Genomic DNA, 72,089 nt, shown 5'->3' with positions numbered 1-72,089 from the left:
GTGTATGACCTCCATCTAGTATTGTGTATGACCTCCGTCTAGTACTGTGTATGACCTCCATCTAGTACTGTGTATGACCTCCGTCTAGTACTGTGTATGACCTCCGTCTAGTACTGTGTATGACCTCCATCTAGTACTGTGTATGACCTCCGTCTAGTACTGTGTATGACCTCCGTCTAGTATTGTGTATGACCTCCATCTAGTATTGTGTATGACCTCCATCTAGTACTGTGTATGACGTCCGTCTAGTACTGTGTATGACCTCCGTCTAGTACTGTGTATGACCTCCGTCTAGTACTGTGTATGACCTCCGTCTAGTACTGTGTATGACCTCTGTCTAGTACTGTGTATGACCTCCATCTAGTACTGTGTATGACCGCCGTCTAGTACTGTGTATGACCTCTGTCTAGTACTGTGTATGACCTCCATCTAGTACTGTGTATGACCTCCATCTAGTACTGTGTATGACCTCTGTCTAGTACTGTGTATGACCTCTGTCTAGTACTGTGTATGACCTCCATCTAGTACTGTGTATGACCTCCGTCTAATACTGTGTATGACATCCATCTAGTACTGTTTATGACCTCCGTCTAGTACTGTGTATGACCTCCGTCTAGTACTGTGTATGACCTCCGTCTACTGTGTATGACCTCCGTCTAGTACTGTGTATGACCTCCATCTAGTACTGTGTATGACCTCCATCTAGTACTGTGTACGACCTCCGTCTACTGTGTATGACCTCCGTCTAGTACTGTGTATGACCTCCGTCTAGTACTGTGTATGACCTCCATCTAGTACTGTGTATGACCTCCGTCTAGTACTGTGTATGACCTCCATCTAGTACTGTGTACGACCTCCGTCTACTGTGTATGACCTCCGTCTAGTACTGTGTATGACCTCCGTCTAGTACTGTGTATGACCTCCATCTAGGACTTTGTATGACCTCCGTCTAGTACTGTGTATGACCTCCGTCTAGTACTGTGTATGACCTCCATCTAGGACTTTGTATGACCTCCGTCTAGTACTGTGTATGACCTCCGTCTAGTACTGTGTATGACCTCCATCTAGTACTGTGTATGACCTCCATCTAGTACTGTGTATGACCTCCATCTAGTACTGTGTATGACCTCCATCTAGTACTGTGTATGACCTCCATGATGTGTAAGGACGGTGTCATCTTCTAGGCATGGGATGAACGGCGACATATTGCAACATCAATCTTTTTCCATTCTTCAGGAACGATCCCCTTTAGAGCCTGAATGGTGGATGGCGAGTGACGCTCGTCTCTTCAGAATTCCCGATAGGTTTTCCCCGATTGTGTTCAGGTCAGGAGACGCCCACTGAATTACTTTCACCCAGGTTCTTCTTCAGAAACACAACAATGGCCTTAGATGTGTGTCTTGGATCATCGCCATGTTGGAAAAGTGAACGATGACCAAGCAGTCATGGTATCACCTTCTCTTTCAATATAGAGCAGTACATCTGTGAATTCATGATACCATCAATGAAATGCAGCCCCCCCCCCCCCCGACACCAGCAGCACTCATGCAGCCCCACAGAAGGACACGGTCTAGTACTGTGTATGACCTCCGTCTAGTACTGTGTATGACCGCCGTCTAGTACTGTGTATGACCTCTGTCTAGTACTGTGTATGACCTCCGTCTAGTACTGTGTATGACCTCCATCTAGTACTGTGTATGACCTCCGTCTAGTACTGTGTATGACCTCCATCTAGTACTGTGTATGACCTCCGTCTAGTACTGTGTATGACCTCCGTCTAGTACTGTGTATGACCTCCATCTAGTACTGTGTATGACCTCCGTCTAGTACTGTGTATGACCTCCATCTAGTACTGTGTATGACCTCCGTCTAGTACTGTGTATGACCTCCGTCTAGTACTGTGTATGACCTCCATCTAGTACTGTGTATGACCTCCGTCTAGTACTGTGTATGACCTCCGTCTAGTACTGTGTATGACCTCCATCTAGTACTGTGTATGACCTCCATCTAGTACTCTGTATGACCTCCGTCTAGTACTGTGTATGACCTCCGTCTAGTACTGTGTATGACCTCCGTCTAGTACTGTGTATGACCTCCGTCTAGTACTGTGTATGACCTCCGTCTAGTACTGTGTATGACCTCCGTCTAGTATTGTGTATGACCTCCGTCTAGTATTGTGTATGACCTCCATCTAGTACTGTGTATGACGTCCGTCTAGTACTGTGTATGACCTCCGTCTAGTACTGTGTATGACCTCCGTCTAGTACTGTGTATGACCTCTGTCTAGTACTGTGTATGACCTCCATCTAGTACTGTGTATGACCGCCGTCTAGTACTGTGTATGACCTCTGTCTAGTACTGTGTATGACCTCCATCTAGTACTGTGTATGACCTCCATCTAGTACTGTGTATGACCTCAGTCTAGTACTGTGTATGACCTCTGTCTAGTACTGTGTATGACCTCCATCTAGTACTGTGTATGACCTCCGTCTAATACTGTGTATGACATCCATCTAGTACTGTGTATGACCTCCGTCTAGTACTGTGTATGACCTCCGTCTACTGTGTATGACCTCCGTCTAGTACTGTGTATGACCTCCGTCTAGTACTGTGTATGACCTCCATCTAGTACTGTGTACGACCTCCGTCTACTGTGTATGACCTCCGTCTAGTACTGTGTATGACCTCCGTCTAGTACTGTGTATGACCTCCATCTAGGACTTTGTATGACCTCCGTCTAGTACTGTGTATGACCTCCGTCTAGTACTGTGTATGACCTCCGTCTAGTACTGTGTATGACCTCCATCTAGTACTGTGTATGACCTCCGTCTAGTACTGTGTATGACCTCCGTCTAGTACTGTGTATGACCTCCATCTAGTACTGTGTACGACCTCCGTCTACTGTGTATGACCTCCGTCTAGTACTGTGTATGACCTCCGTCTAGTACTGTGTATGACCTCCATCTAGTACTGTGTACGACCTCCGTCTACTGTGTATGACCTCCGTCTAGTACTGTGTATGACCTCCGTCTAGTACTGTGTATGACCTCCATCTAGGACTTTGTATGACCTCCGTCTAGTACTGTGTATGACCTCCGTCTAGTACTGTGTATGACCTCCATCTAGTACTGTGTATGACCTCCATCTAGTACTGTGTACGACCTCCGTCTACTGTGTATGACCTCCGTCTAGTACTGTGTATGACCTCCGTCTAATACTGTGTATGACCTCCATCTAGGACTTTGTATGACCTCCATCTAGTAATGTGTATGACCTCCGTCTAGTACTGTGTATGACCTCCGTCTAGTACTGTGTATGACCTCCATCTAGTACTGTGTACGACCTCCGTCTACTGTGTATGACCTCCGTCTAGTACTGTGTATGACCTCCGTCTAGTACTGTGTATGACCTCCATCTAGTACTGTGTATGACCTCCGTCTAGTACTGTGTATGACCTCCATCTAGTACTGTGTATGACCTCCGTCTAGTACTGTGTATGACCTCCATGATGTGTAAGGACGGTGCCATCTTCTAGGCATGGGATGAACGGCGACATATTGCAACATCAATCTTTTTCCATTCTTCAGGAACGATCCCCTTTAGAGCCTGAATGGTGGATGGCGAGTGACGCTCGTCTCTTCAGAATTCCCGATAGGTTTTCCCCGATTGTGTTCAGGTCAGGAGACGCCCACTGAATTACTTTCACCCAGGTTCTTCTTCAGAAACACAACAATGGCCTTAGATGTGTGTCTTGGATCATCGCCATGTTGGAAAAGTGAACGATGACCAAGCAGTCATGGTATCACCTTCTCTTTCAATATAGAGCAGTACATCTGTGAATTCATGATACCATCAATGAAATGCAGCCCCCCCCCCCCGACACCAGCAGCACTCATGCAGCCCCACAGAAGGACATGGTCTAGTACTGTGTATGACCTCCGTCTAGTACTGTGTATGACCTCCATCTAGTACTGTGTATGACCTCCGTCTAGTACTGTGTATGACCTCCATCTAGTACTGTGTATGACCTCCGTCTAGTACTGTGTATGACCTCCGTCTAGTACTGTGTATGACCTCCATCTAGTACTGTGTATGACCTCCGTCTAGTACTGTGTATGACCTCCATCTAGGACTTTGTATGACCTCCGTCTAGTACTGTGTATGACCTCCGTCTAGTACTGTGTATGACCTCCATCTAGTACTGTGTATGACCTCCGTCTAGTACTGTGTATGACCTCCATCTAGTACTGTGTACGACCTCCGTCTACTGTGTATGACCTCCGTCTAGTACTGTGTATGACCTCCGTCTAGTACTGTGTATGACCTCCGTCTAGTACTGTGTATGACCTCCATCTAGGACTTTGTATGACCTCCGTCTAGTACTGTGTATGACCTCCGTCTAGTACTGTGTATGACCTCCATCTAGTACTGTGTATGACCTCCATCTAGTACTGTGTATGACCTCCGTCTAGTACTGTGTATGACCTCCATCTAGTACTGTGTATGACCTCCATCTAGTACTGTGTATGACCTCCATCTAGTACTGTGTATGACCTCCATCTAGTACTGTGTATGACCTCCATGATGTGTAAGGACGGTGCCATCTTCTAGGCATGGGATGAACGGCGACATATTGCAACATCAATCTTTTTCCATTCTTCAGGAACGATCCCCTTTAGAGCCTGAATGGTGGATGGCGAGTGACGCTCGTCTCTTCAGAATTCCCGATAGGTTTTCCCCGATTGTGTTCAGGTCAGGAGACGCCCACTGAATTACTTTCACCCAGGTTCTTCTTCAGAAACACAACAATGGCCTTAGATGTGTGTCTTGGATCATCGCCATGTTGGAAAAGTGAACGATGACCAAGCAGTCATGGTATCACCTTCTCTTTCAATATAGAGCAGTACATCTGTGAATTCATGATACCATCAATGAAATGCAGCCCCCCCCCCCCCCCCCGACACCAGCAGCACTCATGCAGCCCCACAGAAGGACACGGTCTAGTACTGTGTATGACCTCCGTCTAGTACTGTGTATGACCGCCGTCTAGTACTGTGTATGACCTCTGTCTAGTACTGTGTATGACCTCCATCTAGTACTGTGTATGACCGCCGTCTAGTACTGTGTATGACCTCCATCTAGTACTGTGTATGACGTCCGTCTAGTACTGTGTATGACCTCCGTCTAGTACTGTGTATGACCTCCATCTAGTACTGTGTATGACCTCTGTCTAGTACTGTGTATGACCTCCATTTAGTACTGTGTATGACCTCCATTTAGTACTGTGTATGACCGCCGTCTAGTACTGTGTATGACCTCTGTCTAGTACTGTGTATGACCTCCATCTAGTACTGTGTATGACCTCCATCTAGTACTGTGTATGACCTCAGTCTAGTACTGTGTATGACCTCTGTCTAGTACTGTGTATGACCTCCATCTAGTACTGTGTATGACCTCCGTCTAGTACTGTGTATGACCTCCGTCTAGTACTGTGTATGACCTCCGTCTACTGTGTATGACCTCCGTCTAGTACTGTGTATGACCTCCGTCTAGTACTGTGTATGACCTCCATCTAGTACTGTGTACGACCTCCGTCTACTGTGTATGACCTCCGTCTAGTACTGTGTATGACCTCCGTCTAGTACTGTGTATGACCTCCATCTAGGACTTTGTATGACCTCCGTCTAGTACTGTGTATGACCTCCGTCTAGTACTGTGTATGACCTCCATCTAGTACTGTGTATGACCTCCGTCTAGTACTGTGTATGACCTCCGTCTAGTACTGTGTATGACCTCCATCTAGTACTGTGTACGACCTCCGTCTACTGTGTATGACCTCCGTCTAGTACTGTGTATGACCTCCGTCTAGTACTGTGTATGACCTCCATCTAGTACTGTGTACGACCTCCGTCTACTGTGTATGACCTCCGTCTAGTACTGTGTATGACCTCCGTCTAGTACTGTGTATGACCTCCATCTAGGACTTTGTATGACCTCCGTCTAGTACTGTGTATGACCTCCGTCTAGTACTGTGTATGACCTCCATCTAGTACTGTGTATGACCTCCATCTAGTACTGTGTACGACCTCCGTCTACTGTGTATGACCTCCGTCTAGTACTGTGTATGACCTCCGTCTAGTACTGTGTATGACCTCCATCTAGGACTTTGTATGACCTCCATCTAGTAATGTGTATGACCTCCGTCTAGTACTGTGTATGACCTCCGTCTAGTACTGTGTATGACCTCCATCTAGTACTGTGTACGACCTCCGTCTACTGTGTATGACCTCCGTCTAGTACTGTGTATGACCTCCGTCTAGTACTGTGTATGACCTCCATCTAGTACTGTGTATGACCTCCATCTAGTACTGTGTATGACCTCCGTCTAGTACTGTGTATGACCTCCATCTAGTACTGTGTATGACCTCCGTCTAGTACTGTGTATGACCTCCATGATGTGTAAGGACGGTGCCATCTTCTAGGCACGTGATGAACGGCGACATATTGCAACATCAATCTTTTTCCATTCTTCAGGAACGATCCCCTTTAGAGCCTGAATGGTGGATGGCGAGTGACGCTCGTCTCTTCAGAATTCCCGATAGGTTTTCCCCGATTGTGTTCAGGTCAGGAGATGCCCACTGAATTACTTTCACCCAGGTTCTTCTTCAGAAACACAACAATGGCCTTAGATGTGTGTCTTGGATCATCGCCATGTTGGAAAAGTGAACGATGACCAAGCAGTCATGGTATCACCTTCTCTTTCAATATAGAGCAGTACATCTGTGAATTCATGATACCATCAATGAAATGCAGCCCCCCCCCCCCCCCCCGACACCAGCAGCACTCATGCAGCCCCACAGAAGGACATGGTCTAGTACTGTGTATGACCTCCGTCTAGTACTGTGTATGACCTCCATCTAGTACTGTGTATGACCTCCGTCTAGTACTGTGTATGACCTCCATCTAGTACTGTGTATGACCTCCGTCTAGTACTGTGTATGACCTCCGTCTAGTACTGTGTATGACCTCCATCTAGTACTGTGTATGACCTCCGTCTAGTACTGTGTATGACCTCCGTCTAGTATTGTGTATGACCTCCATCTAGTATTGTGTATGACCTCCATCTAGTACTGTGTATGACGTCCGTCTAGTACTGTGTATGACCTCCGTCTAGTACTGTGTATGACCTCCGTCTAGTACTGTGTATGACCTCCGTCTAGTACTGTGTATGACCTCCGTCTAGTACTGTGTATGACCTCCTTCTAGTACTGTGTATGACCGCCGTATAGTACTGTGTATGACCTCTGTCTAGTACTGTGTATGACCTCCATCTAGTACTGTGTATGACCTCCATCTAGTACTGTGTATGACCTCAGTCTAGTACTGTGTATGACCTCTGTCTAGTACTGTGTATGACCTCCATCTAGTACTGTGTATGACCTCCGTCTAATACTGTGTATGACATCCATCTAGTACTGTGTATGACCTCCGTCTAGTACTGTGTATGACCTCTGTCTAGTACTGTGTATGACCTCCGTCTACTGTGTATGACCTCCGTCTAGTACTGTGTATGACCTCCGTCTAGTACTGTGTATGACCTCCATCTAGTACTGTGTACGACCTCCGTCTACTGTGTATGACCTCCGTCTAGTACTGTGTATGACCTCCGTCTAGTACTGTGTATGACCTCCATCTAGGACTTTGTATGACCTCCGTCTAGTACTGTGTATGACCTCCGTCTAGTACTGTGTATGACCTCCATCTAGTACTGTGTATGACCTCCGTCTAGTACTGTGTATGACCTCCGTCTAGTACTGTGTATGACCTCCATCTAGTACTGTGTACGACCTCCGTCTACTGTGTATGACCTCCGTCTAGTACTGTGTATGACCTCCGTCTAGTACTGTGTATGACCTCCATCTAGTACTGTGTACGACCTCCGTCTACTGTGTATGACCTCCGTCTAGTACTGTGTATGACCTCCGTCTAGTACTGTGTATGACCTCCATCTAGGACTTTGTATGACCTCCGTCTAGTACTGTGTATGACCTCCGTCTAGTACTGTGTATGACCTCCATCTAGTACTGTGTATGACCTCCGTCTAGTACTGTGTATGACCTCCGTCTAGTACTGTGTATGACCTCCGTCTAGTACTGTGTATGACCTCCATCTAGTACTGTGTACGACCTCCGTCTACTGTGTATGACCTCCGTCTAGTACTGTGTATGACCTCCATCTAGGACTTTGTATGACCTCCATCTAGTAATGTGTATGACCTCCGTCTAGTACTGTGTATGACCTCCGTCTAGTACTGTGTATGACCTCCATCTAGGACTTTGTATGACCTCCGTCTAGTACTGTGTATGACCTTCATCTAGTACTGTGTATGACCTCCATCTAGTACTGTGTATGACCTCCATCTAGGACTTTGTATGACCTCCGTCTAGTACTGTGTATGACCTCCATCTAGTACTGTGTATGACCTCCATCTAGTACTGTGTATGACCTCCATCTAGTACTGTGTATGACCTCCGTCTACTGTGTATGACCTCCATGATGTGTAAGGACGGTGCCATCTTCTAGGCACGGGATGAACGGCGACATATTGCAACATCAATCTTTTTACATTCTTCGGGAACGATCCCTTTTAGAGCCTGAATGGTGGATGGCGAGTGACGCTCGTCTCTTCAGAATTCCCGATAGGTTTTCCCCGATTGTGTTCAGGTCAGGAGACGCCCACTGAATTACTTTCACCCAGGTTCTTCTTCAGAAACACAAAATGGCCTTAGATGTGTGTCTTGGATCATTGCCATGTTGGAAAAGTGAACGATGACCAAGCAGTCATGGTATCACCTTCTCTTTCAATATAGAGCAGTACATCTGTGAATTCATGATACCATCAATGAAATGCAGCCCCCCCCCCGACACCAGCAGCACTCATGCAGCCCCACAGAAGGACACAGCTACCACCATGTTTCACAGTAGGCACCATGCATTTTTCTTTGTACCCCTCACCTTTGCCGCGCCATACGGTTTTGAAGCCATCAATTCCAAAAACATTTATCTTGGTCTCATCAATCCAGAGTACAGAGTCCGAGTAGTCTTCTTCTTTTTCAGCATGGGCCCTGGCAAATTCTAGGCGGGCTTTTTTTGTACATGGGCTTTAGGAGAGGCTTCCTTCGTGGGTGACACCCATGCATGCCATTCCTCTGCAGTGTGTGCCATATTGTGTCATGGGAAACAATCACCCCAGTTTGGCTTTCTACTTCTTAAGCTAGCTGCAGTGAACTTGCATGGCAATTTTCTCCAATCTGTCTCATCAGAAGACGCTCCTATTGAGGTGATAACACCCATGGACCTCTCTGTGAGATGGTTGCAGCTCCATCTTTGTATCACGTTTTCTCCAGTATTCTGACTGATAAGTAAAGCTTTGCTGATCTTCTTGTATCCTTCACCTTCTTGTGTAAAGAAATGATTTTCTCTCTCAGGCCTTGTGACATTTCTCTTCCATGTGGTGCCATTGCTGACATCATGAAATAGGAGGGGTTTGCTTTGTCTGCTAGACCCAGTTGTCTGCTGGACCCAACTGTCTGCTGAACCCAACTGTCTGCTGGACCCAACTGTCTGCTGAACCCAACTGTCTGCTGGACCCAACTGTCTGCTGAACCCAACTGTCTGCTGGACCCAACTGTCTGCTGAACCCAACTGTCTGCTGGACCCAACTGTCTGCTGGACACAACTGTCTGCTGGACCCAACTGTCTGCTGGACACAACTGTCTGCTGAACCCAACTGTCTGCTGGACCCAACTGTCTGCTGAACCCAACTGTCTGCTGGACCCAACTGTCTGCTGGACCCAACTGTCTGCTGGACACAACTGTCTGCTGAACCCAACTGTTTGCTGGACGCAACTGTCTGCTGGACGCAACTGTCTGCTGGACACAGCTGTCTGCTGAACCCAACTGTCTGCTGAACCCAACTGTCTGCTGGACGCAACTGTCTGCTGGACGCAACTGTCTGCTGAACCCAACTGTCTGCTGAACCCAACTGTCTGCTGGACGCAACTGTCTGCTGAACCCAACTGTCTGCTGGACCCAACTGTCTGCTGGACGCAACTGTCTGCTGGACCCAACTGTCTGCTGAACCCAACTGTCTGCTGGACCCAACTGTCTGCTGAACCCAACTGTCTGCTGAACCCAACTGTCTGCTGGACCCAACTGTCTGCTGGACGCAACTGTCTGCTGTACGCAACTGTCTGCTGGACGCAACTGTCTGCTGAACCCAACTGTCTGCTGGACCCAACTGTCTGCTTAACCCAACTGTCTGCTGAACCCAACTGTCTGCTGGACCCAACTGTCCGCTGGACGCAACTGTCTGCTGGACACCCGATTAATGAATAAATAGACTCACCTGTAGTTGAATTCTTGTCAATTAGGATTTTGTTGTATAAAATATAGCTTTTCTCATAAGACTTTTATTGGGGTGTGTTCATTTTTTTCAACATGGTCTTGGATGAATTTGTTAGGAAAAACACTTTTTTTGTTTGTTTCAAATTACCAAATCTGGGCCACATTTGTGGGAGTATTTTGTAGTATAGTGTCCCATAGAAAATGTTGATTCTGAAAGGAAAGTTAAAGGTTTTCTGACAAATCTGTTGGGGTGTCCTCATTAATGCTGAGCACTGTATGTGTTAGTTTTCTTCCTGGTAAAGTATATCTCTAGCCAGAACGGCTTATAGACAATCTAGAGAATGCCAAGATTCAACCTCTCGATTAATCTTGGTGACCAATGTCATTGGGGCAGAAAGTGAAAGGAAATCTAAAATTTTAAGGTTATCACCAAAACAGGAGGTGTGGAAAATGTTCTAGTGGGCACAACTGTTTTGTGACAACTTTCTGTTTATATAGACCTATAGGGAAAAAATCCCAAGCGTGACTGATGTAGTTCCCCAGTTTGGCCACTAAATGTCACCGTAGTTAGCCAGTAGAGTAAGCTCAGGGACCCCTTTGGAGTGAGTAGGCGCTGTTTTAAGAAGTCAAAAGATGCCCTTCAGAGTACTAGTGAAGTGTGAACATAGTGAGATAGTGTGAGCCCAGCCCATGCAAGTGTGGAGTTTCTCGGGAAGTAGGGTTCAGATATAAATAGTCTGGTAGGGGGTCTGCCCATAATTATCATTGAAGTCCGCCAGTCGCCATCAAGCATTTGTAATACCAAGCCACAGCCACCTGTCTTTGTTACTGGAGTCTGCCAGTTATCAACATAACAAGTGTTTGTAGGGCCAAGCCATAATCACCTATCTTCGTCATTGGAGTCCACGAGTTGTTATCATAGGAAGTGTATGTAGAGCCAAGCCATAGTCACCTGTCTTTGTTATCGGAGGCCACCAGTTGCTATCATAGGAAGTGTCTGTAGGATCAAGCCACAGTCATCTGTCTTGGTCATTGGAGGCCACCAGTTGTCATCCTAAGAAATGTTTGTAGGGCCAAGCCATAGACATCTATCTTCGTCATTGGCGTATGCCAGTTGTCATTATAGGATGTGTCTGTAGAGCCAAGCTATTGTCACCTATCCCTATCATTGGAGTCCACCAGTTGTCATAGGAAGTGTCTGTAGGACCAAGCCACAGTCACCTGTCTTTGTCATTGGAGGCCACCAGTTGTCATAGGAAGTGTCTGTAGGACCAAGCCACAGTCACCTGTCTTTGTCATTGGAGGCCACCAGTTGTCATAGGAAGTGTCTGTAGGACCAAGCCACAGTCATCTGTCTTGGTCATTGGAGGCCACCAGTTGTCATCCTAAGAAATGTTTGTAGGGCCAAGCCATAGACATCTATCTTCGTCATTGGCGTATGCCAGTTGTCATTATAGGATGTGTCTGTAGAGCCAAGCTATTGTCACCTATCCCTATCATTGGAGTCCACCAGTTGTCATAGGAAGTGTCTGTAGGACCAAGCCACAGTCACCTGTCTTTGTCATTGGAGGCCACCAGTTGTCATAGGAAGTGTCTGTAGGACCAAGCCACAGTCACCTGTCTTTGTCATTGGAGGCCACCAGTTGTCATAGGAAGTGTCTGTAGGACCAAGCCACAGTCATCTGTCTTGGTCATTGGAGGCCACCAGTTGTCATCCTAAGAAATGTTTGTAGGGCCAAGCCATAGACATCTATCTTCGTCATTGGCGTATGCCAGTTGTCATTATAGGATGTGTCTGTAGAGCCAAGCTATTGTCACCTATCCCTATCATTGGAGTCCACCAGTTGTCATAGGAAGTGTCTGTAGGACCAAGCCACAGTCACCTGTCTTTGTCATTGGAGGCCACCAGTTGTCATAGGAAGTGTCTGTAGGACCAAGCCACAGTCACCTGTCTTTGTCATTGGAGGCCACCAGTTGTCATCATGGGAAGTGTCTGTAGGACCAAGCCACAGCAAGGATGGATGTTGCTTGTGAGGCTTTGTTTCTTAGAGCAGCGATCTCAAAACTACGACCCTCCAGCTGTTGTGGAACTACACGTCCCGTGAGGCTTTGTAAAACTCTGACATTCACAGACATGACTAGGCATGATGGGAATTGTAGTTCCTGAACAACTGGAGGGCCGTAGTTTGGAGACCCCTGTCTTGGAGCATCCCCTTAGGGAAAGGTGTAGGACTATTTGGACAACTCCATCCCCCTTGCATGGGATGAAAGACTCTGGCTAACCCCTCTAAAAGGTACAGGCTCCTCAACTTGGCTCTTCTCTCACTCATGTTCTCTCAATTAACTGCTTTCAGTAAACAGTTTACATGGTTTTCGTAGTTTGGACTCTTTGTTTCTCCTAACCCCAAGATGGGGATGTCCTCTGGAAACAGACGGTGCTGGGTGAGGTTGCCATTGGTGTCTAAGGCCTATAGGATGGACTACTTGGAGAGTGCTGGTTAGATTAGGCCAGGAGCCTCCCAGGGCGTGGATGGCTATTTGCAGTTTACACGGGGTAGCTTAAGGTAGATCCAGTGCTCATGGTGCCCCAGTAGGTCTAGGGGAATATTCTTTGGTCATTCATTCAAGGCAGCAATAGGTTAATGAGTGCATGTGCTCCCCCACCCCTTGATTAGTTGTATGCTTAAAGGACATATGGACCAGCACATGACTTCCTTTTACATCATGTAGATCATGGGTCTTCAAACTATGGCCCTCCAGTTGTTCAGGAACTACAATTCCCATCATGCCTAGTCATGTCTGTGAATGTCAGAGTTTTACAATGCCTCATGGGATGTGTAGTTTTGAAACAGCTGGAGGGCCGTAGTTTGAGGATCCCTGATGTAGATGGACAGGTGTGTGTTTGTCACTTACCTGGTGAAGAGATGACCCTTTGGGAAATGTTCTGCTGGGAAACCATTCATGTGGATGTTACTTGACAAGTACCACCTACCTGATCATTGTTGGGGAACAAGTACACTCCTTCATGGAAACAGTATTCCCTGATGGCCGTGGCCTCTTTTACAAGGATAATGTTTCCTACCACACTGAAAAAATGGCTTGGGGATCACAACAATGAGTTTGAAGTATTGACTTGGCTTCCGAATTCTCCCGATCTCAATCCAGTCGAGCATCTGTGGGATCTGCTGGAAGAGCAAGTCCGATCCATGAAGGCCCCACCTCCCAACTTACAGGACTTAAAGGACTAGGCTAGTGACAGCTTTGTGCCAGATATCACACCATACCTTCAGAGGTCTAGTGGAGTCCATGGTGAGATGGGTCAGGAAAGAGGGACTTACCCAATATTAGGTGGAGCGGTCATAAAGGTATAGCTGATTGGTGTAGATCAGAGGTCTCAAACTGGTGGCCCTCCAGCTGTTGAAAAACGACAAGATCCATCATACCTCTGGCTATGGGAGTCATGCTTGTACTTGCAATGCCTCATGGGACTTGTAGTTTAGCAACAGTTGGAGGGCCACCAGTATGAGACCCCCTGGTGTAGATAGTAAACAGATAATGGGCGCAGGAGGTGAAGCGGGGCCCATTCTGTAGCCTTATAGCAACAGGTAGGGGGGACACAGGAGTCTGAGCAATCCTGGACTTATTTACGGCAGGTAAAGTTGTCCCTTTGTAGGTGTTTCAGCTTAGCGTTTAGCGGTTTGGCTCAATCTCCACCTTTCACAGTAAAATTATTCCATCACAACTCTAAAGCCGCCTTAAAGCGATTGATAGGTGTTTGAAGTGCCCGTCTATGTCCCGCCGCCACTGCTCACCTCCCAATATGGCGTGTCGGTGTTTGTACAATCTGCCAGATCCTGAGTGATGCAAATAGGAAGGGAAGGAAGATGAGGGAAGATCTGAGACGTCGGAGAGCCCCGGAGATTTAATCCGCCTTCCCGCGTTCGCCTCTCTCCTGAGCTTTATATTCATCAAGTGACTCCGGGAATTAGCAAATCTCTTTCATTTGCTTTTAGGAAAATAAATCGTTTAACAGATGTCAGAACAGCTTAATGTGATCTATTAGAGGAAAAAAAAATAAAACGTGAGTAATTCAGATCAGCGCTAAGAACGCTTTCAAGTCAGGGAGTCGTATTTATTGATCAAAAATCATGTTGGAGATTTATTTATTTATTACATTTTATTTTACCAACATATTTTTATTTTTTTTATTAGAACTTAAAGCCAAACTCCAGCCCAAACCCTTTTTTGTGGTATTCAATAGGAAAGCATGAGAACCTTCGTCTGGGGCTCTGCTGTTGTCTGTGACTTTGTGGGGGAGATTTACCTTGACTTCCTGTGTGGTAATCAGGACAGGAAGTGAGGAGGATCTCTCAGACAGGGATCTGTGGAGGTGTAGCGCGGTGCTGTGGCAGACTTTTGTATTAACATTAACCACTTGCCGCCCGCCATATAGCAAAATGACGGCGGCATAGTAGTTTTAATATCCTGACCGGACGTCATATGACGTGATCAGGATTTTGAGCCCCGCGCATCGCGGCGATCATTGTTGCGGTGGGTCAGTCTGACACACCACAACTACGATCTCGGTAAAGAGTCTCTGAAGGAGACTCTTTACCACATGATCCGCCGTGTCCAATCACGGCTGATCACAGTGTAAATAGGAAGAGCCGGTGATCGGCTTTTCCTCACTTATGTCTGTCAGACGCGAGTAGAGGAGAGACGATCGGCTGCTCCTCTGACAGGGGGGTCTGTGCTGATCGATTATCAGCGCAGCCCCCCCGAGGATGCCCACACTGGACCACCAGGGACGCCACCAGACCACCAGGGATGCCCAGCACCAGGTATGCCACCCTAGACAGCCAGGGATTCCAGTCAGTGCCCATAATGGATGCCAATCAGTGCCCACAATGGGAATCACTGATTGCCTTCCATTATTGTTTGGCACTGATTGGCATCCATCCCTACAATACTTTACACCACAATGCCGCCTATCCATGTCGCCTATCAGTGCCCATCCTAGCCGCCTATCAGTGCCCATCCATGCTGCCTATCAGTGCCCATCCATGCCCATCCGTGCCGCCTATCCATGCCCATCCGTGCCGCCTATCCATGCCCATTCGTGCCACCTATCCATGCTGCCCATCCATGCCAATTCGTGCCACCTATCCAAGACAATCAATGCCACCTATCAGTGCCTATTTGTGCCACCTATCAGTATCTATCTGTGTCGCATATCAGTGCCACCTATCAGTGCCGCCTATCAGTGCCACTTCATTGGCACCACCTCATCGGTGCCCATCAGTGCCGCCATAGTGCCCGCCACTGCAGTCCCTTCAGTGCCCATCAGCGAAGGAGAAAACGTACTTATTTACAAAGTTTTGTAACTGAAACAAAAAAAAAACATGTATTTTTTTCAAAATTTTCGGTATTTTTTTATTTGTTTAGTAGAAAATAAAAATCCCACAGGGAATCAAATACCACCAAAAGAAAGCTCTATTTGTGGGAACAAAATGATAAAAATTTCATTTGGGTACAGTGTAGCACGACCACGCAATTGTCATTCAAAGTGCGACAGAGCTGAAAGCTCAAAATTCGTCTGGGCAGGAAGGTGTATAAGTGCCCGGTATTGAAGTGGTTAAAGTACACAACAAGCCCAGCGGGAAGGCACCTGACCGGGAACACTCACGGAATCTTCCAGTGACGTGTAGCAGAGCAGGTCTCAGATGTGCCAACAGTGTCTGTCTTGAGGGGCAGAATACGGCGTGGCTGGTTCATGCTCAAATGGAGAGGCTTCCAGGAAAGATGGCGTGTCCCTGTCCTTTCCCTATTGCTATTCACTGCCCCTGACAGATGGATGACCTGTCCTTACACTACCCACATGCAAAATGCGTGCCAAGCCCCAGCGCTAGGGTCTTTAATAAACTCTGCTTGACCCAAGATGGCCGCCAGAGTCAAATAGGGCAGCGGCATCCAACGCGATAGCTTCTCCAGTGACCCAGGAAACTATAGAGGAACCATGTTCCCCTTGACATCCTCTCTCTCTCTCTGCAATGCCGCTGTGATTGAGCGCCACCTGCAGTAGGGAAAATAGACTGCACCTGCCTACAGGGACGTGAACGTTAAGCTTCCAGCCAAGAAAGAAAAAGAAATTGACTAATGTTCCGCTTTTAACCCCTTGTCTACCAAGGGACGTTTATAAACAGTGCAGTAGACAAGGGGTTAAAGCAAGCTCATGGCTGCAGCTGAAATCATGAGCTTGATTTTTACAGTCTGCAAAGTGACTTTCAAATAAAAGTGACCTGAGCAGCTCTAGAGCCACTTTTATGGGGCTCTAAAAGTCTAAGTCCCCCACCGCCACCACCCTTCTCCCCCCCCCCCCCCCCCCCCTGCTGGTAGCACCCATGGTGGTTTCCGGGCTCCTTTATTCCTCTGGGGAGCCCAGGGCTATGGTAAATGGCTCCCACAATGAAGAACAACCATTCCCCAATCCCCCCCATACCTGCTGAACCTGGACACATATACAGTATATAGCACCCTCCTAGGTGGGTTGCTAGGATTATAGGAAAATGTAGTTCTTTTTCAACTCCTCTGTAAACATTGGAGCAGCTATTGATTTCTTTGGGCTGCTCTACAGCTCCCAGGCTGCAGGTTTGATTGCTTTGACCTGCATTCTGGAGGCTTCTGGAACATAGAGGGCTGGGGGGGGGGGGTCAAATGGACAGTTTGAATATTTATTGTGCTGCAGCCAATTCCTGGAGAGGTATGCCCAGTAGGTGGCTGGAGGAAACATAAACAGTATGGGGAGCAGACCTGTTCTTGTCCTGCTGGAGAAGTTCTCAGCCTCAAGGGCTGCTGCCCCTTATAGGCAGTCCTGCTGGAGTCTACTAATGTTCATCGAGGTCCCAGCTAGAGCAGGGCTGGGGGCTATACCTAACTACCTTTGGAACTAAGCAGTCAGAAGAGTGCCTGGTGGAAGCTGGAAGGTGTGTAGCTGTCCTGGGACATTGAAGTCAGGAGTCTAGTGACCATGGTGGGATTTTCTACTTGGGGGGGGGGGGGGGGGAGGCAGTAGCACTTTCTCTGAGACAGCTCTTATAGGGTCTCAGTTCTGGCCTTTCCCTTTGTTTCTGGTTTAAGAACTGTCCAAAGAAGTCTCACCCAGTGAAGTGTGTCCTCCTGTTACAAGTCAGCATTTCTGAAGCATCCCATACCACCCCCAACCCCTCGCCTGTTACAAATTCTACAAGCAATAAATCTTAAAAGGCCTTTTATTTTCAAGGGTCTTCTGGTTGGTACAATCACATCATGCTGAATGGCGTGCACATAGTAATGCTGCTCTGTGCAGTGCAGTGCAGTACAGCTCAGGGCCCCAGGGGGCGGGTCCATGACAGCCATGGCTCAAAGGAAGTGGGCGGAATGATGCTGCCCATCATTTTAACCTGGAGCACTGGACATCTAGTGGCAGAATAGAAGTACTGCAGGGAACAACTATGGCTCAAAGGTGACCCAGTATAAGGCTTGATAAGCAAAAGGGAAGGTGTAGTCCCCCCTGGTTCTCAGAAATGGGGTGCCAGTGTTAAGCTTGCTCATCCAGCAATGACAGAGTACTGTAAACAAAGAACGCCGCACTCCAAACCCAACTGGAGGGCAGATGAAGATGTCAAATGGCCTAAGCCAGCGCTGCTTAAAAAACAAATTACCCCCACTGATGCATTTCACCCAGCCCACCGGGGCTTGGTAACAGAGATTGATACCCCCCGGGCAGATAGGGCAAACCGCGTGGGGGGGGGTGTGTGGTTTGTGGAGCAGTGCTGGCTAAAGCCCTTTGGCATCTTCCGTTTCAATGTGTTTATTGAGTTGTTAGGTAAACAAGAGAATCATAAACAAGCTCGTTGATCGCCCACGCAGGGGCTAGAGACGTGTAAAAATGACCAATGATCAATATCTTTCACAATTATCCTATGACAGTGAAAATAGGGGATGGTATCAAAAAATCAATAGTGCATAAAATACCATGTCCCCAAAAGGGAGGCTCTTCTCCAGCAACCCCCATCCATAAGAGGTAACGGCAGGAACCAGGAAAGTGAGAAACCAGAAAGAAAGTGAGAAGAGCAAAAAGGCAGAGAGAGGGGGTCATAGAGAGGAGAGGGGGAACGGGAACCGGGAGAACTCCGACTCGGGAGCCTGTAATGCTTCAGGCAGTGTGCTAGTAGTGATTGGAGTGGATCACAGATTCGGACGTACCTGCATACTATGTTGCTAATTGGTTACGCCATATTGGCAAGTATAAGGTAAAGATACGTTGTGAGAATTGATTGGTTTTTATTTCGAGTGGTTATATACAGTCATAACGTAGGTATCAGGAGAATCTGATAGGCAGAAGCAGTTCAAAGGTATAAAGTTTATACGGAACAGGTATACTTGCAGTGAGTAGAAATACGATGGTTGGGGACACTCAGTGCCTTCTGAAGAGATGTTCTGGTAGCCTTTGTGGAGAGAGGTTGGTGAGGCGTTCACTGGCCCAAACGAAGAGTAGTGAGTGGGGCTCTGTCCGGCCCAAACAAAGAGTAGGAAATGGGGCTCTGTCCGGCCCAAACGAAGAGTAGTAAGCGGGGCTCTGTCCGGCCCAAACGAGGAGTAGTAAGCGGGGCTCTGTCCGGCCCAAACGAGGAGTAGTAAGCGGGGCTCTGTCCGGCCCAAACGAAGAGTAGGAAATGGGGCTCTGTCCGGCCCAAACGAAGAGTAGTAAGCGGGGCTCTGTCCGGCCCAAACGAGGAGTAGTAAGCGGGGCTCTGTCCGGCCCAAACGAAGAGTAGTAAGCGGGGCTCTGTCCGGCCCAAACGAAAAGTAGTAAGCGGGGCTCTGTCCGGCCCAAACGAGGAGTAGTAAGCGGGGCTCTGTCCGGCCCAAACGAAGAGTAGTAAGCGGGGCTCTGTCCGGCCCAAACGAGGAGTAGTAAGCGGGGCTCTGTCCGGCCCAAACGAAGAGTAGTGAGTGGTGCTCTGTCCGGTCCAAACAAAGAGTTGAAAGCGTTGCTCTGTCCAGCCCAAACAAAGAATAGGAAGTGGGGGCTCTGTCCGGCCCAAACGAAGAGTAGGAAAGGGGGGCTCTGTCCGGCCCAAACGAAGAGTAGTGAGTGGGGCTCTGTCCGGCTCAAATGAAGAGTAGGAAATGGGGCTCTGTCCGGCCCAAATGAAGAGTAGGAAGTGGGGGTTCTGTCCGGCCCAAATGAAGAGTAGGAAGCGGGGCTCTGTCTGGCCCAAACGTAGAGTAGTAAGCGGCAATGTGCGGATCGTTATCTTCGCCTGGTAACAGATTCCTAGCACGAACGATGAGTAATTGGCGGCAGCTGTTTAAATAGGAACAAGAGGAGGAGTCAGGTGACGTGGCTGTGACGTCATCAATGTGCTACAGAGATAGTGGAGATGACTGTGCTCCCAGTGGTTAGATAATACTTTACAGGATAGATGTCGGAGCCTCCAGTGGATGGATCAGACATTAGAGACCCCCACAGAAGGGAGACAGACAAGGCCCAAACAGGATGCTTGAACTGCGGGGAACTCATAAGAGATCCATGGTTCCCAAATTTTGAGAAATTTGGCGTGTGAATCGTTCACAATACTGGACATTTGTTCCTGAAGTAACATAGCAGTCATGTGTGTCCTCACCCCTTGGAAAGCTACTCGTTGGGTCTCCTGGGCTTGAGCTATAGTTCGTTTAGCCACTATAAAGAGGTAAGTGGCCAGCTTCTGCTGTGGTGCGAACAAACCAGGTATTGGACAATGTAATAGGGCTAGCTTAGCATCCCTTCGGACTGTTAGATGGAAAAGGGTCTGCAGAAAGCCAAAAACCCTAGACCAGAACCCCACCAGTCTTGGGCTGGACAGCCAGGTATGTATGACATCACCCCGGCTGTCTGTAGTTGCGGAAACATCTATCAGTACTTCCCGGGAAAGCATGAAGCCCTTTGGCATCTTCATCTACTCTCCAATTGGGTTTGGTGTGCGGCGTTCTTTATTTACAATATTCTATGGCTTAAAGGTAGTAGTGAAGCAAAAAAATGATGATTTTATTGTCTTTTGATGGACTGTTTTTTTTTTTTTGTTTTGACAGGTGTTCTTCTTTAATGCTAACCAAATTAAAGACAATAAGTAAAAAACGATATCCGTTCCCCTTTGCCGCAATCTGCGATCTCGCCTGATGGTGAATACGGCTGGACTCCTCTGTGGCAGCTGTGCGATGCTCTTCCAGCTCCTCTCCTCGCCATCCCCGTATCTCAGGGCAGCCAACATATGTTTTATTGTCCATCGCCACTGAAATATGAATAATTCACATTTAGTTATCCACATTAAACGGATTTTAGGAAGCTGCAGAGAAATCTTTATGTTCATGAAAACCAATCACCTGGCTTTCTTAATGGAAACATTATACTTTCTCCCAATTTAAACGTCCCTTTATGGCTCCCATTACACAGTTACTTAACTCCTGGAAATTCGGGGAGAGAAAAAAAAAATGACAACGCGGTAAAAATATTTCAGCAAAGTAAGGACGAGAGGAAACAGACCTGCAGAGGAAGGAGAACGTGAGACGGGATGATTAAAGGGAATGCGGAGGAGATTTAAAGCTGAACTCCAGATTGTGAGGACATCCACCAATGGAGATCTGTAGTCGTTATAATGCAATTCAATTTTTTAAATTACAAACTGTGTATGACCTGATATCAGCCTCTTGCTCCTCCTGTACAGCAGAGCTCAGATTGAGGGAGGTAGAAACAGATTAAAGAGCTAAATGTGTGCCCATTTAGCTAAAAGAGCATTTCTGAAGTCAAGTACTGATGTTGGGTGGGAAGACCTGGCTCAAAATTGGTGTTCCAATTCATCCAAAAGGTGATCAATAGGGATGAGGTGAGGGCTCTGTAGAGGACACTCAAATTCCTCCACATCAAACTGGTCGACCCATGTCTTTATGGAGCTGGACCAAACTGGTCAACCCATGTTTTTATGGAGCTGGTCCAAACTGGTCAACCCATGTTTTTATGGAGCTGGTCCAAACTGGTCAACCCATGTCTTTATGGAGCTGGACCAAACTGGTCAACCCATGTTTTTATGGACTGGTCCAAACTGGTCAACCCATGTCTTTATGGAGCTGGTCCAAACTGGTCAACCCATGTTTTTGATCCAAACTGGTCAATCCATGTTTTTATGGAGCTGGTCCAAACTGGTCAATCCATGTCTTTATGGAGCTAGTTCAAACTGGTCAATCAATGTCTTTATGGAGCTGGTCCAAACTGGTCAATTTTTTTTTATGGAGCTGGTCCAAATTGGTCAACCCATGTCTTTATGGAGCTGGTCCAAACTGGTCAACCCATGTCTTTATGGAGCTGGACCAAACTGGTCAATCCATGTCTTTATGGAGCTGGTCCAAACTGGTCAATTTGTTTTTATGGAGCTGGACCAAACTGGTCAATCCATGTCTTTATGGAGCTGGTCCAAACTGGTCAATTTGTTTTTATGGAGCTGGTCCAAACTGGTCAACATATGTCTTTATGGAGCTGGTCCAAACTGGTCAACCCATGTCTTTATGGAGCTGGTCCAAACTGGTCAACCCATGTCTTTATGGAGCTGGTCCAAACTGGTCAACCCATGTCTTTATGGAGCTGGTCCAAACTGGTCAACCCATGTCTCTATAAAGAAAGGAAAACACAAACACACAAACCCAAAAGTATACAAAAAACAGGAAGTTTCCCCAGGGTATTTTTTTTAGCAGCAGAGAATTTGTATAAAAATGGTTGATGTAAAAAAAAAAACATTTATTTAACAGACAATATTAATTTCAAATGAACAATGATAATTCATCCATATAGGTGGTGCGACACAAAAACAAACATGGAATATCACTCATAGCAAAAAACACTCTATGTACAAGCATGGTTTGGCAATTGTATTTGTAACATATGTATCCACATGGAAATTCCCGATCATTTCGACCCTTGCGATTTTCGGTCTCTTCAGGGTGATTTATATTCTAGGAAAATGTCAAAATATCTAATTAAAGACTTTGGACAATATAAAATTGTATAGGTAAAGCATTTCAAATTGAGCAAAATGATATCTCCATACACATAGAGGTATAGTTACCAGTGGGTGGATGAAGACATGAGGATGTGTCGCACAAACCAGCATTGCGTCCTCCGGGTAGGTGCATAGTCCACCGAGCTTGCAGGGGGCCACATTCTGGGACCCAGAGAGGAGGATGGGGGGGGGGGGGGATGTAAAACGCCTGCAGATGGACATGCAAAGACTTTTTGTGAGTCGTCATTAGATAATGTCGAAGAAGTGTATAGAAGTGCTTGGCAGCTGTAGGCTGGTTGTTATTTGGTCATTGATGTATTCATATTATAGAAAAATTAAGTTATACATAACATGGCGTTGTTTATTCGTTAGTTAGATTGGTTATAAGTGGGATTAACCAGCAGTGAAAAAAAAGTTGGGTGGGGGATGGGGTGTAGTGATGTGATGTGGGATTGACCGATGGATGGGACAAAAAAAGGTGTAAAAGTGAAAACAAAAAAGCTGATAAAAACTGAAAAACAAATATTAAAAGTGTAAAAGTGAAAGGTGTGGGGAATGGGCGTGAGTGTGGAGTGCCCAAGTTGATTGGGGGGGGGGGGGGAGATGTGTGTGGAGTGAAAAGGAAAGGGGGGGTGATTAAATGAAATGGTGAAAGTGAGGTGGATTAGGCTCGGTTCACACAGGGGGCGATGCGAGGCGACACGACTTGCCGCACCGCGACCTGCCGCGACCTCAGCGGCGACTTGCAAATGACTTCTGTATAGAAGTCAATGCAAGTCGCCCGAGGTCGCCCAAAAGTAGTACAGGAACCTTTTTTCTAAGTCGGAGCGACTCGAGTCGCTCCTCTTAGAACGGTTCCGTAGTACAGAACGGGGGCGACTTGTCAGGTCGCGGCACGGCAAGTCGTGTCGCCTCGCGTCGCCCCCTTTGTGAACCGTACCTTAGGGTGCCACATCAACCATTTTTATGCAAATTCTCTGCTGCTAAAAAAAAAAAACCCTGGGGAAACTTCCTGTCTTTTGTAACCCATGTCTTTATAACACCTCATCTGGAATATGCAGTTCAGTTTTGGGCTCCAGGTTCACAAAAAGGATATCGGGGAACTGGAGAAAGTGCAGAGAAGGGCAACCAAACTGATAAGAGGCATGGAGGAGCTCAGCTATGAGGAAAGATTAGAGGAACTGAATTTATTCACTCCTGAGAAGAGGAGATTAAAGCGGGGTGCCCCCTAAAAAAAAAAAAATTAAAAGTCGGCAGCTACAAATTACACTTACCTGTCCCAGGGTCCAGCGATGCGTGGGAACGAAGCCCCCCCCCCTTGTTCCCCGCTCCGCTCGCGGCGCCGAAATTCTTACTGTGGGCACCCAGCTATGGCTTCACAGCTGGGCACCCAATGCGCATGCATTGCACACGCGCCGTGATACGCAGCACAGTCATCTGGGACATGTGACAAGTCCCAGCTGACTGTGGGGCGCCGAGGGGAAGTGATGTCACCAGCCCGGGCAATGAAGGAGTCAGACTACGAGGGACCCCCTAGCAACAGGTATTTAGAGGTGAGTAAAAACAATTTTTTTTTTCCAATTATTTTTTATTTATTTTTTTTATATGAATTGTAAGCAATTTTTTTTTTTTTTTGGTGGCAACACCACTTTAAGGGGGGTGTACAAAATGTATAAGCCCCCCCCCCCAGGTAGACACTTGGGCCGGAATCGCCACAAGGAGAGGCATGACAACCAAAATGCACGGGAGTCTGAAAGGCAAATTAGGAGAACAAAAAAGCAAAACAAATCAAAATTTTTTAATGCTAGGCAATTAAGTCACATGTTTTTAAATAACAATGTAACAAAAACCAGGCAAAACACCTGTGATTAATCAATCAATTGATTATATATTAGTTCATAGCTATACAGCAATATGGCCTGAGGCCGCGTACACACGGGCGGACTGTTCGCCCAACTTTGTCCGCTGAACAGTGTTTGGGCGGACAGTCCGCTCGTGTGTGGGCTTTCAGCGGACAGTTTCAGCGGACAGTTTGACGGACAAGGTTTTTCGGAATTTCCGAAAAACTGTCCGCTGAAACCTTGTTTCAGCGAACAGTCCGCTCGTGTGTAGGCTTGTTCGTCAAACAAAGTTGCGCGCATGCTCAGAAAGGATTTTCACGCCGAAAGTTATAATGCAGTGTATAGGACGTCGTATTTTTCGTCCCGTCGTACGTGCCGTTCACGTCATCGCGCACGGTTTCAGCAAACTGTTCGTCCGTCGTGTGTGGCCATGTCCATCCATGCTAATTTTGAGCGGACTGTTTGCCGAAACTGTTTGACGGACAAAGTTGGGCGAACAGTCCCCGCGTGTGTACGCGGCCTCAGAATGGGAATTTGCATACAAGATGTTGGACTAGATATCATGTACTGGTGTATGGTTATACATTGTTGTAGAATTTTGAATGGTGCTGTACGTCTCCGACCAGAGCCCATATTTTTAAACGTTTATGTGTTTATATTAACCAATTCAATACCGGGGGGGGGGGGGGGGGGCACTTAAACACCTTCCTGCCCAGACCAATTTTGAGCTTTTAGCGCTGTCGCACTTTGAATGACAATTGCGCGGTCGTGCTACACTGTACCCAAATGAAATTTTTATCATTTTTTTCCCACAAATAGAGCTTTCTTTTGGTGGTATTTCATCACCTCTGCGGTTTTTATTTTTTGACAGATGATCACCGGCTCTTCCTATTTACACTGTGATCAGCCGTGATTGGACACAGCTGATCACGTGGTAAAGAGTCTCCGTTGGAGACTCTTTACTGGGATCGTAGTTGCGGGGTGACAGACTGACACCCCACAACAACGATCACCGCGATGCATGCCCCCGGGGGTGCGTAGCGGCTCAAAATCCTAAGGACGTCCTATGATGCCCGGTCAGGATTTTGAAACCACTATGCCGCCGTCATTTGCCTATAGGTTAAGTTGCTATTTTCTTAATAAATTTGTTTTTAGAAAAAGTTTTTTATTTAACGACTGTGCATTGGCTGCGGAAAAACCCCCATTGGGGGAGACTTCCCCATCTTGTGACTTGGTTTGATCAGTTTGGTGTGGAGGAACTCAAGTGGCCTGCACAGAGCCCTGACCTCATCCCTACTGAACGCCTTTTGGGAATGCCGAATTCATTCATTCATCTCCCTACCACATGGCAATGGGACACAAAGGAGCTCTTTGCCCTATTACTTGGAGTTTCTGTTTAAAGGACTAACCCATGCAAATAAAGCCTGTGGTTTCTTAGAAGATCGTACATATGAGGAGTCTTCAAAAAGTTTCTGCACTTTTATATATACAGTATCTCACAAAAGTGAGTACACCTCTAACATTTTTGAAAATATTTTATCCTATCTTTTCATGTGACAACACTGAAGAAATGACACTTGTCTACAATGTAAAGTAGTGAGTGTACAGCTTGTATAACAGTGTAAATTTCCTGTCCCCTCAAAATAACTCAACACACAGCCATTAATGTCTAAACCGCTGTTACAAGGTCTCAGGTGTGAATGGAGAGCAGGTGTGTTAAATTTGGTGTTATCGCTCTCACTCTCTCATACTGGTCACTGGAGGTTCAACATGGCACCTCATGGCAAAGAACTCTCGAGTCGCAACCAAAGAAGTTGAGGTCACCTGATCAGCGTCATATCCAGAGGTTGTCTTTGGGAAATAGACGTGTGAGTGCTGCCAGCATTGCTGCAGAGGTTGTAGGGGTGGGGGGTGGGGGGTCAGCCTGTCAGTGCTCAGACCATACGCCGCACACTGCATCAAATTGGTCTGCATGGCTGTCGCCCCAGAAGGAAGCCTCTTCTAAAGATGATGCACAAGAAAGACCACAAACAGTTTGCTGAAGACAAGCAGACTAAGGAGATGGATTACTGGAACCATGTCCTGTGGTCTGATGAGACCAAGATAAAGGTATTTGGTGTCAGATGGTGACAAGCGTGTGTGGGGGCAACCAGGTGAGGAGGACAAAGACAAGTGTGTCTTGTCTACAGTCAGGCATGGTGGTGGGGGTGTCATGGTCTGGGGCTGCATGAGTGCTGCCGGCACTGGGGGGCTACAGATCATTGAGGGGACCATGAATGCCAACATGTACTGTGACATACTGAAGCAGAGCATGATCCCCTCCCTTCAGAGACTGGGCCGCAGGGCAGTATTCCAACATGATAACCACCCCAAACACACCTCCAACACCACCACTGCCTTGCTAAAGAAGCTGAGGGTAAAGGTGATGGACTGGCCAAGCATGTCTCCAGACCTAAACCCTATTGATCATCTGTGGGACATCCTCAAATGGAAGGTGGAGGAGGGGAAGGTCTCCAACATCCACCAGCTCCGTGATGTCATCATGGAGGAGGGGAAGAGGACTCCAGTGGTGACCTGTGAAGCTCTGGTGACCTCCATGCCCAAGAGGGTGAAGGCAGTGCTGGAAAATAATGGCGGCCACACAAAATATTGTCACTTTGGGCCCAATTTGGACATTTTCACTTAGGGGGTGTACTGACTTTTGTTGCCAGCGGTTTAGACATTAATGGCTGTGTGTTGAGTTATTTTGAGGGGACAGGAAATTTACACTGTTATACAAGCTGTACACTCACTACTTTACATTGTAGACAAGTGTCATTTCTTCAGTGTTGTCACATGAAAAGATAGAAGAAATGTGAGTGGGGGGTGTACTTACTTTTGTCAGATACTGTATAACTTAGTCAGAGTGTATTGGTCAGCATAGTACACGGAACGCGGACCGCACCGCCGCTTGTAGTGGAATCACTTCTCTGACAAGGACAATAACTACACCACGTCCGTCTCTTTGTGTCCGATGCGAACAAACCCGGCGTTGTATTTCTCGGGTGAAAATGGCGCATTGGTAGGACAGGGGAGGGAATTTACAGAAAATTCAATATTTATGAAGCGTATATATTAATGCACTGCGGCGGGGACATTTGTGGTATGAATTATAGATATACAATTAATAGATATTTTGGCCAAAGTCCCACTTTAAAGTGCTTTATAAATTGCAGCCATTTAATTAATAGGGATGATAATAAAACCGCTAATTTATTAATAGGTGGATTTTTATTAAAAGTCATTTAGCCAGGTAATTAATCTTACAAACTTTATTAAAGTGTTTTATAGGAGGAAAGAATGCCGTACAAACTGCTGTATGTATAGAAATTGAGTATTAAATGGTTTGTTCATTAAAAGCAGTTATGGGTGGACGCAGGCGGAGTATATCACCTGCTGGCTTCCTTTCAGGGGCTCCAGGATACTAACCGGAGAAATTCCGAAAACAACAAATGTACACTAAATATGGCTCAAAGTTTGTGGAATCCGGACCACCCCACCTACTAGACATGTGCGATTAGTTTTGTACGAATCTCAAATTCGGACGAATTTCCCAAACTTCGTACGTTCAGGAGGATCCGAAATACGAATTGCCATGCGTCCGAATTTTGTATGCAATACAAACTTTTGTTTACGAATTTCGGATCAGTTGTCATCGCATCGACGACTCAGTCATTATGCTTAATATGAGGGGCTCCCACCATCCCTGTGCTGTGCTGACTTCCTCCTGGGGCTGTACCTCTGCTGTGCTCATTATGAGGGGCTCCCACCATCCCTGTGCTGTGCTGACTTCCTCCTGGGGCTGCTTATTATGAGGGGCTCCCACCATCCCTGTGCTATGCTGACTTCCTCCTGGGGCTGCTTATTATGAGGGGCTCCCACCATCCCTGTGCTGTGCTGACTTCCTCCTGGGGCTGCTTATTATGAGGGGCTCCCACCATCCCTGTGCTATGCTGACTTCCTCCTGGGGCTGCTTATTATGAGGGGCTCCCACCATCCCTGTGCTATGCTGACTTCCTCCTGGGGCTGCTTATTATGAGGAGCTCCCACCATCCCTGTGCTGTGCTGACTTCCTCCTGGGGCTGTACCTCTGCTGTGCTCATTATGAGGGGCTCCCACCATCCCTGTGCTGTGCTGACTTCCTCCTGGGGCTGCTTATTATGAGGGGCTCCCACCATCCCTGTGCTGTGCTGACTTCCTCCTGGGGCTGTACCTCTGCTGTGCTCATTATGAGGGGCTCCCACCATCCCTGTGCTGTGCTGACTTCCTCCTGGGGCTGCTTATTATGAGGGGCTCCCACCATCCCTGTGCTATGCTGACTTCCTCCTGGGGCTGCTTATTATGAGGGGCTCCCACCATCTCTGTGCTGTGCTGACTTCCTCCTGGGGCTGTACCTCTGCTGTGCTTATTATGAGGGGCTCCCACCATCCCTGTGCTGTGCTGACTTCCTCCTGGGGCTGCTTATTATGAGGGGCTCCCACTATCCCTGTGCTGTGCTGACTTCCTCCTGGGGCTGTACCTCTGCTGTGCTTATTATGAGGGGCTCCCACCATCCCTGTGCTGTGCTGACTTCCTCCTGGGGCTGTACCCCTGCTGTGCTCATTATGAGGGGCTCCCACCATCCCTGTGCTGTGCTGACTTCCTCCTGGGGCTGTACCTCTGCTATGCTCATTATGAGGGGCTCCCACCATCTCTGTGCTGTGCTGACATACTGAGCACAGCAGGGGTACAGCCCCAGGAGGAAGTCAGCATAGCACAGGGATGGTGGGAGCCCCTCATAATGAGCACAGCAGAGGTACAGCCCCAGGAGGAAGTCAGCACAGCACAGGGATGGTGGGAGCCCCTCATAATATGCACAGCAGAGGTATAGCCCCAGGAGGAAGTCAGCATAGCACAGGGATGGTGGGAGCCCCTCATAATGAGCACATGGCTGCCATGCACAGCTGCTCCAGTTTTGATCCCCCGCACTGTACAGGGTCACCGGGGATGTGCGGGGTCACTGGTGTTACCAAACATGTGCTCTCCGCACATCCCCGGTGACCCCAAACAGTGTGGGGGGATCTATCGAAAACTGGAGCAGGCGAAAACTGGACCAGCGGTGCATGGGAGACAATCCGCTTCTCTCTTTCTCATCTAATGAAAATTCGTATTTCGGATAGGAAATTCTTCAACGGAATTTCGTATTTCGGATAAAAACCAAACTTCCATCAGCATCGACTGTCATATTGAGGTATATTTTTGCCTTTAAATTCATCGTAAAGAACGTTCGTACACGTTAACGAATCTAACGACAATTCGTATTTCGTACGAATTGAAATTGAATTTCGGACATGAAATACGAAGTACGAATTAATTCTAACACGAACCGTAACGGAACGGAGCGAAACGAATTTATTGACGGCGCCCATGTCTACCACCTACTTTATATGGCCGAATGGGCATTTCTCCAGTTGTCTGAGTTCAGGTGTCTCTGGTGAAGGGTCATACAAAGACATTGTAGACAATTGCGCTCTTCCAACCATGTGGTAACAGTTTGGTGAAGACCCTTTTTCTGTTCCAGCATGACTGTGCTCCCCCCTTGTGTACAAAGCCAGCTTCCATAAAGACACGGTGTGACCAGTTTGGTGTGGAGGAACTCAAGCGTCCTGCACAGTGCCCTGACCTCATCCCTACTGAACATCTTTGGGATGAGTTGGAATGTCGATGGTGAGCCAAGTCTTCTCATCCAACAATAGTACCTGACCTCACAAATGGGGACAGATTCCCACAGACACCCTCCAAAGTCTTGTGGAAAGTCTTCCTAAAAGAGGGGAGGATGTTATAGCCACAAAAGGGAGGGCAACTCCATATCAATGGCCATGGTTTTGGAATGGGATGTCCAACAAGCTTATATAGGTGTGATGGTGAGAGTTACAGAAAATTTTGGATGTATAGTGGTGTAGCAGCATCCCCGACCTTCAAAGGCCTAATGGTGACCTCCAAAGTTAGGGAGATCCTTCTTCACAGTGTGGGTTACTAGGCATAGTGAGTGTAATGCAAGTTGAAAACATGGGCGCCAGCCACTTTTTTGAATGTGAACAAAAGAGATTTATTGTCTCTTAAGAACTGAGGGAAGTATTACATCGCTACGGATTTGGCGAACGCTTTCAGGCCCTCCTTCAAACGCTATATGACACCCCGTCGGCCTCACTAATGCTTAGGAGGGTATTCCTCTAAACCCCTCGCCATCAAGAGGGGGACTAGGCAGGGCTGCCCATTGTCCCCGATGCTATTCGCATTAGCAATAGAGCCCCTGGCCATCAAGATTCGGGAGAGTCAGGATATCAGGGGGACCGTCTGTGGAGAGTACGAGCATAAATGCCTGCTCTTTGCCGACGATCTGCCACTAACACTATCATCACTGATTACTTCCCTCCCCAACTTATATGCGATGTTGGAACCATTCGCAGAGATCTCAGGGCTAAAAATAAATCACAGCAAATCTAGAGCATTGAACCTCTCATTACTGAATACTACCCAGCAGTGGCGTAACTAGAACCTTCAGGGCCCCCCGATGCAAGAAACCATGAAGGGCCCCCCTTGAACCCCAGCCAGGGCCCTTCCCTCCGAGTCCGGCGGTGGAACTCCAGGGCGTGGTCACAGGTATGACCTTTGTGAGCCCTGTAGTTCCACCACTGGCATCAGTAGTTTTTTTTTTATTATTTTTTTTTTAATTTTTAGGTGCCCCGTTGGGGGACTGTCCCTAGGCAGGATGGGGTTCCCGTCCCCAGAAGAGATGAGGTCCTTTTCTCCAGGGCAGATGAAGTTACTGCCCCCAGGTGAGAAGGGGTCCCTGTCCCCAGGGGAGATGGGGGTCCCTGTCCCCACGTGAGAAGGGGTCCCTGTCCCCAGGGGAGATAGGGGTCCCCGTCTCCAGGGGAGATGGGGGTCCCTCTCCCCAAGTGAGAAGGGGTCCCTGTCCCCACGTGAGAAGGGGTCCCTGTCCCCAGGGGGAGATGGAGGGGGTATGTAATAGTGTGTGGGGGATGGGGTCCTCTCACTCACCATGACCAAGCTGCAGGCTGCGCACTCATCCATGTTGGCCTGGGCTCCATCCAGTGTGCTGGACGGGTGATCAGCATATCTCCCAGAAAGACCTTTCATCATCTATGTATGACGGGGGAGGAGGGGGGCTGGCAGACAAGCCTGCAGTGTCCTCCGGGGGGCTCTCATAGGGCTGCACTGCATCTGTGTTTGTTTACCCGGGAGAAGTATGCAGTGCAGTGTGGGCCGGACTCAGGGGGGGCGGGACTCTGGCCGGGGAGAACAGACATCGGACTGAGTGGCAATGCATGGAGCAGGAGAGGGGTACTCTGAGGAGCCGGCCGAGGACACAGGTCATGCGGGGAATGCACAACTAAAGAGCAGCCAGTGCGATAGTCGAGCATGGAGCTCTGCTAGTCACCCTCCACCTCCACCACCTGTGTGCATGGTGCACTGGTACCCCTAGCTGCCTATGCTGCTGCCGGCCATATGTAGAGGGGGCTGCATGGGCCCCGTGCATCACAGGGCCCAGTTGCGGTCGCGACTGCTGCACCCCCTATAGTTATGCCCCTGCTACCCAGAAAACTCTAGAGCAACCATACCAATTTATATGGGAACCAGAATCTCTTCCATATCTTGGTCTACACCTGACTTCAACAATCCAAATGCTGTACAAAAGAAGCTATCCAACTTTGTACAAGCGCTTAACTGGCGACCTAGCTAGATGGCAAGTTCACCCTCCATCGTGGTTCGGCAGAAGGTTTATGGCAGGACACCCTTAGGCAGATGCAATAGCAATTGGCAGACATCTATACAGGTAGAGGGCCTTTAAGCTGGATGCAGTAACTGTATTTGGTAGAACTGCTGTCTCCTATGGCAACTGAACTTTGAACAGTCAATAGAGATCTATACATGTAACTCACAGTTATCAGTTATAGATCTTTATTAACACATCTCACAATATCCTACTGTAGATTTTCACTCACTGAGCTCCCGAGTCTCTCACTAGACTTCCAGATATCAGTCATCGCTTGGTCTCCTGAGCTCTTCAACCGCTAACCCACTGTATTCTCAAGCATTACCCCCGCTAACCCGCTGGGCCCCCGGCTTGGCACTCTGCTGAAGCTTTCACACTTCTTCACCGTCTGTCACGTACCTTATAGTGGAGTCTGAAATGACGAGGGTGGCCTCTTGCACGGTCCCGGTCCTAGCATCCCTGGAGGTGGAGACAGGAACTGCTAGAGCAGCGGAAGGGTGCAGGGGCCTGAAGACAAGCAGATAGCAGATCAAAGGTCAAGCAGGAGTCGGCAACGGGCTGGCAAAGAGGTACACAGACGGCAGGCAGGCTCGGGGTCGGGGACAGGCAGAGGTCGGCAGCAGGACAGGCGGCGGAGTACAAAATCAGGAGACAGAGCCGAAGTCAGAGGTTCAAGCCGGGGTCAGTGCAGGTAAACAAGGTAGACAAGGTTGCGAGGGTATTCCAAGAGGGTGGTCAGGAAGAGCTGGGTGTTCAAGATCCAGGGAAGTCAGACAAGGCAGTAGTAGGTATGCAGGAACGAGCTGAGACAATCCAGCACTGATGCTAAGTGGCTGCTCGTTTAAATAGGGCATCGTGAGCCGTGATTCGCCGGCGTGCGCGCATGCGCACAAGAACGTGCGCATTGCGCATGTCCGTTCCATAAAAATGTGCCGATGCGCACATCCGTGCGCCGATGCGCATATCTATTACATATGATCCGCCGCTGCGCACATATGTTCGGAAAAGGTGCGCAAATGCGCATATTGGATCCGGGATTCACCTGCTTGGTGCGGAAGTTCCCTGGCACCGCCCCCAGCTGGTGAATAAGGCTGCTCTGGTACTTCTTCAGACTTCCATAACTGGCCTCTGATAACCGGAGTGATAATGGCAACTGTGTCTACTTTATCTCTGATCTTGATCCTCACTTGCCTCTGGTAACAGAAGCGGTCGTCCCATGTAGCAACTGCTTCACCCTCACCGCTGGCAACGATGTGGTTCCCCGTCAAGTAAATGCGCAAAAAGCTGGATCAAAAATGTCCCACAGTGCTGAAAGAACGTCCACGGAGCCGCAGCAGCAGGCTGTGGGCGTAGGGACGGCATGACAGCTGCTTTGAATGCACTGTCGCCGTTTTAAGGGGGGTAAGGAGAGTGGCCGCTTTAAGAAGACTGGAGTAGGCGGGGCGGTGGGAAGAGCCTGCCATTTTGCAGTCACGAGGTAGAGGAAGCCAGGGGCAGTCGGAGAGCGGAGGAGGAAGTGATAAGACATACACCCTCGCCGCTCCGACTGGCAACATGGCGTCTGCAGACTTTTTAGAGCAGCTGAGAGCGGCAGTGGAGAGAGAGGGCACCGCATGGCTACAGGCGCAAATAGCGGCCGTGGCAGCGGAACGCGAGGCGGCAGTGAGGGAGGGGGACGGCAGAGACCCCTCGGGCGCGGCGTTCCAGGCCGCCCGAACGGTTCAGCCCGGAAGTAGGCCGCAGGGGCCCCCCGCGGACGGTGCACAGCACCCCCTGTAGTGACACAGGCGTGCAGCAGCAAACTCAGGGAGAAGGGATGACCCCGGCCTCCGCCCCATCTGGGGAAGGGAGCAGCAGGTATGCCGCCAGGAGCAGGGCCCGAAGGAGGGGACAAGCGAGTCCGGCAGGGGGGTCAGGAGCGTCCCAGGAGTCGGCGCCCCCTGCATGCGTGTGTGGACCAGGCCGTGGCGGCTTCGGGAGCGGTGGGGGGCGGCCTGAGGGGATCGGAGATACAGCGGGTGGGGGTTCGGCCCGGCAGGGTGGCCCCCAGTCCCAGGGACAACAGCAGTGGTCGTTTGGCTAGCCAGGGCCCAGGAGGGGTGTCTGAGGGGACACGCGGGGTGAGGAGTCGGTGCACCGGGAGACGCAGGAGCCCTTCTCCCAGGCAGGAAGGTGGGGCTGGTGGCAGGGGGGGGGGGCGGGACTCCAGAGCACTGCACCGCAGACCCCTGGACGGTGGAGCAGGCCCGTCTGGGCGTCCTACTTCTGTGAACGTGTCGGCTGTGGAGAACGGGAGATCGGAGGGTGAGCTGTCCGAGTCTGAGGGTGGAGAAGATCGCAGAGAGGATACGGCGCTGGGTCCGAGAGCGGCGCCTGCGAGGCCCGGTCCTGGGCAGCCCGGTGAGTGTAACCCTTCTATTGTGATGTCTACTTTGTTGCATGATTTATTGGGTCAGGGTAGCTTGCAGGGGTCACCTGGTGGGGGTGGGGGGATCGGGGCTGCGGGGTCAGCAGGCCAGCCCCCGGCTTCAAGGGCCTCAGTGGGAGACAAGGGGCAGGAGGGCCTTGGGGGCTTGTTGTCGGGCCTAAAATAATTGGTGCAGCGGTTTGAGAGTGGGGTGGTGAGCGGGCCAGCCCAGCCGTGGACACAGGCATCGGCTGCGGCCGCGGCGGGGACAACGGGGAGAGCATCTTCGCCTGCGGTGGCTCCGGTGGCACCGGTGGCGGGGGGGAGAAGTCCGCGGGTGCTTCTGCCACCGTGGCAGACGTGGTTTTGGAGAAGGTGGGTGAGAAAAGTGCGGATCAGGTGTGGTTGGCTGTTGGCGAGGAGCGAGGTCTACGTCTGCTTCGAGGGACCGGAAATGAAAGAAAAAATTTGGAAGGGTGAGTACGTCGAGATTTTCACCCTGCTACCACTGGAGAAATTCAACCTGGATAGGTTGAAGCCCGAGGAGCCGAAGAAGGAAGACGAGGAGAAGCGGAGGTACCGGTTGATTCCCAGGACCTTCGCTAACTGGCTCCAGGAGTTTGCCATTTTGGCAAGTGTGGTGGGTGAGAAGGCGCCGGAACATTGCTCGGCGTTGTTCGTGCATCTGGAAGCCATTAGTGAAGCACACCGGACGTATGGCGGCACAGCGTGGCTCCGGTATGATGAACAGTTCAGGCAGCGGATGGCAGTCCGACCTTTGCTTCGCTGGGACCACAAGGACATTAGCTTGTGGATGAAGCTGATGACGGCGGCGAGGGCTCCTAATCCATTTTTTCAGCCGGGGGTCGGAGGTTCTGCCACCCCAGGACAACCGGCCGAAAAGCGATGGGGTTATTGTTGGCAGTTTAACGAGGGATCTTGCAAATTCAGGTCGAACTGCCGTTTCAAGCACTTGTGTTCGGGCTGCGGGGGGTCCCATGCCGTTGCAAAATGTTTCAAAAAAGGGAAAGGGCGCCCCCCGGAGATTCTGTTAACAAAAGGGACGACTCCGGTTCGGGTGGAAAGGATGCTGCCTTTCCTCAATAGATACCCTGACAGGGCAGGGGCACAATTGCTGGAGGCGGGGTTTACTTTGGGTTTTCGGATTCCTTGCTCATTGACGTTGGTGCCCCCATTGGCAAACAATTTAAAATCGGCTCTGCAGCATGCGTCGGTGGTGACGGAGAAGTTGGGTAAAGAAGTCGCGTTGGGCCGCATGGCCGGCCCGTTTCAGGAGGCACCTCTCACAAATCTGGTGGTTTCTCCGCTGGGGGTGGTTCCTAAAAAGGAGCCGAACAAGTTTTGGTTGATCCATCACCTATCATTTCCGAAAGGGGGATCGGTGAACGATGCCATCGCGCCGGAGGACTGTGCGGTTACGTACACTTCCTTTGACGCGGTGGTGTCGTGGGTTCGGCGGTATGGCCGCGGGACGCTCATGGCAAAGTCAGACGTTGAATCAGCTTTCCGGCTTTTACCGGTTCACCCGGATAGTTTTTGGCTTTTGGGGTGCCGTTGGGAGGGGGCATTTTACGTGGACCGTTGCCTACCCATGGGGTGTTCGATTTCTTGCGCCCTGTTCGAACAATTCAGTTCCTTTCTGGAGTGGGCCATTAGGGATGCGTCGGGCATTAACTCGGTCGTCCATTACTTGGACGATTTTTTGAGTGTTAGCCCGGCGGGCTCGAACGTCTGCGCGGTCCTCTTAGGAACGCTGCAATACTTGGCGGAACGCTTTGGTGTTCCTTTGGCTCCGGGTAAGACTGAAGGGCCTAGGGCCTGCATCACGTTCTTGGGGATCAAGATCGATTCGGTCAAGATGGAATGCCGCCTGCCCTTGGACAAGTTAGAGTCGTTGCAGGAGGGGTCCGCAAGCTGCAGTTGCGGCAGTTACAATCCCTGTTAGGCAAGCTCAATTTCACGTGTTGGATTATTCCGATGGGGCAAATTTTTTGCCCTAAGTTGGCTGCAGCTACTGCTGGGGTTCGGGCCTCCACGCATTTCGTGACACTGAAGCCGCAACACAGGGAGGACCTGAGGGTGTGGCAGGAGTTCCTAGCGGCATACAACGGACGGGCACTGTGGATGGCGGGTCCCATTAGAAATTGGGATCTGGAGTTGTTTACGGATGCTGCAGGGTCTTACGGTTTTGGTGCCTATTTCAAGGGACATTGGTGCGCGGCACCGTGGCCCACGGAGTGGGCTGAGGCCGGGTTTCTGAAGAACCTGGTGCTGTTGGAATTGTTTCCCATTGTAGTGGCACTGGAAATTTGGGGGGAGTCGTTTCGGGAACCTTAAGGTGCGCTTCAATTGCGATAACATGGGGGTGGTACAGGTGGTCAATCGGCTGACCGCGGCCTTCGGGCCGGTGGTTAGGCTTGTACGCCATTTGGTCTTACGCTGCTTGCAGTTGAATGCTTTCATCTATGCTGTGCACCTGCCGGGGGTTGATAACACGCTGGCTGACGCGCTGTCTCGTTTTCAGTGGGACAGGTTTTCGGGGACTGGCACCAGAGGCAGAGCGTCACGGGATCAGCTGCCCGGCGTGGATGTGGCGCATAGCGTTGGACTCGCAGTAAGGTAGATTGAGTTGTCTGTGAGTAGGACGACGTGGAAGGCTTATTTGAGGGTGTGGCAGGAATGGTCTGACTGTTTGACAGCGATCGGCATGGCCCCGGGCGATGCGGGCATGGCTCAGGCTGTGTTCTACTTCATTAGCATAGCTATGGAAAAGGGGGTTTCGGCGGCCTCGATTGACAGGAAGCTGGTGGGGTTGGCCTTTTTGTTTAAATGGGAGGGAGGTCGGGACTATACCAAAGAATTCTGGTTGCGTCAGGCGGTGAAGGGTTACCGGAAGGAGCATAGACGGAGGGACGGGCGGCGTCCGGTTTCTTTTCAGGTGCTCCGCGGTCTGTGCGGGGTGTTAAAGACAGTATGTAGTTCCATATACGAACAGTTATTGTTTTGGGTGGCTTTTTCCTTAACCTTTTTTGGGGCTTTCCGGATTGGCGAGATGTTTTGCCCGGCCAGGGCACGACATGGGGGGTTGGCAATGGGGAAGGTCGAGCTGGGTCAAGGGGTGGTGAGGATTTGGTTACGCAGGTCCAAGACAGATCAGGAAGCGAGGGGGATGCTGGTGGAAGTGGGTTCGATTGCCGAGAGCACTATTTGTCCTGTGGGGGCGGTGGGGGCTTTCCTGCAAGTGAGGCCTCCGGGTCGGGGCCCCTTTTTCATGCACAGAGATGGTTCCTTTTTGTCCACATTTCAATTCAGGGCTGTTTTTAAAAAATGTGTGATAGCAGCGGGCTTGGATCCAAAAATTTTTTCATCACACTCCTTCCGCATCGGGGCGGCTACAGAGGCGGCTAGGGCCGGACTGACTGCGGAGGCGGTTCGGAGAATTGGGAGGTGGGACTCCGAGAGGTTTAGGCTTTATGTTCGGCCAGAACTGTTAGCATGAGCATGTTGGGGGATGAGGTGGGGATATGTATATGTTTTCTGGGGGTGGAGTTATGGTTGTCGTGTATTTACTTTTTTTGCAGGATATGTTTGTTTGCAGGATATGATGTTGGCTTAGTATGGATTCTGGGCCATTCATACGTGTTTTGGGGTTCGAAGAGAGCGGACGTTCGGCCGAATGGGAGACAGCTTCGGATTCCTAAGAACGAGGCGCAGGTTCGCTGGATTGGGGTCCCCGGTATGAGGTGGAACAGGGTGTTGGGTGAGGTGCACAGATTTTCTCGCCTGGATCGTCCGCCTGATGTTCTACTTTTGCACGTGGGGGGTAATGACATGGGGGTCAGGTCCATGAGGGACCTCATCAGAGACATTAAATGTGATTTTCTTAGGCTTAAAGCTTACCCGGGCATGGTCATGATATGGTCAGACATGGTTAGCAGGACGTCGTGGAGGTGGGCGTTGTCGGATAAAAAAGTGGATAGGGCCCGGGTTAAGATTAATAAGGAAGTGAGTAGGTTTTTTTATCAGGAATGGGGGATTGGCGGTTCGGCATCGGGAACTGGAGTTTGAGACCTGGAGGTATTTGAGGAGTGATGGGGTTCATTTGAACGAGGTGGGGACGGATCTGTGGACTTTGGGTCTCCAGGGAGGGATTCAAAGGGGTTTGTGTGTGTGGCGGTGCTCGAAAGGGTAACGCTTTACCACCTTTCGAGCTATGGCAGTTTTTTGGGGGTCAGTTGAGAAGGTCAAGTGGTGCAGGTGGAAAATAGGTGGTACCCATCCATGGTGATGGGGGTCGTTGGATTTGTACTTCACGGTTACATGGGGTTAACCGGGAAGAGTAAAAGGGGTAGGTCACTGCATTGGTTGGGTATAGCCTCCGAGACAGGGGTTTCCGTCTGGAGGTCAAGAGGTTAAAGGTAATGTGCAGTGACCAGTAGGGTCTATTTATGCTATGACCCAGGATACAGTTTTAAAGGAAAGTTGTTTACATGTTAATTATGGTTATTTATTGAAAGTTTATATTTTGTTACATATATATATTTTGGTTTAATAAATCAAGGCCTGTCGGCCATTTACTCCAAACATAGTCTGGTCTGGTTTATGGGGGGGGGGGTGTTGGGTTTGGAGAGAGGTGGAAGTATTTTGGGTAAGAGTGACATTGAGGTGAGGTGTCAGACAATACAGAGGTCATGACATGGATCTGTGTAAATTAAAACAATCAATCAAAGAAAAAACAAAAAGTCCATGCCATATGTAGTCCATGCAGCTTGGCGAAGGAGCGCGGCTGTCATGCCATCTCAGCCTGCACACTCACCAAACCGGTCGCGCCTACCAGTGACGTCATCACCCCCCGCCTGCGCTTCAGACCTCGCTTTGCCTCCAGTAGCTCATAGCGGCCGGCGTCTCCATCTTTTGCAGTTTCCGGGCTACCAGCAGCAATAGCGCCCCAGCCTGTAGGAGGGTCTGACGGACCTGATGACCATCCCCATGTTCAGGGTTTAATTTATTCAACGCTCACTCATTACTCCTTAGATGTGAGTTGTCTGTATATACATATTTTTATGATTAAAATAGTTTTTATTTCTACACACAGAGGCGCCTCTTTCCTTGTATGACTATGCCCCCTGCCATTCCAATGCCACAGGCAACAATGCCACCTAGTGACAGAAGAGAGAGGTACATCAAATCCAGAGTTAGGGGAAAAAAAACTGTGAATCTCCTATCAATTAGCTGGGCTAGTTACCACCTAGCAAGCTAAATTTGTTAGCAAACCTGCCTACTATCAGGGTGCTACAATGGACATCAGCATTTGGAGTCACAGAGCAGTAGCACTATAGAACATTTTATGCCAGAACAATGATATACTCAGACCAAGGGGTCCCATGACAATGATATACTCAGACCAGGGGGTCCCAGCCCAGGACAATGATATACTCAGACCTGGGGGTCCCATGACAATGATATACTCAGACCTGGGGGTCCCAGGACAATGATATACTCAGACCTGGGGGTCCCAGCCCAGGACAATGATATACTCAGACCTGGGGGTCCCATGACAATGATATACTCAGACCTGGGGGTCCCAGCCCAGGACAATGATATACTCAGACCTGGGGGTCCCATGACAATGATATACTCAGACCTGGGGGTCCCATGACAATGATATACTCAGACCTGGGGGTCCCAGGACAATGATATACTCAGACCAGGAGGTTGCAGGACAATGACACACTGACACTTGGGGGTGCCAGAACAATGAGACACTGACACTTGGGGGTCCCAGAACAATGATACCCTGACACTTGGGGGTCCCAGAGCAATGACACACTGACACTTGGGGGTCCCAGAACAATGACACCCTGAAACTTGGGGGTCCCAGAGCAATGACACACTGACACTTGGGGGTCCCAGAACAATGGCACCCTGACACTTGGGGGTCCCAGAACAATAGCACACTGACACTTGGGGGTCTCAGAACAATAGCACACTGACACTTGGGGGTCCAGAACAATTGCACCCTGACACTTGGGGGTCCCAGAGCAATGACACCCTGACACTTGGGGGTCCCAGAACAATAGCACACTGACACTTGGGTGTCTCAGAACAATGGCACACTGACACTTGGGGGTCCAGAACAATTGCACCCTGACACTTGGGGGTCCCAGAGCAATGACACCCTGACACTTGGGGGTCCCAGAACAATAGCACACTGACACTTGGGGGTCTCAGAACAATAGCACACTGACACTTGGGGGTCCAGAACAATTGCACCCTGACACTTGGCGGTCCCAGAACAATAGCACACTGACACTTGGGGGTCCAGAACAATTGCACCCTGACACTTGGGGGTCCCAGAGCAATGACACCCTGACACTTGGGGGTCCCAGAACAATAGCACACTGACACTTGGGGGTCTCAGAACAATGGCACACTGACACTTGGGGGTCCAGAACAAAGACACCCTGACACTTGGGGGTCTAGAACAATGACACCCTGACACTTGGAAGTCCAGAATAATGGCACACTGACACTTGGGGGTCTCAGAACAATGGCACACTGACACTTGGGGGTCCAGAACAATTGCACCCTGACACTTGGGGGTCCCAGAGCAATGACACCCTGACACTTGGGGGTCCCAGAACAATAGCACACTGACACTTGGGGGTCCAGAACAATTGCACCCTGACACTTGGCGGTCCCAGAACAATAGCACACTGACACTTGGGGGTCCAGAACAATTGCACCCTGACACTTGGGGGTCCCAGAGCAATGACACCCTGACACTTGGGGGTCCCAGAACAATAGCACACTGACACTTGGGGGTCTCAGAACAATGGCACACTGACACTTGGGGGTCCAGAACAAAGACACCCTGACACTTGGGGGTCTAGAACAATGACACCCTGACACTTGGAAGTCCAGAATAATGGCACACTGACACTTGGGGGTCCCAGAACAATGACACCCTGACACTTGGGGGTCCCAGAACAATGACACCCTGACAGTTGGGGGTCCAGAACAATGACACCCTGACACTTGGGGGTCCATAACAATGGCACACTGACACTTGGGGGTCCCAGAACAATGACACCCTGACACTTGGGGGTCCAGAACAATGACACCCTGACACTTAGGGGTCCCAGAACAATGACACCCTGACACTTGGGGTCCCAGAACAATGACACCCTGACACTTGGGGGTCCCAGAACAATGACACCCTGACACTTGGGGTCCCAGAACAATTACACCCTGACACTTGGGGGTCCCAGAGCAATGACACCCTGAAACTTGGGGGTCCCAGAACAATGGCACCCTGACACTTGGGGGTCCCAGAACAATAGCACACTGACACTTGGGGGTCCCAGAACAAAGACACCCTGACACTTGGGGGTCTAGAACAATGACACCCTGACACTTGGGGGTCCAGAACAATGGCACACTGACACTTGGGGGTCCCAGAACAATGACACCCTGACACTTGGGGGTCCCAGAACAATGACACCCTGACACTTGGGGGTCCAGAACAATGACACCCTGACACTTGGGGTCCTAGAACAATGACACCCTGACACTTGGGGTCCCAGAACAATGACACCCTGACACTTGGGGGTCCAGAACAATGACACCCTGACACTTGGGGTCCCAGAACAATGACACCCTGACACTTGGGGGTCCCAGAACAATGACACCCTGACACTTGGGGTCCCAGAACAATAACACCCTGACACTTGGGGGTCCCAGAACAATGACACCCTGACACTTGGGGTCCAGAACAATGACACCCTGACACTTGGGGGTCCAGAACAATGACACCCTGACACTTGGGGGTCCAGAACAATGACACCCTGACACTTGGGGGTCCAAGAACAATGACACCCTGACACTTAAGGGTCCATAACAGTGACACCCTGACACTTGGGGGTCCCAGAACAATGACACCCTGACACTGAGGGGTCCAAGAGCAATGGCACCCTGACACTTGGGGGTCCCAGAGCAATGACACCCTGAAACTTGGGGGTCCCAGAGCAATGACACCCTGAAACTTGGGGGTCCCAGAACAATGACACCCTGACACTTGGGGGTCCCAGGACAATGATACCCTGACACTTGGGGGTCCCAGAACAATGACACCCTGAAACTTGGGGGTCCCAGAGCAATGACACACTGACACTTGGGGGGTCCCAGAACAATGGCACCCTGACACTTGGGGGTCCCAGAACAATAGCACACTGACACTTGGGGGTCTCAGAACAATTGCACCCTGACACTTGGGGGTCCCAGAGCAATGACACCCTGAAACTTGGGGTCCCAGAGCAATGACACACTGACACTTGGGGGTCCCTGAACAATAGCACACTGACACTTGGGGGTCCCAGAACAATGACACCCTGACACTTGGGGGTCCCAGAACAATGGCACCCTGACACTTGGGGGTCCCAGAACAATAGCACACTGACACTTGGGGGTCTCAGAACAATAGCACACTGACACTTGGGGGTCCAGAACAATTGCACCCTGACACTTGGGGGTCCCAGAGCAATGACACCCTGACACTTGGGGGTCCCAGAACAATAGCACACTGACACTTGGGGGTCTCAGAACAATGGCACACTGACACTTGGGGGTCCAGAACAATTGCACCCTGACACTTGGGGGTCCCAGAGCAATGACACCCTGACACTTGGGGGTCCCAGAACAATAGCACACTGACACTTGGGGGTCTCAGAACAATAGCACACTGACACTTGGGGGTCCAGAACAATTGCACCCTGACACTTGGCGGTCCCAGAACAATAGCACACTGACACTTGGGGGTCCAGAACAATTGCACCCTGACACTTGGGGGTCCCAGAGCAATGACACCCTGACACTTGGGGGTCCCAGAACAATAGCACACTGACACTTGGGGGTCTCAGAACAATGGCACACTGACACTTGGGGGTCCAGAACAAAGACACCCTGACACTTGGGGGTCTAGAACAATGACACCCTGACACTTGGAAGTCCAGAATAATGGCACACTGACACTTGGGGGTCTCAGAACAATGGCACACTGACACTTGGGGGTCCAGAACAATTGCACCCTGACACTTGGGGGTCCCAGAGCAATGACACCCTGACACTTGGGGGTCCCAGAACAATAGCACACTGACACTTGGGGGTCCAGAACAATTGCACCCTGACACTTGGCGGTCCCAGAACAATAGCACACTGACACTTGGGGGTCCAGAACAATTGCACCCTGACACTTGGGGGTCCCAGAGCAATGACACCCTGACACTTGGGGGTCCCAGAACAATAGCACACTGACACTTGGGGGTCTCAGAACAATGGCACACTGACACTTGGGGGTCCAGAACAAAGACACCCTGACACTTGGGGGTCTAGAACAATGACACCCTGACACTTGAAAGTCCAGAATAATGGCACACTGACACTTGGGGGTCCCAGAACAATGACACCCTGACACTTGGGGGTCCCAGAACAATGACACCCTGACAGTTGGGGGTCCAGAACAATGACACCCTGACACTTGGGGGTCCATAACAATGGCACACTGACACTTGGGGGTCCCAGAACAATGACACCCTGACACTTGGGGGTCCAGAACAATGACACCCTGACACTTAGGGGTCCCAGAACAATGACACCCTGACACTTGGGGTCCCAGAACAATGACACCCTGACACTTGGGGGTCCCAGAACAATGACACCCTGACACTTGGGGTCCCAGAACAATTACACCCTGACACTTGGGGGTCCCAGAGCAATGACACCCTGAAACTTGGGGGTCCCAGAACAATGGCACCCTGACACTTGGGGGTCCCAGAACAATAGCACACTGACACTTGGGGGTCCCAGAACAAAGACACCCTGACACTTGGGGGTCTAGAACAATGACACCCTGACACTTGGGGGTCCAGAACAATGGCACACTGACACTTGGGGGTCCCAGAACAATGACACCCTGACACTTGGGGGTCCCAGAACAATGACACCCTGACACTTGGGGGTCCAGAACAATGACACCCTGACACTTGGGGTCCTAGAACAATGACACCCTGACACTTGGGGTCCCAGAACAATGACACCCTGACACTTGGGGGTCCAGAACAATGACACCCTGACACTTGGGGTCCCAGAACAATGACACCCTGACACTTGGGGGTCCCAGAACAATGACACCCTGACACTTGGGGTCCCAGAACAATAACACCCTGACACTTGGGGGTCCCAGAACAATGACACCCTGACACTTGGGGTCCAGAACAATGACACCCTGACAATTGGGGGTCCAGAACAATGACACCCTGACACTTGGGGGTCCAGAACAATGACACCCTGACACTTGGGGGTCCAAGAACAATGACACCCTGACACTTAAGGGTCCATAACAGTGACACCCTGACACTTGGGGGTCCCAGAACAATGACACCCTGACACTGAGGGGTCCAAGAGCAATGGCACCCTGACACTTGGGGGTCCCAGAGCAATGACACCCTGAAACTTGGGGGTCCCAGAGCAATGACACCCTGAAACTTGGGGGTCCCAGAACAATGACACCCTGACACTTGGGGGTCCCAGGACAATGATACCCTGACACTTGGGGGTCCCAGAACAATGACACCCTGAAACTTGGGGGTCCCAGAGCAATGACACACTGACACTTGGGGGGTCCCAGAACAATGGCACCCTGACACTTGGGGGTCCCAGAACAATAGCACACTGACACTTGGGGGTCTCAGAACAATTGCACCCTGACACTTGGGGGTCCCAGAGCAATGACACCCTGAAACTTGGGGTCCCAGAGCAATGACACACTGACACTTGGGGGTCCCTGAACAATAGCACACTGACACTTGGGGGTCCCAGAACAATGACACCCTGACACTTGGGGGTCCCAGAACAATGACACCCTGACACTTGGGGGTCCAGGACAATGACACCCTGACACTTGGGGGTCTAGAACAATGACACCCTGACACTTGGGGGTCCAGAACAATGGCACACTGACACTTGGGGTTCCCAGAACAATGACACCCTGACACTTGGGGGTCCCAGAACAATGACACCCTGACAGTTGGGGTCCAGAACAATGACACCCTGACACTTGGAGTCCAGAGCAATGACACCCTAAAACTTGGGGGTCCCAGAACAATAGCACACTGACACTTGGGGGTCTCAGAACAATGGCACACTGACACTTGGGGGTCCAGAACAATTGCACCCTGACACTTGGGGGTCCCAGAGCAATGACACCCTGACACTTGGGGGTCCCAGAACAATAGCACACTGACACTTGGGGGTCTCAGAACAATGGCACACTGACACTTGGGGGTCCAGAACAAAGACACCCTGACACTTGGGGGTCTAGAACAATGACACCCTGACACTTGGAAGTCCAGAATAATGGCACACTGACACTTGGGGGTCCCAGAACAATGACACCCTGACACTTGGGGGTCCCAGAACAATGACACCCTGACAGTTGGGGGTCCAGAACAATGACACCCTGACACTTGGGGGTCCATAACAATGGCACACTGACACTTGGGGGTCCCAGAACAATGACACCCTGACACTTGGGGGTCCAGAACAATGACACCCTGACACTTGGGGGTCCCAGAACAATGACACCCTGACACTTGGGGTCCCAGAACAATGACACCCTGACACTTGGGGGTCCCAGAACAATGACACCCTGACACTTGGGGTCCCAGAACAATGACACCCTGACACTTGGGGGTCCCAGAGCAATGACACCCTGAAACTTGGGGGTCCCAGAACAATGACACCCTGACAGTTGGGGGTCCAGAACAATGACACCCTGACACTTGGGGGTCCATAACAATGGCACACTGACACTTGGGGGTCCCAGAACAATGACACCCTGACACTTGGGGGTCCAGAACAATGACACCCTGACACTTGGGGGTCCCAGAACAATGACACCCTGACACTTGGGGTCCCAGAACAATGACACCCTGACACTTGGGGGTCCCAGAACAATGACACCCTGACACTTGGGGTCCCAGAACAATGACACCCTGACACTTGGGGGTCCCAGAGCAATGACACCCTGAAACTTGGGGGTCCCAGAACAATGGCACCCTGACACTTGGGGGTCCCAGAACAATAGCACACTGACACTTGGGGGTCCCAGAACAAAGACACCCTGACACTTGGGGGTCTAGAACAATGACACCCTGACACTTGGGGGTCCAGAACAATGGCACACTGACACTTGGGGGTCCCAGAACAATGACACCCTGACACTTGGGGGTCCCAGAACAATGACACCCTGACACTTGGGGGTCCAGAACAATGACACCCTGACACTTGGGGTCCTAGAACAATGACACCCTGACACTTGGGGGTCCCAGAACAATGACACCCTGACACTTGGGGGTCCAGAACAATGACACCCTGACACTTGGGGTCCCAGAACAATGACACCCTGACACTTGGGGGTCCCAGAACAATGACACCCTGACACTTGGGGTCCCAGAACAATAACACCCTGACACTTGGGGGTCCCAGAACAATGACACCCTGACACTTGGGGTCCAGAACAATGACACCCTGACACTTGGGGGTCCAGAACAATGACACCCTGACACTTGGGGGTCCAGAACAATGACACCCTGACACTTGGGGGTCCAAGAACAATGACACCCTGACACTTAAGGGTCCATAACAGTGACACCCTGACACTTGGGGGTCCCAGAACAATGACACCCTGACACTGAGGGGTCCAAGAGCAATGGCACCCTGACACTTGGGGGTCCCAGAGCAATGACACCCTGAAACTTGGGGGTCCCAGAGCAATGACACCCTGAAACTTGGGGGTCCCAGAACAATGACACCCTGACACTTGGGGGTCCCAGGACAATGATACCCTGACACTTGGGGGTCCCAGAACAATGACACCCTGAAACTTGGGGGTCCCAGAGCAATGACACACTGACACTTGGGGGGTCCCAGAACAATGGCACCCTGACACTTGGGGGTCCCAGAACAATAGCACACTGACACTTGGGGGTCTCAGAACAATGGCACCCTGACACTTGGGGGTCCCAGAACAATAGCACACTGACACTTGGGGGTCCAGAACAATTGCACCCTGACACTTGGGGGTCCCAGAGCAATGACACCCTGAAACTTGGGGTCCCAGAGCAATGACACACTGACACTTGGGGGTCCCAGAACAATAGCACACTGACACTTGGGGGTCCCAGAACAATGACACCCTGACACTTGGGGGTCCCAGAACAATAGCACACTGACACTTGGGGGTCCAGGACAATGACACCCTGACACTTGGGGGTCTAGAACAATGACACCCTGACACTTGGGGGTCCAGAACAATGGCACACTGACACTTGGGGTTCCCAGAACAATGACACCCTGACACTTGGGGGTCCCAGAACAATGACACCCTGACAGTTGGGGTCCAGAACAATGACACCCTGACACTTGGAGTCCAGAGCAATGACACCCTGACACTTGGGGGTCTCAGAACAATAGCACACTGACACTTGGGGGTCTCAAAACAATGGCACACTGACACTTGGGGGTCCAGAACAATTGCACCCTGACACTTGGGGGTCCCAGAGCAATGACACCCTGACACTTGGGGGTCCCAGAACAATAGCACACTGACACTTGGGGGTCTCAGAACAATGGCACACTGACACTTGGGGGTCCAGACCAAAGACACCCTGACACTTGGGGGTCTAGAACAATGACACCCTGACACTTGGAAGTCCAGAATAATGGCACACTGACACTTGGGGGTCCCAGAACAATGACACCCTGACACTTGGGGGTCCCAGAACAATGACACCCTGACAGTTGGGGGTCCAGAACAATGACACCCTGACACTTGGGGGTCCATAACAATGGCACACTGACACTTGGGGGTCCCAGAACAATGACACCCTGACACTTGGGGGTCCAGAACAATGACACCCTGACACTTGGGGGTCCCAGAACAATGACACCCTGACACTTGGGGTCCCAGAACAATGACACCCTGACACTTGGGGGTCCCAGAACAATGACACCCTGACACTTGGGGTCCCAGAACAATGACACCCTGACACTTGGGGGTCCCAGAGCAATGACACCCTGAAACTTGGGGGTCCCAGAACAATGACACCCTGACAGTTGGGGGTCCAGAACAATGACACCCTGACACTTGGGGGTCCATAACAATGGCACACTGACACTTGGGGGTCCCAGAACAATGACACCCTGACACTTGGGGGTCCAGAACAATGACACCCTGACACTTGGGGGTCCCAGAACAATGACACCCTGACACTTGGGGTCCCAGAACAATGACACCCTGACACTTGGGGGTCCCAGAACAATGACACCCTGACACTTGGGGTCCCAGAACAATGACACCCTGACACTTGGGGGTCCCAGAACAATGACACCCTGACACTTGGGGTCCCAGAACAATGACACCCTGACACTTGGGGGTCCCAGAGCAATGACACCCTGAAACTTGGGGGTCCCAGAACAATGGCACCCTGACACTTGGGGGTCCCAGAACAATAGCACACTGACACTTGGGGGTCCCAGAACAAAGACACCCTGACACTTGGGGGTCTAGAACAATGACACCCTGACACTTGGGGGTCCAGAACAATGGCACACTGACACTTGGGGGTCCCAGAACAATGACACCCTGACACTTGGGGGTCCCAGAACAATGACACCCTGACACTTGGGGGTCCCAGAACAATGACACCCTGACACTTGGGGTCCTAGAACAATGACACCCTGACACTTGGGGGTCCCAGAACAATAACACCCTGACACTTGGGGGTCCAGAACAATGACACCCTGACACTTGGGGTCCCAGAACAATGACACCCTGACACTTGGGGGTCCCAGAACAATGACACCCTGACACTTGGGGTCCCAGAACAATAACACCCTGACACTTGGGGGTCCCAGAACAATGACACCCTGACACTTGGGGTCCAGAACAATGACACCCTGACACTTGGGGGTCCAGAACAATGACACCCTGACACTTGGGGGTCCAGAACAATGACACCCTGACACTTGGGGGTCCAAGAACAATGACACCCTGACACTTAAGGGTCCATAACAGTGACACCCTGACACTTGGGGGTCCCAGAACAATGACACCCTGACACTGAGGGGTCCAAGAGCAATGGCACCCTGACACTTGGGGGTCCCAGAGCAATGACACCCTGAAACTTGGGGGTCCCAGAGCAATGACACCCTGAAACTTGGGGGTCCCAGAACAATGACACCCTGACACTTGGGGGTCCCAGGACAATGATACCCTGACACTTGGGGGTCCCAGAACAATGACACCCTGAAACTTGGGGGTCCCAAAGCAATGACACACTGACACTTGGGGGGTCCCAGAACAATGGCACCCTGACACTTGGGGGTCCCAGAACAATAGCACACTGACACTTGGGGGTCTCAGAACAATGGCACTCTGACACTTGGGGGTCCCAGAACAATAGCACACTGACACTTGGGGGTCCAGAACAATTGCACCCTGACACTTGGGGGTCCCAGAGCAATGACACCCTGAAACTTGGGGTCCCAGAGCAATGACACACTGACACTTGGGGGTCCCTGAACAATAGCACACTGACACTTGGGGGTCCCAGAACAATGACACCCTGACACTTGGGGGTCCCAGAACAATAGCACACTGACACTTGGGGGTCCAGGACAATGACACCCTGACACTTGGGGGTCTAGAACAATGACACCCTGACACTTGGGGGTCCAGAACAATGGCACACTGACACTTGGGGTTCCCAGAACAATGACACCCTGACACTTGGGGGTCCCAGAACAATGACACCCTGACAGTTGGGGTCCAGAACAATGACACCCTGACACTTGGAGTCCAGAGCAATGACACCCTGAAACTTGGGGTCCCAGAGCAATGACACACTGACACTTGGGGGTCCCTGAACAATAGCACACTGACACTTGGGGGTCCCAGAACAATGACACCCTGACACTTGGGGGTCCCAGAACAATAGCACACTGACACTTGGGGGTCCAGGACAATGACACCCTGACACTTGGGGGTCTAGAACAATGACACCCTGACACTTGGGGGTCCAGAACAATGGCACACTGACACTTGGGGTTCCCAGAACAATGACACCCTGACACTTGGGGGTCCCAGAACAATGACACCCTGACAGTTGGGGTCCAGAACAATGACACCCTGACACTTGGGGGTCCCAGAGCAATGACACCCTGAATCTTGGGGTCCCAGAGCAATGACACACTGACACTTGGGGGTCCCTGAACAATAGCACACTGACACTTGGGGGTCCCAGAACAATGACACCCTGACACTTGGGGGTCCCAGAACAATAGCACACTGACACTTGGGGGTCCAGGACAATGACACCCTGACACTTGGGGGTCCCAGAACAATAGCACACTGACACTTGGGGGTCTCAGAACAATGGCACACTGACACTTGGGGGTCCAGACCAAAGACACCCTGACACTTGGGGGTCTAGAACAATGACACCCTGACACTTGGAAGTCCAGAATAATGGCACACTGACACTTGGGGGTCCCAGAACAATGACACCCTGACACTTGGGGGTCCCAGAACAATGACACCCTGACAGTTGGGGGTCCAGAACAATGACACCCTGACACTTGGGGGTCCATAACAATGGCACACTGACACTTGGGGGTCCCAGAACAATGACACCCTGACACTTGGGGGTCCAGAACAATGACACCCTGACACTTGGGGGTCCCAGAACAATGACACCCTGACACTTGGGGTCCCAGAACAATGACACCCTGACACTTGGGGGTCCCAGAACAATGACACCCTGACACTTGGGGTCCCAGAACAATGACACCCTGACACTTGGGGGTCCCAGAGCAATGACACCCTGAAACTTGGGGGTCTCAGAGCAATGACACACTGACACTTGGGGGTCCCAGAACAATGGCACCCTGACACTTGGGGGTCCCAGAACAATAGCACACTGACACTTGGGGGTCCCAGAACAATGGCACACTGACACTTGGGGGTCCAGAACAATGACACCCTGACACTTGGGGGTCTAGAACAATGACACCCTGACACTTGGGGGTCCAGAACAATGGCACACTGACACTTGGGGGTCCCAGAACAATGACACCCTGACACTTGGGGGTCCCAGAACAATGACACCCTGACACTTGGGGGTCCAGAACAATGACACCCTGACACTTGGGGTCCTAGAACAATGACACCCTGACACTTGGGGGTCCCAGAACAATGACACCCTGACACTTGGGGGTCCAGAACAATGACACCCTGACACTTGGGGTCCCAGAACAATGACACCCTGACACTTGGGGGTCCCAGAACAATGACACCCTGACACTTGGGGTCCCAGAACAATAACACCCTAACACTTGGGGGTCCCAGAACAATGACACCCTGACACTTGGGGTCCAGAACAATGACACCCTGACACTTGGGGGTCCAGAACAATGACACCCTGACACTTGGGGGTCCAGAACAATGACACCCTGACACTTGGGGGTCCAAGAACAATGACACCCTGACACTTAAGGGTCCATAACAGTGACACCCTGACACTTGGGGGTCCCAGAACAATGACACCCTGACACTGAGGGGTCCAAGAACAATGGCACCCTGACACTTGGGGGTCCCAGAGCAATGACACCCTGAAACTTGGGGGTCCCAGAGCAATGACACCCCGAAACTTGGGGGTCCCAGAACAATGACACCCTGACACTTGGGGGTCCCAGGACAATGATACCCTGACACTTGGGGGTCCCAGAACAATGACACCCTGAAACTTGGGGGTCCCAGAGCAATGACACACTGACACTTGGGGGGTCCCAGAACAATGGCACCTTGACACTTGGGGGTCCCAGAACAATAGCACACTGACACTTGGGGGTCTCAGAACAATGGCACCCTGACACTTGGGGGTCCCAGAACAATAGCACACTGACACTTGGGGGTCCAGAACAATTGCACCCTGACACTTGGGGGTCCCAGAGCAATGACACCCTGAAACTTGGGGTCCCAGAGCAATGACACACTGACACTTGGGGGTCCCTGAACAATAGCACACTGACACTTGGGGGTCCCAGAACAATGACACCCTGACACTTGGGGGTCCCTGAACAATAGCACGCTGACACTTGGGGGTCCCAGAACAATAGCACACTGACACTTGGGGGTCCAGAACAATGACACCCTGACACTTGGGGGTCTAGAACAATGACACCCTGACACTTGGGGGTCCAGAACAATGGCACACTGACACTTGGGGTTCCCAGAACAATGACACCCTGACACTTGGGGGTCCCAGAACAATGACACCCTGACAGTTGGGGTCCAGAACAATGACACCCTGACACTTGGAGTCCAGAACAATGGCACACTGACACTTGGGTGTCCCAGAACAATGACACCCTGACACTTGGGGTCCCAGAACAATGACACCCTGACACTTGGGGGTCCAGAACAATGGCACACTGACACTTGGGGGTCCCAGAACAATGACACCCTGACATTTGGGGTCCCAGAACAATGACACACTGACACTTGGGGGTCCCAGAATAATGACACCCTGACACTTGGGGGTCCAGAACACTGACACTCTGACACTTGGGGGTCCCACAACAATGAAACCCTGACACTTGGGGGACCCCGAACAATGGCACACTGACACTTGGGGGTCCCAGAACAATGACACCCTGACACTTGGGGATCCCAGAACAATGACACCGTGACATTTAGGGTCCCAGAACAATAAAACACTTTGATCTCATGTATTGATCAGAACATTGCTACATAGGAACTAATGGCCCCATTTCTAATTTGATCAAATAAAAAGACCCTAATAAAGATACTTTGTAGCATTCCCCATCTCTTTTATACAGAACAGACATGGATGAGGACATCAAACGATGCCGATTTGTTTGATTTCAATTTCTCCGTCTTTAATCAAACATCTCCGCACTTCGCCCGGCGCATCTTTAGCAAATATTAACTTGTCTTCTCCTGATTTGTGCGATTGTTCCTCATTACAGAGCGCCCCCCCCCCCCCCCCGACACGTGATGAATGCGCACTCTTATAGGATGTGAGCCCTCCATTCTGTGTGTTCTCCCCCCCGATCGATACGCCGGATCCTCTGATAGCGGAACCAGAGCTGACACCATCTTCAATTCCCCCGATCCGGCTTTGATCTCCAGCATTGAATCGCATTGCTCGCAGCTCCACCGCCCCCCCCCCCCCCCCAAACTTTGTAAGTTCACACAACTTCCCCGAACTCCATTTGTGTGAGCGCGGTGAAAGCTGTCCGGAGTTAATTACAATTTTAATTACAAAGTTCTTTGAGAGGGTGAGCGCAGGCGGCCTCACCATGTTCAAAGGGTTGGCCCTCCTCTTGTAGACTCATTAGCCGGAAATTCCTGGCCCGCCTGTTATGGGATTGATGTCGGCCAATGTGGTGTAATATGACAGCGTTTGTTATTCTGTAGACAGAAGCGCAATTAATCATCTCTCAAAAGAGCGGCAAGCTCTCTGGGGACGGTTCAAAAAAAAAAAAAAACATCTGATCCTACTTTTAGCGTTTGAAATTTTGGTTTTAAAAGGATATTTGAACGGCAGAACAAAAATGTCATCTATTGAAGCTCGCCAACCCTTAGACGTGGTGCCCGAGTTGGATTTCTTTTCTTTTTTCTTGTTCTGTTCTTTTTCATTTTGTATTTGCAAGTACAGAAAAATACAACGCAGCAGTTGAATTTCGGCAGATCTAAACCTGGAATTAGTCATTCAATGGCAGGAGCGGTGGAGATTGACCTCAGCCTTTATTCTGAATGACTGGAGGCCGAGGTTATTCTGCATCTGCCCCGCCGCTGCTGTGCAAATATTGTGCATGTCTATATCTGCCCCCCTGGCCTTGAATGATTGGAAAGCTCAGCGGCATATATTGCCAAGTTCATTCACTTTGGTCGCGAAGGGCTTGTAGTGGCGCTCTAAGTTGGAGGCTTTCAGATCTTCCCACCGGTGGCCAAGACACGGGATCGGGGCGTCTGAGTGCACCAATCCAGAAATGTAGGTATACCAAGGGGGAGACGCTGCTCAACCAACCCGATGCAGTAACGGTGTATATGGCCTCAACCAGTGCCGCTCCAGCCAGGGACGGTGCAGGACTGATTTTGCACCTAGGCAAGACCAGCTAATTGCCAGCCCCCCCCCCCAAAAAAATAATAATAATTGTACATCTTGCCCCTCTTCCTGCACATAATGCCCCCTTTAACCCTACACTCCCCTTCCTGTACACACTGCCCCCCTTTCTGCACACACTGCCCCCCTTTAACATTACACCCCCTTCCTGTTTTCACATTACAGGCCTGTGTTGGGAGAGGGACCCCGCCAGGCGCAGCACGTCCTCCAGCTGCCTCTCCCCCTGCGCCTGAACTCCTTCATCTCGTCTTACAGCCCCTGCACAGTTCACCATAGTGGATATTCCCTCTCCTCCTGCGTTACACTCCTGCAGACCGGCCCACACCAACATCTCCACCCCAAGCTCCATGCTGGCTGGCGATGACAGGCAGCAATCCGGGCTTTGGGGTGACTGAAGCAAGCAGCGATCGCCATCATCAGGTGCCGGCAACACAGCTCTCTTCCGCTGTGTGCAGGTGCACCAATGTGTGTGGGGGAGGGACGGCGTCTGTAGAGGTGACATCCACCGGGGGGATGAGCAGGTGACAGGAGAGAAATGTGGCATTGGCCAAGGCTGCGCCCTAGGTGGCAGTGTGCCCTAGGTGGCCGGCTAGTTCGCCTAGTGGTAGCACCTGCACTCAGGGCCGCTGATAGAAATCATGGGGCCCCGTACAGTCTACCTGACGGGGCCCCCTTCAGTTCCACCCTCGGTCCTGCCCCTGGTCCCTCCTTTAGCCCCACCCTGGCCCTGTCCCTGGCCCCTCCCCAGACCCTGCCTTGAAAAAAAGTGCAGGTTTGTCTACAAGTGATATTTATTTTCTTTTGGTGGTATTTGGTCACCTCTGCGGTTTTTACTTTAAAAAAAAAACAAAAAAATAAAAACTATTTTGAAAAAAAAACATATATATGCCACCAATTCCGTAATGTATAGATGCTGCTGCTGCAGTAGTAGTAGTAGATCTCAAATCCCCCCCCCCCCCCCCCCCAAGCAAGCACACACCTGTGTTAGCCTGGCCCCAGGAGTTACTTTTTCCCTGATCCTGCTGCTGCCTGGACTGGAGCGCGGGTGTCCACAAACTATTCCACTCCGGGCCGAGTGAAGAACAGAGCAGAGGGAGAGGAATCACTCCGCGGCGACAGGAAAGGACGTGCTAGCCGGGACTTGAGCCAGCATGAGGAGCAGGCGCGGAAGAGACATTCTTCCATGCCCGCAATAGAAAAAAATAGTCCCTCCCCCTGTTGCCACCTGCAGATATTGAGCTATCAAAATAAAATAAAATAAAAACTCAAAAAGTAACCGGGGGGGAAGGTGGACGACTTGGACAGACAATGTTTGGTCATGGTGGCTGTATTTTTTTTTTTACATTAATTAGTTCTGTGTTCAGGTTTCCCGGGCCCCCCTGCTGGCCAGGCCCGGTACAACAGGGCCAGTTGTACTGGCCTATCAGCGGCCCTGCCTGCACTGATTCCAGCCACACCCACTGAGGACTTTCGCCCAGCCCAATGTTGGAGGCCTGGCTGTAGCGGCGCTGGCTGAGGCCATACACCATTACTATATCGGGTCGTGGAACGGCGTCTCCTCTTCAGCATGTCCATTCACTTCTTACGCATGTAAAAGTTAAAGCAAACATTTACATAGAAATAATAATGTGGCACCCTCTAGTGTGTGCGAGAAGTTAGAGTGGGAAAAATATCCTAGGAGAACAAGAGCCTGCTGGGAGGAACTGAGAATTCTTGGGGATGTAGTCCCCAGACAGACTATGCCTGGGGTGCCAGATTGGAAATTGGAACTACACATCCCAGCATTGCTGAGGACCTTGGAGAGGAAAAGGTCTGTTTCTGGGTTTGAGGCAGATGTGGTGAGGACATTGTGGGAGACAGACCTAGCTGTAGGATGGTAGCAGAACGTTGTGCCACTGCATCAGGGACATAGAGAGGTGCAGACATCTCCTGGTACATGGGAATGCCACTGTCACTGACTGGTGCCTCCTGATCTTTGGGGGGGGGGGGGAATTGTTGAAACTAATGATGGAAAAGCAGGAGGAAGTTCTCACTGAACCTCCGGTAGCAGAGACATTGTGGCTTACAAACTTGGGCACATTTTAGCCCCTTATGGACTTCTCTGTTAGTCTCAATGTGTTTCAGGAGTTTACAGTGTAGGCATCTTGGTTTTTCTTGGGTTCTTTCTCTTTGGATATTGTAGACTGGCACACCTGGAGAAGGCTGTTATAGGACAAATCCAGGGACTTCTTCTAAGTGTTTGCAATTTTCATTGCCGGTGAGTGCCAGACTAGAACTCTGTCCCCAGGTTGAAGGTCAAAGTCTAACCCTTCCAACTCCTCGCTACAATTCTGACTGGTCTTTATGGAACTTTTGGACTTCAAACAAGCGTCATTTTTCACTCCCAAATCCAGGAGGTCAGTGTGTCTTCAAGTTTTTTCTGTGGGCGCTGTGTCCCATAGGTCTGTGGACCCCCCGACAGTATGAAGCCTCTTTAATGGTAAAACGTCTTGGAAAAACTCGCTTCTGAAACAGGACTGTTGCTCTAAATGTATCTTCTGCGAATAGCCATAAGGAAGGCAGAGGTCCTAGCACGCCATCTAGGAGGCAGTCTTGATGGTCTGGTCAGGGGTTAGTACTGCCACTGCAAACTTGGTAAAGTTGTCCACCATGACTAGAACATGATGGTATCTGTCCTCTGAAATGTCGTCTGTAAGAAAGTCGATTGTCGTTACTTCCAGGAGCCAGACGTGTGCCAAGCCAGAGGTGACGTTTGGGCTTAGCACCCTTGACATTAAATAGATCACACTTGTTCGTTGAACTCAAACTGACCTACAAAGCAGGGATACAAGGCCGAAGGATAAGGCCCCCCCCCCCCCCCTACTCCTCAAAAAACTAAATTTGCTTGGTCTCCATGGCTGCACTCTCCGTTGGTTTGAATCTTACCTATCTCATCGCACCTTCAGTGTCACCTACAACTCCACTTCCTCTTCTCCAACTCTTCTTACCGTTGGGGTCCCCCAAGGTTCTGTCCTTAGACCTCTACTATTTTTGATCTACACGTCCTCCCTGGGTCAGCTGATAGCCTCCCATGGCTTTCACTACCATTTATATGCTGATGACACCCAAATCTATCTCTCTACCCCTCAGCTCACCCCATCAATCTCCTCCGGCATCGCTGATCTACTAACAGACATATCAGCCTGGATGTCACACCACTTCCTCAAACTTAATCTAAAACCGAGCTCTTAATATTTCCTCCCCCACGTACCCCTTCGCCTGACTTCTCTGTCAAGATCAATGGCACATCTATCAGTCCATCCCCACATGCCAGGGTGCCAGGGGTAACCTTAGACTCCGAACTGTCCTTTCAGGCCCACATACAAGCCCTGTCCAAATCATGCCGCCTCAACCTCCGCAACATTTCCAGAATACGCCCCTTTTTAACTAATGACACCACCAAGCTTCTAATTCACTCCCTGGTCATCTCTCGCCTCGACTACTGCAACTCCCTCCTCGTTGTATTACCTTTACATAGACTCCTCCCCCCTCCAGTCCATAATGAATGCTGCTGCCAGTCCCCTCCACCTTACCAGCCATTCAGTGTCCTCCACCCCTCTCTGCCAATCCCTGCACTGGCTTCCACTCAGTGTCCTCCACCCCTCTCTGCCAATCCCTGCACTGGCTTCAACTCACCCAACAAATAAAATTCAAAGTACTAACAATAATTTACAAAGCCCTCCATAACTCTGCCCCCAGCTACATCACTGACCTAGTCCCAAAATACCAACCAAACCGCCCTCTACGGTCATCCCAAGACCTCCTGCTCTCTAGTTCCCTTGTCACCTCCTCCCATGCTCGCCTCCAGGATTTCTCCAGAGCTTCTCCCATCCTTTGGAACTCCCTACCCCAATCTGTCCGACTGTCCCCTAATCTATCCATCTTTAGACGATCCCTGAAAACCCTTCTCATCAAAGAAGCCTATCCCGCTTCTAACTAACACTGTTTTACTTCCTCCATCAGCTCATCCCCCCCCCCACAGCTTTTACCTTTTGTATCAATTGCCCCTTCCTTTTTAGATTGTAAGCTCTAACGAGCCGGACCCTCTGATTCCTCTTGTACCAAATTTTAATGTAAATGTAATGTCTGCCCTCATGTTGTAAAGCACTGAGCAAACTGTTGGCGCTATATAAAACCTGTATAATAATAATAATAAGGCACCACCCCCATTGGAGCTGCAGCACTCTGGTAGCAATCAGGTAAAGAACCTCCACAGAAGTTGGGTCATTTGGAGAAGCTGCATTCTGCTATGCTCTGGCCTGAATGCCAGTTCTGATAGTGGAAGCTTGCTTACGTGTCCGTAGATTACTCGCCTAGTTACCTTTCCCTCATCGGGTGTGGCTTCTCTGAGATGCAAATGGTGGAAAATAGAGAAACGTATTTTCCATGGGCCTGTCCAGGAAGCCAGGGTATTGTGAGAACAGGTGGTAAAAGGGTCCTTCACCTGCAACTGATAATGGGGAGCAAATGGGCAATCCATTACACTAGAAGCGCCAGCCCGCCATGGACAAATACAATGTATATGTTATTGAGCCTTATACAAAACATGATCAATGTTTTAGAGACACAAAGGTCCCCTTTATTAGACATGTGCAAAAGGAAAAAATTCGTTTAGTTTCGTTTCGTTTTAATTCGTTAATTCATTAATTTCGTTTAGTTATATTCGTTAACTTCCTTAAATTCGTTTTCGGATTTCGTTTAGTTTTCTACCGAATTCGAAAAATCGGCCACATTCTTAAATATTTCAACCAAATTCGAAAATATTTGTACCGGATTCGAAATTATTTCAACCGCATTCGAAAATATTTTAAATTAGTTTATTTATATTCGTTAACTTCCTTAAATTCGTTTTCGGATTTTGTTTAGTTTTCTACCGAATTCGAAAAATCGTCCACATTCTTAAATATTTCAACCAAATTCGAAAATATTTCTATCGGATTCGAAATTATTTCAACCGCATTCGAAAATATTTTAAATTCGTTTATTTAAATTCGTTAACTTCCTTAAATTCGTTTTCGGATTTTGTTTAGTTTTCTACCGAATTCGAAAAATCGGCCACATTCTTAAATATTTCAACCAAATTCGAAAATATTTCTACCGGATTCGAAATTATTTCAACCGCATTCGAAAATATTTTGTGACCCGACTTTAGGGCCATGTATCTCGGGGTCATTTGGTGCTAGAAACTCCAAATTTGGATATGTTGTAGTGCCAGTACTATTGTGTTTGCATACCAAATTTGGGGTTTCTAGCACCAAGTGATCCCGAGATATGTGGCCCCAAATTCGGGTCACAAAATGTCAAGCACTTTTCTGCAGCAGAGAATGACATTTTGCGACCCGATTTTGGGGCCACATATCTCGGGGTCACTTATAGCTAGAAACCCCAAATTTGGTATGCAAACACAATAGTACTGGCACTACAACATATCCAAATGTGGAGTTTCTAGCACCAAGTGACCCCGAGATACATGGCCCTAAAGTCGGGTCACAAAATATTTTCGAATGCGGTTGAAATAATTTCGAATCCGGTAGAAATATTTTCGAATTTGGTTGAAATATTTAAGAATGTGGCCGATTTTTCGAATTCGGTAGAAAACTAAACGAAATCCGAAAACGAATTTAAGGAAGTTAACGAATATAACTAAACGAAATTAATGAATTAACGAATTAAAACGAAACAAAACTAAACAAATTTTTTCCTTTTGCACATGTCTAATAAAGGGGACCTTTGTGTCTCTAAAACATTGATCATGTTTTGTATAAGGCTCAATAACATATACATTGTATTTGTCCATGGCGGGCTGGCATTTCAAGTGACCCCGAGATACATGGCCCTAAATTCGGGTCACAAAATAATTTTGAATGCGGTTGAAATAATGTCGAATCATGTTGAAATCATTTCGAATTCGTTAATTCGTTAGCATTGTAATTTGGTAATTTGGATGCATCCAAATGTCCGAATAATGAAAATTTGTCCGAATTTCGAATCGGAACGAAAACAAAATGCACATGTCTACCCTTTATCAAGGTGATGATATATCATGAACAACCCCACTCAGATGTGTAGCCGGAATCACTGTCACTGAATTATGCAGAAGCTTTAGGTTTATCAAGGTGGAACATTCTGAGTGCAGTTCTTTTTCTGCCACAAGGTGGCAGTAGAGGATCCATTTTTCAAGCCTGGTCTTCAAATAGAGAACAGCGAATGCTGGGAAATGTAGTCTGGGCCATAAAAGAGGCCATCTCCTATTCGAGAAAATAAAACACTACACACCCAACCGCAGTCTTCGATCCTCTAACCAAAACCTCCTCCTCGTTCCCAAATCTCGGTACAAATCTAAGGGGGGGAACGGAGATTCGCTGTCCAAGGACCACGGCTATGGAACGCTCTACCAACCAACATCTGCTTGGAAGAAAACCTCCAGGTCTTCAGGAAAAAACTCAAGACCTTCCTCTTCTAGAAGCTGGACAACAAAGCTCAGCACAGCGCCTTGAGGCGATTCAGTTCACTTTGAGCGCTATACAAATTATTCATTCATTCATTCGTAAATGGTGGCATTATGCCGCGTACACACGATCGGAAATTTTGGTCGGAAAGAGCTCTGATGGTTTTCCCGATGGGATTTCGCTCAAGCTGTCTTGCCTACACACGGTCACACCAAATTCCGACCGTCAAGAACGCGGTGACGTACAACACGTACGATGGGACTAGAAAAATTAAGTTCAATACCCAGTAGCCAATAGCTTCCATCTCCTAGTTGAATCTGAGCATGTGTGAGTTTTTGCGCGTCAGAATTGCGTACACACGATCGGAATTTCCGATAGAAAGTTCTTCCGTTGGAAAAAACGCGAACATGCTCTCAAATTTTTGCTAGTCGGGAATTCGGCCAGCTAAATTCCGATGGAGCTCTACACACGGTCGCATTTTCCAATGAAAAGCTCTCATTGCTCTTTTTGCTGGCCGAAATTCCGATCGTGTGTATATTACAGTTGCTGGAAAAAGAACTACCAGACCCAATGTACCTGGAGAAAGGAGGTACCAGAGAAAGGGGGGGCAGGGCATAAATTGAAATGCCTGGGAACGAGTAAGGCTTTTAGGGGAACAACATCAGCTGGTGAGGAGCCAAGAGAGAACAAATGAAGGAGTCAGAGAGAAGGTCAGCGTAACCTCACTGCACGGACCTCTGGACTTTTTAGGTGATTGATTGTGTGTCTCACACATTATGACAAAAATTTACCATAAATTACATATACAGTTTTTATTACAATATTCATTAAAAAAAAAACATTACAAAAGACAAGGATTTTGCATAATTCATTGTTGCACTTTCAAAAACTTTACACATAAATTATCAATACCACTCTTTTCTCAACATGTTTCGCTCCACAGAGCTTCCTCAGGAGATATTGCGTAGTGGCTATTGAAAATATAAGCAACAGAAAATATATATTATAAATATTTGTACTCTTCTTTGAACATGTGTATTATTATGTAACAATAAATTTGTATATGTAACAATACATTTTTAAATTTTGGGGAAAATTAATCCATATATACAGATTATACTTTACATACAAAGAATATAAATCATATATTAAATTTGTTGAAATAAATATAAATATAAATTTGGGGGGGAGGGGGGGGGAAAGGGGAAGGGGAGGGTGGAAAGGGGAGGAGAGAAAAAAAAAGCCTTACCTGAACAAAGTTTCTATATATAAAAAAATATTGAAAACAGGATTGGAAAAATTGATGATGGATCAGAATCATATATCCCCCTCTCCTTACAAATAGATATGTAGATGGAGACTGATATTGAATATTCTTCTGGGGCCAACAGAAGACTAGAAATAAATAAAAAATAATAAATAAATAAAACATTACAAAAGACAAGGATTTTGCATAATTCATTGTTGCACTTTCAAAAACTTTACACATAAATTATCAATACCACTCTTTCCTCAACATGTTTCGCTCTACAGAGCTTCCTCAGGAGATATTGCATAGTGGCTATTGAAAATATAAGCAACAGAAAATATATATTATAAATATTTGTACTCTTTTTTTTTTAACATGTATATATTATGTAACAATAAATTTGTATATATAACAATACTTTTTTACATTTTGGGGAAAATGAATCCATATATATACAGATTATACATTACATACAAAGAATATAAATCATATATTAAATTTGTTGGAATAAATATAAACATAAATTTGGGAGGGAGGGGGGAAGAAAAAGGGGAAGGGGGAGGGTGGAAGGGGGAGAGGGGAAAGGGAGGAGAGGAAAAAAAAGCCTTACCTGAACAAAGTTTCTATATATAAAAAAATATTGAAGACAGGATTCGAAATATTGATGATGGATCAGAATCATATATCCCCCTCTGTTTACAAATAGATATGTAGATGGAGACTGATATTGAATATTCTTCTGTGGCCAACAGAAGACTAGAAATAAATCAAAAATAATAAATAAATAAAATATAAAAATATATATATATATATATATATATATATATATATATATATATATATATATATATATATATATATATATATATATATATATATATATATAGATTTTAATAAATTAAATATTACTTATATCAGCTTCCATAGGGTTAAATAGAGTACCTTACTATTTATTATATTTAAATAATTGAATCAATCTAATAATAAAAATCACCTCGCTTTTCTCTATGGAATGCGAAAAGAGGCCATCTCTCTTCAAATCTCTGATTACGGGGTTTGAGATGCAGCGTTCTTTTGGCTGCCGACAAACAAATTTTGCTCAATCAGTGAGCACTTGTCTGTAGATAAAAAGTAAATAAATAAATAAGTCTAACCTGTTAATAGGGAACTATTTGTTGTAACGAAATATAGATAAATATAAATAAAAGCCTTCCCGCGATCATTTAACCAGTTCCCGACTGGCGCACAGCGATGTACGTTGGCAGAATGGCACGGGCAGGCATATTGGCGTACAGGTATGTCCATTTCTATATTCCGCCCTGCCATCGCGTGCACGGCGCGCTCGCATGCCGGTTGGGACCCCCGTGAGTCCGGTCGCGGGTCCCGCGGACTCGGTCGCCGCGGGGATACCCGCGATCGTCTCACGGGGAGGCTGAATGGGGAGATGCCGTTGTAAACAGCATCTCCCCTTTCTGCCTAGCAACTAGTGACACTGATCTTTGCTCCCTGTGATTGGAGCAGAGATCAGTGTTCACTAACACACAGCCCAGCCCCCCACAGTTAGTCTAACCCCTTAATAGGGAACTATTTGTTGTAAGGAAATATAGATAAATACAGTGGTGTGAAAAAGTGTTCGCCCCCTTCCTCATTTCCTGTTCCTTTGCATGTTTGTCACACTTAAGTGTTTCGGAACATCAAACCAATTTAAACAATAGTCAAGGACAACACAAGTAAACACAAAATGCAATTTGTAAATGAAGGTGTTTATTATTAAAGGTGAAAAAAAATCCAAACCATCATGGCCCTGTGTGAAAAAGTGATTGCCCCCTAAACCTAATAACTGGTTGGGCCACCCTTAGCAGCAACAACTGCAACCAAGCGTTTGCGATAACGTGCAATGAGGCTTTTACAGCGTCCTGGAGGAATTTTGGCCCACTCATCTTTGCAGAATTGTCCTAATTCAGTTACATTAGAGGGTTTTCGAGCATGAACGGCCTTTTTAAGGTCATACCACAACATCTCAATAGGATTCAGGTCAGGACTTTGGCTAGGCCACTCCAAAGTCTTCATTTTGTTTTTCTTCAGCCATTCGGTGGTGGACTTGCTGGTGTGTTTAGGATCATTGTCCTGCTGCAGAACCCAAGTTCGTTTCAGCTTGAGTACATGAACAGATGGTCGGACATTCTCCTTCAGGATCTCTTGGTAGACAGCAGAATTCATAGTTCCTTTTATCACGGCAAGTCTTCCAGGTCCTGAAGCAGCAAAACAGCCCCAGACCATCACACTACCACCACCATATTTTACTGTTGGTATAATGTTCTTTTTATGAAATGCAGTGTTCCTTCTACGCCAGATATACTTGGACACACACCTTCCAAAGAGTTCCACTTTTGTCTCATCGGTCCACAGAATGTTGTCCCAAAAGTCTTGGGGATCATCAAGATGTGTTGTGGAGAAATTGAGACGAGCTTTGATGTTCTTTTTGCTCAGCAGTGGTTTTCTCCTTGGAACTCTGCCATGCAGGCCATTTTTGCCCAGTCTTTTCCTGATGGTGGAGGCATGAACGCTGACCTTAACTGAGGCAAGTGAGGCCTGCAGTTCCTTGGACGTTGTTGTGGGGTCTTTTGTGACCTCTTGGATGAGTCGTCGCTGCGCTCTTGGGGTCATTTTGGGCAGCCGGCCACTCCTGGGAAGGTTCACCACTGTTCCATGGCTTCGCCATTTGTGGATAATGGCTCTCACTGTGGTTCGCTGGATTCCCAAAGCTTTGGAAATGGCTTTATAACCCTTTCCAGACTGATAGATCTCAATTACTTTCTTTCTCAATTGTTCCTGAATTTCTTTGGGTCTCGGCATGATGTGTAGCTTTTAAGGATCTTCTGGTGGACCTTACTGTGTCAAGCAGCTCCTATTTAAGTGATGCCTTGATTGTGAACAGGTGTGGCAATAATCAGGCCTGGGTGTGGCTAGAGAAATTGAACTCAGGTGTGGACAACCACAGTTATAGTATGTTTTAACAAGGGGGGCAATTACTTTTTCACACAGGGCCATGATGGTTTGGATTTTTTTTCACCTTTAATAATAAACACCTTCATTTACAAATTGCATTTTGTGTTTACTTGTGTTGTCCTTGACTATTGTTTAAATTGGTTTGATGTTCCGAAACACTTAAGTGTGACAAACATGCAAAGGAACAGGAAATGAGGAAGGGGGCAAACACTTTTTCACACCACTGTATAAATAAAGGCCTTCCCGCGATCATTTAATCCACAAAGATTCAGCCAGAAAGAAAAAAAAAACCCACATCCTGTTTGTTTTCCTTATCAATCCTGGTCAGATTATGGTGGAAATAGCTTCCGCTTTATATTCCCATCCGACGCGGCAGGGCGTCTGACGTCATCGACATTTTTAAGGAACCCCTAATGCGCATGCGCGGCATATGCAGGTGACCGGAGTGATGACACAGCCATAAAGGAGCCTCCGGCGGCCATGTTGCATAAGGGATGCCCTGATTTTACCATGGGTGACGCTAAACAGCGTCAAAAACATACAGGTGGCCAGCTAGATCATTCCTTTGCCCTAAGTAATGGAGGGTGGGCGGTTGGGGGATTGGCTTTTATTAAACCAAAACCACTTTCAACTAAGGGACTGGAAAATTGTCAAATAGCATTATACCGCAAAGTGCAGTTCTGGGGGTTCCAATAGTAAGGGCGACACCAGGGAAGCGGGGTATTGATTAAAACCCGAAGCCTGTGTGCCCTTTGTGTCCATACATATCAAGAAAAAGGGGAGGGGGACAAAAAAAAGAAGAAAATATATTCCGATCCATCATAAATTATAAATATTTAAATTATAAATTTTATGCGATATATTTTTATAATTTTATATATATATATATATATATATATATATATATATTGAATTTTAATCATATCAAAAAATTATTGTTATTATTCAATTTAACATCCAAGTATTCAACAGATTATCTAATTTTGTTCTTAAATTAATTTTGTTCAATGGCTTTTTTCAGATTGTGCGTACCCCAAATTCAACACATTATATGTTATTTTACTTTCAACATTTACAAAAAATTTATAAATAAATAATAATAATAATAAAAAAAAAAAAAAAAAAAAAAATATATATATATATATATATATATATATATATATATATATATATATATATACATGACAAAAAAGGCTTAAAACTTAAAGCATCATTTAGGCCTGGAGGTCTCAAAGCATTTTGTTCTGAGATCCACTTTGTTCTAATTTTGTTCTTAAATTAATTTTGTTCAATGGCTTTTTCCAGATTGTGCGTACCCCAAATTCAACACATTATATGTTATTTTACTTTCAATATTTACAATAAATAAAAAATAAATAAAAAATAAATAAATAAATAAATATATATATATATATATATATATATATATATATATATATATATATATATATATATATCTTTTTGCATGACAAAAAAGGCTTAAAACTTAAAGCATCATTTAGGCCTGGAGGTCTCAAAGCATTTTGTTCTGAGATCCACTTTGCTTCACGTTGTAAAAGAATTTGATCATAGTCTCCTCCCCTTTCATTGGGGGGGGGGGGACATATTCAAGGGCAAAGAAATACATCATTGTGTCTTCTAAAGCATGGCATAACCCCATGTGATGACTAATTGGCATCTCCATCTTCTTCTTCCGCACCAGAGATACATGATCCCTGATGCGGTGGAAAAAGGGACGTTTCGTTTTGCCTATATAAAAGGCATTATATCCACATATCATTAAATACACCATCCCCCGTTGACTGACATGTTGCCCAAAAATTTCGGGACGTATGTTCGTCCATTAGGGAGAACCACCTCTTTAGATGCATAGAGGTATCTACAGAAACCGCACTTATGGCAAGGTTTAGTTCCCTTATCATTAACCAGATCTTTAGGAGGGACAGTGTAATGACTATGAACAATTTTTATTTTTTGTGGATCTTGATCTTCTGAATGTGATTTCAGGATTTTTTTCAACATCCGGTCACCTGCATATGCTGCGCACGCGCATTAGGGTTTCCTTAAAAATGTCCACGACGCAGACGATGACGTCAGACGGCGCCGCGGCGGATGGGACTATAAAGCGGAAGCTATTTCCGCCATAATCTGACCAGGATTAATAAGGAAAACAAACAGGATGTGTTTTTTTTTCCTTCTGGCCGAATCTTTTTGGATTAACCAGCCCCGGACCATTTTGCTGGCCAAAAACCAGATCACTTTTTGCGATTTCAGCACTGCATCGCTTTAACTGATAATTGCGCGGTCGTGCAACGTGTCTCCCAAACAAAATTGACATCCTTTTTTTCCCACAAATAGAGCTTTTCTTTTGGTGGTATTTGATCACCTCTGCGGTTTTTATTTTTTGCGCTATAAACAAAAATAGAGCGACAATTTTGAAAAAAAATGCATTATTTTTTTACTTTTTGCTATAATAAATATCCCTAAAAATATATTAAAAAAAAACTTTTTTTTCCTCAGTTTAGGCCGATACGTATTCTTCTACATATTTTTGGTAAAAAAAATCGCAATAAGCGATTATTGATTGGTTTGTGCAAAAGTTATAGCGTCTACAAAATAGGGGATCGTTTTATGGCATTTTTATTAATAATTTTTTTTTTTTTACTAGTAATGGCGGCGATCAGAAATTTTTATTGTGACTGCGACATTATGGCAGACACATCGGACATTTTTGACAGATTTTTGGAACCATTGTCATTTATACAGCAATCAGTGCTATATAAATGCACTTATTCCTGTGTAAATGACACTGGCAGTGAAGGGGTTAACCAGGGGGTGGCAGTGTAGGGGTTAAGTGTTCATAGGGGCGTGTTACTAACTGTGTGGGGGGCTGGGCTATGTGTTAGTGAACACTGATCTCTGCTCCAATCACAGGGAGCAGAGATCAACATCACTTGTTGCTAGGCAGAACAGGGAGATGCTGTTTACAACGGCATCTCCCCGTTCAGCCTCCCCCGTGAGACGATCGCGGGTATCCCTGCGGCAATCGAGTCCGCGGGACCCGCGACCGGACTCACGGTAGTCCCGACCGGCATGCGAGCGCTCCGCGCACATGATGGCAGGGCGGCATATAGAAATGGACGTACCTGTACGGCAAAATGCCTGCCCGTGCCATTCTGCCGACGTACATCGCCGTGCGCCGGTCGGGAACTGGTTAAATGATCGCGGTAAGCCTTTATTTATATTTATCTATATTTCCTTACAACAAATAGTTCCCTATTAAGGGGTTAGACTTATTTATTTATTTACTTTCTATCTACAGACAAGTGCCCACTGATTGAGCAAAATTTGTTTGTCGGCAGCCAAAAGAACGCTGCATCTCAAACCCCGTAATCAGAGATTTGAAGAGAGGTGGCCTCTTTTCGCATTCCATAGAGAAAAGCGAGGTGATTTTTATTATTAGATTGATTCAATTATTTAAATATAATAAATAGTAAGGTACTCTATTTAACCCTATGGAAGATGATATAAGTAATATTTAATTTTTAAAATCTATATATAAAAAAAAATTATATTTTATTTATTTATTATTTTTTATTTATTTCTAGTCTTCCGTTGGCCCCAGAAGAATATTCAATATCAGTCTCCATCTACATATCTATTTGTAAGGAGAGGGGGATATATGATTCTGATCCATCATCAATTTTTCAAATCCTGTTTTCAATATTTATTTATATATAGAAACTTTGTTCAGGTAAGGCTTTTTTTTTTCTCTCCTCCCCTTTCCCCTCTCCCCCTTCCCCTTTTTCTCCCCCCCTCCCCCCCAAATTTATATTTATATTTATTCCAACAAATTTAATATATGATTTATATTCTTTGTATGTAATATATAATCTGTATATATGGATTTATTTTCCCCCAAATTTTTAAATGTATTGTTACATATACAAATTTATTGTTACATAATATATACATGTTCAAAAAAAGATTACAAATATTTATAATATATATTTTCTGTTGCTTATATTTTAACCCTTTCATGACTAAGCCTATTTTTGGAATTTGGTGTTTACAAGTTAAAATCCATATTTTTTGCTAGAAAATTACTTGGAACCCCCAAACATTATATATATTTTTTTAGCAGTGGCTCTAGAGAATAAAACGGCGATTGTTGCAATATTTTATGTCACACGGTATTTGCGCAGTGGTGTTTTAAACGCAACTTTTTGGGAAAAGGGACACTTTCATGAATAAAAAAAAAACAAAACAGTAAAATTAGCCCAATTTTTTTGCGTAATGTGAAAGATAATGTTACGCCGAGTAAATAGATACCAAACATGTCACACTTTATAATTGCGCGCACTTGTAGATTGACGACAAAGTACGGTACCTAAAAATCTCAATAGGCGACGCTTTAAAAAATTTTTACGGTTACCAGGTTAGCGTTACAGAGGAGGTCTACTGCTAGAATTATTGCTCTCGCTCTGACGATCGCGGTGATACCTCACATGTGTGATTTGAACACCGTTTACATACGCGGGCGCGACTTCCGTATGCGTTTTCTTTGCTTCGCGAGCTCGCGGGGACGGCGGGCGCTTTGAAAAATTTTTTTTTTTTTTTATTTGTTTTATTTATTTTAAAATGACTAAATTGTTTTAAAAAAATAAATAAAAATTTGATCACTTTTATTGCTGTCACAAGGAATGTAAACATCCCTTGTGACAGTAATAGGTGGTGACAGGTACTCTTTATGGAGGGATCGGGGGTCTAAAAGACCCCCCACCCCTCCTTTACACTTCAATGTATTCAGATCGCCGAAAACGGCGATTCTGAATACCGGATATTTTTTTTAAACCGGAGCCATTGGCAGCCGAGTAAACGGGAAGTGACGTCATGACGTCGCTTCCGTGTTTACGATGAGGAGACTGGAACGAAGCCGATTACGGCTTCGTTCCAGTTCCTCCCCAGCAGCCAGAGCCGATGGATCGCTAATCGGTGCTCCCGATCGAGCGGGAGCACCGGTAACAGCGGCGAGAGGCGGCGGGAGGGGGGACGTCCCCTCCCGCTCCTCCGGCATAACAGCCGAGCGGCTTTTAGCTGCATCGGTTGTTATGGCTGGAAAGCCAATCGCCCGCTGTAAAAAACGGTACTGGGATGATGCCTGCAGGTGCGGGCATCATCCCGGTATACCCCCCGGAAGCCGAGTACGCAGATCTGCGTACGCTCGGCGGGAAGGGGTTAAATAGCCACTACGCAATATCTCCTGAGGAAGCTCTGTGGAGCGAAACATGTTGAGAAAAGAGTGGTATTGATTATTTATGTGTAAAGTTTTTGAAAGTGAAACAATGAATTATGCAAAATCCTTGTCTTTTGTAATGTTTTTTTTTTTTTTTAATGAATTTTGTAATAAAAAACTGTATATGTAATTTATGGTGAGTTTTTGTCATAATATGTTAGACACACAATCAAACACCTAAAAAGTCCAGAGGTCCAGTGACCTCTAGTCCCTTCTGTTTCCAAATTGTCCAATTGGGATGTGGTGTTTTTTTTTCTTCATTTTTTGGCTTTCCCTCTCTTTCTTGCTTTTTGCTTGTATGTTCTCACTGCAAGGACACTGCTGTGTTTACTCCACAGAGAGCCGATGAACACTGCAGTAGACATGTGCAAAAGGAAAAAATTTGTTTAGTTCCGTTTAGTTTTAATTCGTTAATTCATTAATTTTGTTTAGTTATATTCGTTAACTTCCTTAAATTCGTTTTCGGATTTCGTTTTGTTTTCTACCGAATTCGAAAAATCGGCCACATTCGAAAATATTTCAACCAAATTCGAAAATATTTCTACCGGATTCGAAATGATTTCAACATCATTCGACATTATTTCAACCGCATTCGAAAATATTTTGTGACCCGACTTTAGGGCCATGTATCTCGGGGTCACTTGGTGCTAGACACTTCATCAATTTGGATATGTTGTAGTGTTAGTACTATTGTGTTTGCATACCAAATTTGGGGTTTCTAGCTATAAGTGACCCCGAGATATGTGGCCCCAAAATCGGGTCGCAAAATGTCATCTTCTGCTCTAACTAATAACATTTTGCGACCCGATTTTGGGGCCACATATCTCGGGGTCACTTATAGCTAGAAACCCCAAATTTGGTATGCAAACACAATTATACTAGCACTACAACATATCCAAATTTGAAGTGTCTAGCACCAAGTGACCCCGAGATACATGGCCCTAAAGTTGGGTCACAAAATATTTTTGAATGTGGTTTAAATAATTTCGAATGCAGTTGAAATAATTTCGAATGCAGTTGAAATAATTTTGAATCATGTCGAATTTATTCGAATTCATTCGTTATATTTCTTTCGTATTCGTTGTAATTTGTTATTTTTTTATTCGGACATTCGGATGCATCCGAATGTCCGAAAGATGCAAAATTCGGCCAAATTTCGATTAGTTACGAAACGAATTGCACAAGCCTACACTGCAGCTCAGCACAGCGACTGC

This window comes from Lithobates pipiens, unplaced genomic scaffold, assembly GCF_037356315.1.
Source record: "Lithobates pipiens isolate NorthernLeopardFrog02 unplaced genomic scaffold, aLitPip1_a1.2 Scaffold_19, whole genome shotgun sequence".
Lineage (NCBI taxonomy): Eukaryota > Metazoa > Chordata > Amphibia > Anura > Ranidae > Lithobates > Lithobates pipiens.
This window is presented reverse-complemented; position numbering follows the sequence as displayed.